General features: G+C 39.7%; 4 protein-coding genes across 5 annotated transcripts; 1 reads left to right on the top strand and 3 right to left on the bottom strand.

The window, feature by feature from the left end:
• Positions 1-1,702: 1,702 nt before the first annotated feature.
• MAT2B (methionine adenosyltransferase 2 non-catalytic beta subunit) lies at positions 1,703-12,930 on the bottom strand. Its single transcript, XM_065849447.2, has 7 exons — positions 12,794-12,930; positions 8,819-9,013; positions 7,826-7,940; positions 7,386-7,538; positions 5,433-5,626; positions 4,350-4,463; positions 1,703-3,296 (listed from the first exon to the last, which is right to left on the bottom strand). Exons 1-7 carry the CDS (start codon positions 12,854-12,856, stop codon positions 3,126-3,128), a joined length of 1,005 nt encoding a protein of 334 aa, XP_065705519.1. The 5' UTR covers positions 12,857-12,930; the 3' UTR covers positions 1,703-3,125.
• Positions 12,931-15,362: 2,432 nt separating this feature from the next.
• Positions 15,363-31,141, bottom strand: HMMR (hyaluronan mediated motility receptor). Its single transcript, XM_065849115.2, has 18 exons — positions 31,035-31,141; positions 29,838-29,918; positions 29,164-29,240; positions 28,258-28,338; positions 27,811-27,999; positions 27,395-27,481; positions 26,774-26,874; positions 25,492-25,566; positions 24,400-24,578; positions 23,636-23,784; positions 23,106-23,320; positions 22,387-22,503; positions 21,467-21,625; positions 19,698-19,850; positions 19,494-19,593; positions 19,086-19,262; positions 18,417-18,579; positions 15,363-17,842 (listed from the first exon to the last, which is right to left on the bottom strand). The coding sequence occupies exons 1-18, from the start codon at positions 31,105-31,107 to the stop codon at positions 17,823-17,825; spliced, it is 2,196 nt and encodes a 731-aa protein (XP_065705187.1). The 5' UTR covers positions 31,108-31,141; the 3' UTR covers positions 15,363-17,822.
• Positions 31,142-31,248: 107 nt separating this feature from the next.
• On the top strand, positions 31,249-35,064 carry NUDCD2 (NudC domain containing 2). Its single transcript, XM_065849079.2, has 4 exons — positions 31,249-31,489; positions 32,133-32,181; positions 33,428-33,579; positions 34,461-35,064. Exons 1-4 carry the CDS (start codon positions 31,301-31,303, stop codon positions 34,542-34,544), a joined length of 474 nt encoding a protein of 157 aa, XP_065705151.1. The 5' UTR covers positions 31,249-31,300; the 3' UTR covers positions 34,545-35,064.
• A 2,172-nt stretch (positions 35,065-37,236) lies between these two features.
• On the bottom strand, positions 37,237-43,054 carry CCNG1 (cyclin G1). Of its 2 annotated transcripts, none has more exons than XM_065849293.2 (7): positions 42,860-43,054; positions 41,894-42,157; positions 40,760-41,013; positions 40,096-40,174; positions 39,912-40,010; positions 39,460-39,654; positions 37,237-38,765 (listed from the first exon to the last, which is right to left on the bottom strand). In XM_065849293.2, the coding sequence occupies exons 2-6, from the start codon at positions 42,155-42,157 to the stop codon at positions 39,463-39,465; spliced, it is 888 nt and encodes a 295-aa protein (XP_065705365.1). In that variant the 5' UTR covers positions 42,860-43,054; the 3' UTR covers positions 37,237-38,765; positions 39,460-39,462. The 2 variants fall into 2 exon arrangements, with proteins under 2 accessions (XP_065705365.1, XP_071670901.1); XM_071814800.1 differs by lacking the exon at positions 37,237-38,765 and adding an exon at positions 38,773-39,378.
• Between the last annotated feature and the right edge of the window lie 27,899 nt (positions 43,055-70,953).

Below are 70,953 nucleotides of genomic sequence, written 5' to 3'. Positions count from 1 at the left end.
CTCTTGTCATCTTCGTATCTTCCAGTCATACTGTCATACTTTGAAACTTACTTCAGAGTTACAACACTTCATTCCAACTAGTTCCAGAACCTTCTTTTTCAAGTTAATATATTGTCCCTCTTTTTGAAGTGGAAAAATTAAGTATTGGGCTGAGTAACAACATATACAAGGTGCAATATGTACATAAATCATATTGCCAACACCATATAAAGAAACATCTGGAATGCTGCTTCGGAAGCAAGAGTTCTCCAAACACCCCTTCCTGTTTGAACTGTTTACAAAACACAAAAATGATTCAGCAAATGTATAATAACTTAGGGAAAAAATAAAGAATTGCCCATATATTTTTTTTTTAGCGTGTAAAGTTCTGTGTACCTAGGATGAAATGTAAAGGTTAATCCAATTTACAAGTGGGCAAGGTTGAAACACCCCATGTAAGAATCAAAAGCACTTAGAAACTTGGATAGTTCACTCCTATATTTCAGTGCTCAAAAAAACCCACAACTGATTAACTGCCATTTGTTTTCAGTTTCAAGAGTATCCATGAGCCCTGCAAGATAAGTGAAGCAGTAATTTGTCTGCTCGTGCTGCCTGCAGCAGTTGCAGTGGTCTTAAGAGACCACTGGCTGTGGTACAAACCAGGGCAGGTGGAAGGGTAAACGATACTTTCATTTGGCATTTCTGTATTAAAGCACTAAGACTGGGAGTCACTCACTTGCTCAGCATGAGAGAAATTCAAAATTGCAATTCTCTCCTCCTAGTAAAATGCCCAATTCATCCCTATTAGGTGCTTCACATTTGGGAAACAAGTCATCCTTCTTCCTTCTTGGTCAAACTGCTCCATTGACAATGAGGGATGCAGCGCCAATTAACTTATACCAGCTGAATGGAATGGATAGTTAGAGCACTCTCCTGTAGGAGGAAAAGCCAATTTTCCATCATCTTGGGGTAAAAAAAAAAAAAAAAAAAAAAAGGGCACTTTCATTAAAATAAAAAATAAAAAGAACTGGATAGTGCCCTAATTGGTATTGTAACATCCACATTTTTTTGTGGATCTAGCAGAACAATCAATATGAGAACAGTTTAACAAAAATCATCAGTAAGTCCAGAATTGCTTTCCAAATAGTAATGTATTTTGCCATGTTTTTAAAACGGAAACGAAATAAAGAGAACCACTTCAAGAATTACTTAGCTACTTGACTTTAATAAAATACTGTAACTTCTGATTATGTATGCCAAGGAAAACAAAACCAAACGAAACGCAATAGCAAGCCTACTCTCCACACCTCAGCGTTCCTCAGGTTTTTTTCTTCTTGCAGCTTTTAGCCCCATCTCAAATTTTTCATATGAGTTTTAAATTTACTGTGATTTTTGAAAAAACATGATGTCAAATTTAATAAAAACTTATCTCCCTGATCAAGCACTGAGGCTCAGGATGTTCCAGGCTCTACTTTCAAAACCTTCTGTATCTCTTTGTGTGTGTGTACATTTATCATATTCCCCAAGGCAGCAGCACAGTGGCAGCAAAACTCAAATCTAATCCAATCTAACCTAACTCTGGAAATAGTTCCTTGAGTTAAGGATGATAAAAGAAACAAAACCAAAACCCATCTCTGAAAGGGCACACAAATGTCAAGAAGAATTGCAAATATTTATGATTCAGATAAACAAACCCTGATGACAAAGAAAGAATCAACAACTGTTTCTCATGCTGGCAATAGATATTTATTGTCATTTTGGAGATAGGTTACCATGTGTATACCAGGACTTCAGACTAAAACCAAATTTGGATTATCAAGTCTTAGCATTTGCCAGTTGGAAATTAAAGAACTCAATGTAAAGCTGACCTTTAGAAGATCTTCAGTTGGTCTGTGTCCCAGCCCACTTTTTTTTTGTGAAAAGCTAAACATCTCTCTCCCACCCCCACCTTTATTTCAACCTCAGAAAAATAAATTATCATCCAAATGCATATTTTCCTAGTTTTACTAGTAATCTGCTGGCAATCTCAGAATATTCAACTCTACAACTTGAACAGGAAGCTAACCTGTACATCATCCACGTTACCAGGCTACTGAGTCCAACTTTAAGGACTAGAGCTAACCAGATTAAAGATTTGCTTATATTGGACTATTGTGCTTCCATTATTACGGTACAAACCTTCAACATGTGTGCTTTGCTGTTCAGGACAAGCTACATCAGTGCAAGATCTGACAGTCTGTGCAAAAGAAGCCGCAGTGCTACAAATTCTTAAAATACCTTTCCTCCCCACCTCACATGTATTGACTAACAAACGTCTCCCTTCCACTAACTTCAACAATTCCAAATACTGCCCAAAAAAAGAGACAGATGAAGACATTTCATGCTTTTATACAAAAAGCAAACAATCTTCAACTCCAGTCTCCCCACCCAAAAAAATAACTCAGGGCAAAATTATTTGTTCCCACCCTCCCAACCCCCTTCTAGCTTTTATATGTCACCAATAAAACAAATGAATACAACTTACTGTACAAATATGAAGCTGCAGGCATTCAAGTTACAGAACATTCTGAAGATATTTCAAGCATAAAAAGTACACTTGATAATTGCAAAAATAAAGTTTCACTTTTTTAAAAAACATTTTCATCAGAGCTCAAGCAAAACAAACATTTAGCAATACCTAATTCAGTTTAACTTCATAAGAACACCACCTTCAGAAGTCAAAAACAAAAAAACTCAGATTTTTGGTGATAAAGTAACTGAATATGTCTTTTAATGAAGAGAAATGGTATATACAACAATGGCACAGACCTTAAGCATCAGCAACAGAATTCAGCCAAGAGTAAGTCTACAAGTGAACGGAGTCATTCTTAGCATCAAATGGTACTGATTACTGAGAACCATCATCTGCTAGGAACAGATATTAAGTTAGATTGGTATGAATGGAAGGAAAGATCCATGACATCAAATAGGCTCAGTTTTTGACACTGAACTTTTTTTAGGCTAACAGTTTCACTAGTGCAAGACCATATGTTTACCTGATTAAATGAAAACTCATAAATGTCACAATTTAAGAACACTCATACAAAACTATTTTTTTTCTTTTAAAAAAGTGCCACATACCATACTTTTACTAAAAAAGTTACAAACTAATGGAAGACTGTCTGCCTCCATCTCTTGTCAACAAGGAAAGGCCAAAGCGATTCCTTGATCCCAGCTCGAAATGGTGTTCTCTGACCTATCCCCAGCATCTCCAACCTGGAGCAGTCTAGCTGAGCATTCCTCGGACGAAGAGCACCCACAACTGGACAATCGGTAATCTAGAAAATAAACAGAAAAAACCCAACACACCAACGAGTAATCAGAAATGACAGAAAAACATTTATTCTTATATATGCTCATTTAAAAGTTTCCCTTCATAGCTTTCTATACAGGTGCGTTCCTCACCTCCCCTCCAGTTATTTTGTGTGTTGCATATTTTTTGTGTGTGCTAGTTTTTGTTTGATTGGGGGGGGGGATTGCTTGCTTGCTTTACGGTTAACTTCATTTCAACATAAGAGATATCAGGTAGAGTGACATGACATCTAAATGGGAATTCTTCTCACTCAGTTACTGCTCACCATTTATGCTTTTCCATGTTTTATTCCTATTTTCACCGCGTGACTATAATCACAAGGCAAAAAATGCTCTAAAATGTTGACAGAACCATGTCCTGATCAATAGACTTGAAGAGAAGTACATTTGGGCAGAAAAAATTCAGACTAACTTATTGTTCTCCATTCTTTTTTTTTTCCTCCATCTTCCAAGCCACATTCCAGTTCCAGAATCCTTGGAATTTATTTTGGATATAAACAAAATTTTACATATGACAGTCTCACAACATTGCAAGTATGTCTTTTAAGAGCAGTCTTACTTTTAAGTGTCAATAAAACTGCAGGACAGGTGTTTTAAGCAAAGCAAAAATTATTTGAATTTAAGTGAATGTTTTCAGAAATAAATTTGGACATCAAGGAGTTCTTACAGATTCCTACCCTCAAGTTGATGTTTTGTCAATCCGTATGCTTTTTCAAGGACAAAAATAGAACAAAAAATATGGATTTACTCATGACTGAGGGTAATTGCTCTGCAGAAATACTGTTACACTACAGACCGCAAAACTGGTTGCTGACTGACCAGGGAATTTTCATCTTTCAACAGGTCAAAGCAGCTGTTGTTTTTCCCAGGTAGATACCAGACAGTGTCCTTGGCAATACATCTGCTGTGCCAGACAAACACATATCGTCCTGAAGAGGCAGCTTATTTCTATAGCTAGTGTGAGACCTACTACTTAAAGTACAACCATCTTTCTACGGGTCAAACAACACATCACTTACTGGTCTCAAGTGGCTGCTGGGGAGGTTGAAAGCATCAGCAATTGCACATGCCATTTCATACTTCGTCATCTGTTCATTGCCAGACCAGTGAAATGTTCCTTTTACTGATGGATCCTACAAAAGAAACAGAAAGCGCAGGTGAAAAAAAAGCAGCTAGCAAGCTGTCAGACTGATTCCCACACAAAAATTGTGCAGAATAACCTTGCAGCGAGATCCTATCCTGAAAGGAATGTTACAGCACCTCACTGATGTTCTAGGAATGTCTTGCACATTTTCAGAGAACCTGACTAGGGATTGAGACTGAAAACTGATGTTACATATATCTGACCTGACTTTTCACAAACAGCTTAGAGTCTGTAGAATTAACAAAAGGGAAAGGAGCAAGTCAACCAACCAAATACCCAACCAAGGCAAATAGCTGGGAAGGAGGAACTCAGCTCTTCCGTACAAATCACTCCAAAACAAACACAAAATTCACCACACACATTCTGAATGTCAAACTGCAGACCATGTGGAGGTCCTATCAAACAAACTGATTGTACCACTTTCATCGTATGTGCATGGTCCATATTTCCCAAGTTATATGTATGAAAAATAAAGGTGGTTGGTTGGGTTTGTTACCTTGCAAAGGTGCTAATCTGAAGATGCTGTTGAGAATAAACACACTCAAATCTCTAAATGGAGTGGCTTGTTTCCAAGTGTTCTTAATACAATATGCAACGGCATCTTTGAGAATTACATTCAACCAACATGTTTGTTTGGTTTTTTTAACCCCAAATGGCAATTTGTAAAAGGCATATTAGAATAAGTTAGCTGTTTGCACTTCTCTCCTGCACACTAGAAGACACACGACAATTTTCAGGTGATCTGTCCCATCAGTTCAATCACTTATGTTTCAAACATCACAATATCCACACACTCACGTAACGATACTGTAGTATTACATTAGTTCTTTCCTCTCTCCTAGTGTTCCAGAAATGCAAAGAATAATGCAGGTTATACGCAGTTCTCAGTCGTTCAGAAACGAAGCCAAGAACTCCAGCTGTTTGAAGTCTGAAAAGGCTCGATAGTTTAAATTCTTACCAGCATTCTCTTCTCCGCTAGTTGTCTGCAAACAGCTGCCACATCCTTCACGTTAGTAGGAAACCTTTGTTGCCAGTGGTCCATGTTGGCAGATTTATTACTGAACTGAACTTTGTCAAACATAACAGTCACAGCACTTTCCTCCAGTCTCTCTACCTCTCCATACAGGATGGGAATCCTAAGTACTGCAGCACCTGAAAGAAAGAGTATTTTTCAAGTACTAACATTGTTATGAATAGGTATGAATGCTGTAGCATAACTTGAAAAACGTTAAGAAACATGCCGGTGACATTAAGCATTAACAAAAACTTAAGAAAATACAATTAATGTGTTTGCTCTCTGAATATCATTTTAATTTATATCAACTAAAACCTTTTACAGACACTAAGCTTATATAAACTTATTGCCATTTATGCCACTGATTTCCAGAAAGTTAGCAAGCTTTCATGAACGCTGCGAGAGAAAAAAGAAGACCTGTTTCGGTTAGAACAAAAAATAAAAACATTTTCAAAACAACTGTAAGTATGCGGCTACTCCAGCACTCCACATATCCCCTGGGTAAGAGCACCAACAAAAACTCCCACCAATCACCATATTCAGGTGTCAATGACAGGAATTTTTTTCCCAGAATGTGGAAGCCTCCTGCATAATGGAGGACATTATTTACCAGAAAAACAGACATGAACCTTGGAATTAATAGAAAGCTTGACAAATAAGGAATAGCTTCACTGAATACAGTAGTGAAGAGTATCAGATTTCAAGATAGTGATACGAGAAATTAACAGTGAAGAAGTGCACATCACACTAGTCTGTCTCAGTCATGAAGACTCAAAAGGCCTTTTTCAGGGAAAATCAAAGGCTATGAAAATTAAAAGTAATACAGATATTTTTGCTTAAAGAAAAAAAAATAAATTCAGTCCTGAAATTACAAGCGTGTTACCAAATCATTGCAATTCTTCAAGATTTGTAGGAAAACGCTACAGCTATTAGAAAGACAAAAAGAAAAAGCTAATACACAAATTATTCTCACAGAAAAGTAAACTGAAGAAGTCCTTAACACAAGAAAAAAACAAATACAAAAAACCCTCCAATATGATGCTGATTTCCTGCTGTTCTAAAAACAGCTATTTTGTCACTCAGCAAATTTGTTCTTCCTCTCTTAAAATACAGGTTGACATGTCTCTCATTTACTATCTTCAGAAGTACTCAGCATTTGAGTAAAAGACTGCCCTCCTGGTGTTCTCAGGAGCTGAGCCCTGGAGAGCATTAGCTTCAGCCCAATGGTTCTGAGGACCTACTGAAACTTTGATTTCTATAAGCATGAGTAATAGATAGAACTTGTATCCCCTCCTAACCAAAAGTAAAATATATTCTTAAAAAATACACAGAAACCCCCAAATTATTAGTGGAGATTGTTGCATTATGCAACAGAAATGGATAGGGAAGTTCTTCACGCAACTACAGACATTTGATAGACTGAATTCTACCTATACAATATTAGCAAATTAGCAGTTGGAAGACTAATATGTGTAAAATATTGATATTCGTATGAAACAATAGAACTGACATTTTCAAGCATCTTACTCAGCACCATCTCCCAATTCGTTCTGCTAATAATGGTACTGCTGCAGCCCACGGCTGCCTGCAGATCACGCTCAAAAAGGTTATGAAACCCAAGTGAAGCGCTGAGCTGGGGGAAGGATCTAGCAAGATACCCACATGTACTTGAGTGTGCTGCAGTCCTATCTCCAGTAGCAATCTAGAGGAGGGAGCAAACAGCATCATTGTTTAAGAGCAAGGAGACTGACTCCTAATCACATTCTTTCACATTCTTTTCTAAATCTCATTTCCATGTTTTTGCAACTTTACCACTGACTTATGAGTCTATTAAGATAAAACACAACTAAGTAAAAATAGAAAGCCTCTATTCAAAATATGCAAGTGTATTCTTACCTTCATTATTTTCCAGGACTGCTTTTTCACCTTCCAGTTTGGTTTTACCATATAAATTCAGGGGATTTGGTATATCAGACTCTTTATAAGGAGGGCTTGTTCCATCAAATACATAGTCTGTACTAATGTAGATCAGAAATGCTCCAACTCCAGCTAGGAAGAAAATGTTTATACATAGTCTATTTTAATTCATGCCTTGTTTGAAATCCCAGTCAACTTTTAAAGGACCTCATCTTCTAGCCCCATTCCTTCCCGCTACTTGGTCTGTTCACTGAGCCTTCACGTAGACATGCACGCTACTCTTACAAAAAATGGAGCAACGGCCCACTGATGGCAGAAATTACATTCAGCACTTAGAGTAACTTAGTCGTATTTATGTCCCTGGATAAATAAATGCAATATTTTAACACGAAACCAAATCTGTGAGGTGGTCTCCTTACCTGCCTCTTTTGCCAAGTTCCCTGAAGCAGCCACATTGAGCTGAGAAGCAGCATCTGGTTGACTTTCTACAACATCTGGCCTTCTCTCAGCAGCACAATGCACTATAACATGAGGCTGGAAATTAAATACTAATTTTAAACAACAAACATTATCAAGAGATTGCAGTTGTACCCTAACTCGAGCAATTAACTCCCCCAGGCAAAAGGGCATTTCACTAAGTTGTGAGAAGCAATAGAAGTAGTAGCCATATTTTCAATCGTGACATTCTGAGGAGCATGTTTTCCTTAAGAAGTAGAATAGAACCATGTTGCTTCAAGATACAAAAAACCTGATGATTAATTTTGCAGTTACAATCTTCAGTAGCTTTGATTTTACAGCAAGATCTAAGTTTTTTTTCGTTTTTAATTCTGTGTAATACTATAAAATGCAATGATAATATTTATCTCACACACATAATGGCACTTAAAAAAACATTAGCCAAACTATTTTTAGATAAACCATTTACACATGGCTTATTTGACATATGCAGACTAATAAGATATTTAAAGTCATCTGATAGAATGGCATCCTGTATAATGTATTTCAGGTTTTATTTATTCCTTTTGCAAATTAGGTTGGAAAAAGAGTGAACTTCTTACTGCAGGCTAAACGTACAGTTACTGCTGTTGGATTCAAGTATTCCTCAACTTCAAAAGAACTGCCTCATACTACTATGTCAATAACTCACAGTTATTTTTTTCTTTCAACTATTTACGTGTACATCTGTTACTTGCAGTCTGTCTGTGGTGATGACGGCAAAGTTCACAACTATTGTATCTACAGAGCAAACCCACACTCCAGATGTGGCAGGGAAGGCAGCCATCCACTGTTCAGCTCTGCCAGAGCGTTAGCTTCTCCAAAGCCACATGAACTCCGTATCAGAATAGTACTACCAGCTGATTACCAGACATATAAAGTACCCATTCCATCTACTTCATACTCCAGAAACTTACCTGAAAATCATGGATAATGTCATGAACTGCGATAGAGTCCAGAAGATTAATCTGTTCAAATCTGGGCTGAGCTCTCCTGTATCCACAGCCAACTGCATTCCAATTATTTTCATTGAATTCTTTGAAAACAGCTCTGCCAAGAAGTCCCGTGGCACCAGTAACGAAAACCCGCCTACTGGGAATATCAACGTCTTCCTAGAGAAACAAGAACAGGAAAAGCTGTGTGTCTACTATTATTTATTGCTGGTTTTTTTCTTAAAAAGTACACAAGGCTGCAATCAGTGCTACTGTATTAAATAGCTTTCCTTGCCACTTGAGTGCTTTGGAACATCTCGTGGAACACAAACAACTGGGAGCACCAATACTGTACCTAGCCAAGCATTTAAACATATTTTGAGGATAAGGTAAACAAAACTTATATGGGAAAGTCAATTACTTCCACAACAAGAGGGGAAAATCAACCACTAACAAAGACAGAATTTTAAGTTCACTCAAAATCTGCTAACTTTGTGCAATTTGAAATGACAGAAATAACTTCTTTTGAAAATGGACCCCAACTATTTAATATCTAGGGTGCATCTCCTGCAACAAATAATTGTGCACAGACTGTGCCTGCTAGAGGCTGCAGCAACACAATACAGCTCACTATGGGCCTGCCCACAACGACTGTAAGAATTGAAGACTTGAATTTTATCAGTTAATAGACCAGTAATTCAGTAATTCATCATTACTCAATCGAAGTGTCAAATAATTAGTAAAACCCAGACACAGTTCTCTCTTCTCAGTTTTACAAAGTGCATCTGAAAGTGACCTGGTAACCTTAACTCTTAATCTATACAACACACTAAAGCTTTACTTCAGCTACCACACACCTCAGTACTGGAGACAGCTGTGTACATCAATGCACACAAAGTTTGTTCTTCTCCACCACTCACTAGATCATCAAATTTTCAAGACAACAAACCTAAGATTCACATCTGTCTATGCATTCTTTATTTTCCTTTCCTGCTTTCCTTCTGCACTTACCTTGGAACAAGACCCAACTAAAAAGAAAAATAAAAGCACATGCACACATGCCTGTACAGAGCTGCAGGTGTGCAGAATCCATCTTGGATTTCCTGACAGCTTCATCCACAAGGACACTTTGTGACAATTGATTATAATTTTGTAAATGCTCTCTACTGTGCAATTCAATGGGCCCGATCAGTTCGGAGTGTTCTTACGTTTTCAATATTGTGACAGACGGCTACTTTTTGATCTAGGCACAGGAAGCAATGGAAATCACTTTCAAATAACCACCTGTGTTTTACCCTGTAAATTAAAAAGCTTTTGTTCCATAAAGGTATACGCAGAGCTGCATTATGGAAACAGCCTATCCCAAAACAATTGCTTAAAGTTCCCAGTACACTGCATGTGTTTTCCTCAACTCCAAGTCTTAAGGCAAAGGATGACTTGTTCCCATCAGTACTGGATGAAAAATAACAACTTATGCCTAGACAGTTTCCTGAAAATGACAAACTACAGCAAGTCATGTTTTAAAAAAGTTACCTTTATCTTTGCACCCAATTTGACCTCATAACACAAGTTTATTTACAATTTTTTAAGCCTGCCCACGCTTGTCTGAAAAGCATAAGCGAGAACATACAAGTACTGTCTTCTCTGTTGGTTATACACTTCTTATCTTAGCAAAATGTGGATAGAGCATCATAGGAGAGATAATTGGCGCTTCTATAGCCAGAGGAGCTAATAAAGGTCAAAGACTTTTTGAATAAAAGAGAGTTGAAAACTTCTCTAAAAATGTCAGACTATCTTTAATAAGGAGAAAGTGCCTAACACAAAACCATGTCATTTGTAAAATCTGTCATTTTTAAGCATCATTCATCCAAGTTGGTTTATTTTACACATCATAAAGAGGACATTGTGTTAGCAGCACAGCTTTCACCCAGTTAAGTACAGCTTGTATCCTGTTGCTCTTGTCTGCAAGACAAACCACTTTCAGTAACTTGTCTCTGAGAAACGATAGATTTTTCCCATAAATTCAACACAAAGCAACTACCACTTTAAACATATGTCACCTTGCTTGAAGTTAAACATCCTCATAATACAAAACCTGCCCAGATTAACTCTTTTCTTACACGCCCCCTTGCTCCTGTGCCGAATGCAGCCAGCTGCAAGAGTATTTCTGTCTCAGACCTCGTAACTGCGGACAACAGAGCCTGGGAGGTTCTGTCAAGGACCTCAGGGGTTTCCTGTTCCCACCTCCGCTGGTTGCTGATGCTCTCCCAGGCTGCAGAAGCTGCTGCTGCTGCCTCTCAGCCGTCCACAGGCACACAAGTCACTCGGGATGAACAGCACCACTTACTTCAGAGCAGCAATCAGCTGTCCTTAACAGTGAGCAGAGCTAAAAACTTCAGTCCTGTTACTGACTTTGTCTAGCAAGGAATTAATCATGGTCCTCTAGAAGACAAGGAGACAAAAATCTATAACTACTATCTAGATGAATCAGTACTTAACTGAAGCCACATATGACAGAGCATCTCCGTTCTAACTTCTGTCAATATACATTTTTTTTTCTTAAATATGGCTGAAATATTAATAACATAATGCAAATAAAACACAAGACTATTCTTAACTTATCCTGATGAGCTAGAATCTGCAGTAATTTAGTAGGTACTCTATGTAAAGAATAAACAACATCGTACAATTAAAATATTATTCTTTTGCCTGCAAGTTTTATAGGCTTACACACACATTCTTGTTCAGGTTAGCTCATCTGCTAACAAATCTTCTACACATTTCTCAACTAAGAAGCAACCTTTTTCAGTCATCCATTATTCAAAAAGTTCTCCTAGCAACTCATTTTGAAGGCTACCTAAATGCACAATTTTGAGCTTTACTATAAAACATCCAATTTTTTTTTAATCTGATGTTCAATACTCACTAAAAATTTATGTTACAAAGAGCACTGTACTCAGCAGTCACATTCATATACAAATAACACTGTATGACTAAAAAATGGGATTTATGAGAAGATTACTTTGCAGACACTACCAAAACACAAAATAAGAGTATAATTTACAGAAATAGTAAAAGGTGAAGGTACAAGGGTTTTTAAGCTTTATAGAAACTGAGCTTGACAAAATCGTGATGAACTCAAAAATATGAATTTTAAGAAACACCCACTAAAACCAGAAGCTGCTGGAATAACACAGATTTGCGACATAAAACGACAAATAGGTCTGGACAAGGAAGTCACTCCAAAACCAGCCTTTATTCAGCTTTGACGTCACCTACAGAAACAAAAAGCAAAACTAAAAGCCACAGGCCCTCAAGTCCCGGCCCGGCGAGCGAACAGAAGTGAACGGTGGCACAAAGTCCTGCCGGGTGTAACTCGCTCCTCAAACTGCACCTGCTCGGCGGTACGAGAGCAGAACGCGACCGGAGAAAACAAGTCTATGCAGAATCACCGCACGGCGCTCCCCTTACAAATACATCTTTTCTACGCAATAAGGTCGCTAGAATTAAGCGGTTTAACAATTAAGCGAGCTTAACAAACCCAACTTCTCCTTACAAAATCAAAAACAACGATAACTAACATAAAGATAACGTAAGAAGATATAAAACTCCTCAGATTTCTCGAGCTCGCGAGTGACGCCCGTTCGGGCGCAGCGAGAACTGACACAGCGGGACCGCGCGGGGCCGAGGCCGCCACACTCCCGACCCCGCCACACTCCCGACCCCGCTCGCGGGTGTGGAACCGGGCCCGCCGCACTGCGCCTCCCGCGCCGCCCCAGCGCCCCCAGCCCGGCCCGGCCCGGCCCGGCCCGGCCCAGCCCAGCGCCCCGCCCGCAGCGGCGGTCCTGCCCGGGCTGTGCGAGGGCGGGGCGGCCAAGCCGCGGCGGAAAGCCCCCACCCGCCACCGTTGCGCACCGGGCGAAAACGGCCTTGCCGCGGGCTCCCAGCGGCGCCACCCACCTCCACCAGCTCGCAACGCCCCGGCACGAAGCGGATCTTGAGCTCCTTCTCCCGGCCCACCATGGCGGCCCTGTGCCTCCTAGCCGCAGGGCGCACCGGCTGCGGGAGGGCGGACCGACCACTCGCCGCGCACGCTCATTGGGCCGCGGGGACACAGCCGGCGCAGGCGCCTCCCGCCGCCGCGCGCCCATTGGCTGAGGAGCACTAAAGTGGGCGGGGCCCTAGCGGCACCTTAAAGTGGCGGTGGCGTCCGCAGCGCTCCTGGGCCTGCCTGGGCGGGGCAGCGCGGCCCCAGGGCGGCGGGGTCTGCGCGCCGGGCGGAAGGAGCGGGTCCATCCCGGGCCGGAGTCGCTGCCCTGCGGAGTTTGCGCCGCTGATGCCGAGGCCCAGGGCTGGGGGCGGTTGGAACGGACCGGCCTCGCCCCGGGGGAAGGCCAGGGCGGCTGTGGAAAGTTTGTCATCCTCCAGAGCAGGCTAGGGCCCCCGACCTGAAACCAACCCTCGGTACCACTGGACTTGTAAAAGCCTTTTGTATGAAACAGGTGACCTCTGTAACAGCAGTCCCAGCACCCCCATCCTCAAAAAAGAATTCGAAGTTACAGTTGCAACAGGGCTTCCTTTATAGAAAGACAGAACAGATACTTTTTAATGTTCTTTTTCTCAGGGGTGAGAGGGGAATGAGTCACCCTTAACCCAGATACTTAGGACATTTCAGGAGTGTTCAGGAGCTGGAGGGCCTGCATATTGGAACTGCGATCTTGCATTGGTATGAAATGAAGGCCCAGGTCCTGCCCTTTAAAGTGAAACTCCACACTTAACACGACTACGCTTTTGTTCTTAAGAGATATCATTAATACAGCTCCAGCACATCTTCTAGAGAAATTATTGAACTTATCTTCTAAAATGTAGGAAAATAATGCATATTTTTCTAATTCCCTTTATCTACACCTTTATATAAAAATCACCATTTTCTTAAATGCAAGTCCTTGAAGTAACATAAATCTGGATACAGAGCTATTTACTGTGACATTCCTGACCCCCACAAGGCAGAAGCTGTGTGCATAACATCATTTTAACAATAGGACTAAAGTTAAAGAGACACATAAGAATTAGTGGCCAAGACTCAGTTCAGCTATGTTCACACTTAGCTCTTCACCTGATGAATTTATGTCAGCTTCTTTAAAACAGTATGTAACTGGTAGTCAAGGGAGAAAACCAGCTGATACTGCATGAGTTAACACACAGTTAGAGAAATCAGAAAATCAACTAAGAATTGAATGGGATCATATTTTAAATGACCCTTAAGACAAACAACTGACATTTATAGGTCAGTGAAGTACACATAAACCACTTTAGCCAGTTTCTGCCTTCTTGGAGTGCAGACACCTTATTTTTCCTTTCAATAAGCTATGGACATTTAATTCCCTCTCATTAATCTTGGAATTCTATTAAAAAGATCAGTAATTCATAACTTGAAATTCAGAAGAAAAATCTACAACTACATATTGAACTGCTGAGCAGCACTGAGGTAACAACTGAACACAGCTCATGTCACACCTCTGCATCCCAACGCAAGCTGACAGAGCTCAGGATACACCTCAGCAGGAGCAATGAACTAGAAGTTTGCCTTGCAGGCTGACAGCAAGAGGCAAATCAGGAAAGCATTAGCACTGGAGTTGCAAGCAGGAACCATAAATTGCCCTGTGAAATATCTGCACACTTTTGTCACCAGTATTAGTTTCAAAAATTCTGTGTAACTCTTTTCATAATAGAATATAGTCTATTTATTCCCTTAAATATCTACATTAATTCAGTACCATTCTAGCTTATATTTTAAATCTATTATTATTATGTTCACTTTATGAAACACTATGATTTCATGGAATAAACAAAAATTTTATTGTAGTCCATATCACAGCCATTTAAGTATAATGCATCAGTGGGTGACTAAATGCAATGCTCATTAAATTAACACGACAGACTGCAATTCGCAGAGGCTAAAGTGTCTCTCTGCTCCTGTTTGCTTTTCCCCAGATTCTGTAATCAAAGTGCAGCAGTGATCCATTAATGCAAATATCCAGAGCCTTACCTGCTCCTTTGCCACCAGCACTTCAGGCATTGCCATAAACTGTGGAAGGAGTTATCAGCCTAGGAAGTTACTGCACTTCAGCTGCGCATTTGTCCTTTTGCCTGCAGAGAGCACATGGACTGGAAGCAGCGGCAGCTCGGTTGACCTTTCAAACCAAAATGCTAATCCAAGCCCTGTATCACATGTGGTTGTGAATCCTGTTAAATATTTGGTTTTTCACAGTGGTACCATGTAAGCAGCTCAGTATTAACTTAAATTTTAATTTCTTAACAGCTGGCATGAACAAGCACAGGCATTGTGTGTCTAAAACCTATCCAAAGCACTGGCACCGAATCTTCAGCAGCTTTCCTTCCATGGAAACAGGAGGAGGGCTCTAACTAGGTCAGCCAGCTTGAGGATTCCAGCAGCTCTGCCTTTCACATCTACATTAAGTACAACCCAGAACTTAAAATACAGCAAGGTGGATGATCAGAGAAATAATTTCTTGTTAAATTATTTCTTTTTATTGAAAAAGTATATGTTCCACAACACAGAAGTAATTCATTCCTGCAGTGAATACTCAAGTCCAGTGAGCTACCAGTGTCAATGCTCCAGTTTTTAATACCTGTTGCATAGAAGTTGACACAAAGCATTCAAAGTTTCCCCTTCCACTCTTCTCTCCTCAATCTGCTCTACATGTATTTTAAAGTTAAAACCAAAATCAACATTGTCATAAGGCTTGCATAGCTGTTTATGAGAGTTTCTCCATTCTTTTTATCAACATACTCTCCTGATACATCTCTAAAAGGATTTACAATGACACCTAGGCAAAACTGCCAATGAAGATAGCAAGTTTCAAGAATTAAGGCTATACAAAAAAAACCCCAAAGTATGTAGCCATCATAAAAGCACAGTCCTGTAATATCTGCACTATTTAGCTTCACTTGGTATACTTTAATCCTTTCACAAACTTGCTTATTTGATGTAGGACATGTAGAACACCAAAAGTGAAGTTCAGTTAAAAAACGTACCTTAACTCAGTGTCCCTGTTTCCATGTTTGAGTTTTAGGGAACTTTCTGTAACATTCACTTGCCTTAATCTCTTGAAATAAAGGGCTCATTTACTTTTTAAAAAACACATTAAACTTTCATTTTTTTCATGAAGGCTTCTCATCCAATGTTGACATTTTGACTTATGAAGTGATTTTGCCTTTAAAATCCCCCTAGGAGTAGAACGTCACAGCAAATGAGCTACTTTCAGCAATGCTGCATGAAAAAATAACCTCCAGTGTAATAGCTGTGGAGTGGTACTTGTTTTGTTGTTTTGGCCTGTGTGTATGTTTTCCCCCCACCAACCAGCCCATTGCTCTGTCCCTGCTGCTCACTAGATGAACTCTGGTTCAACCACCTGCTCACTTCACATCCACTGGCTAGTGGATATACAGGCTGGGGAACACCAGGATCAAACCCCTGTTCTTGTCAAATGAGGAGGATTAGGGGTTGGGGTTACCCCATTTAAATATTTTAAACAAAAGTTTGATCATTTTCTCTACAAGGAGAACTCCAGTGTGAAATTATTTCACAACTTCCTGATTAAAATATGCCTCTCAACACTCCAGGCCAACTGCTAAATGAACACTGAGCATTTCTCAGTTCAAATGTCTGAAGTTAATCCTCATTCTCCATCTTGACAAGTTCAAGTAACCCATCAAATACACAAAGATGGCATTAACAGACAAGACCTTGCAGTTTCTTTCCTTAGACTTAATGCTTAGGTAAGGAGATACCAAAAAAAGCATAGTAGCAGTTCTCTGTAAGCTTGTAATGTCAGTATAAATGGCAATATATCCAACATACTAATCTGTGTGTACTGTCTCTCTGCAGCACCCATACACAGGGTATTAGTGGACACAATAACAAGAACACAGTTCTTCCTTTCACTTAAATACCAGTATTTACTTTCATATTAAGATAATTTTACAGAAAATGATAGGATAAGGAAATTATAGGTTGTACATAATGTACAGTTCAGCTTAAAATTATTTCTTCTTGAAGACCAGAGATTACATAGGCTTAGAGGCAAGAATGACATTGGGCTTGGTTAGAAAGATTTACGACTAGAAAAAAGAACACTAGGTCAATTACAACCCTGAATCTAATGACATTGTGGATCTCTGGTTTGTGAAGGAAATAATTTATTTCATTTAAAACTTTATTGGGATTAAAAAAACCTCTTAATTTTAGATGCAGTTAAACAGGTTCTTTCCACCTTGCCAAAATTGAATTCTGTACAATTGGAGGCTGTACAGTAGATTCCTCCAATCCAGTTAAAACAAGTTCTGTTGTTATTCCCCCTCATATAGCATTGATCAAATACAACAGATTACAAAAACATTACAACAATTTAGGAGTCCGGTGAGCAAAGCATTCATAAAATAGATATTTCTGTTAAGACACTGATCTTAGCCACAGTATGCCAACCTGCAGGAAAATGCAGTCAATTTGAGTTTGACCTGAAAATCCTCTCCTGAAGATCAACAGCTGCAAAGATATCTAGCCCCTGGATTTAAATGAGCATGTCCTGGATACAGATGCTATTAATAATATCAAAACTAACTGTACAGTTCAATTTTCTACATTTCTTCTATATTTTGTAGACCTTTTCTGAACTGAAGCTGCTCTGTTGGGAACAAACTAAGAAGTTTCAGGATGCAAAAAAAGAGTGGGACACTGAACAGTTCAGGAGCGCAACAGGAGTCTGGAACAGTCACCTATGGCTTCTCAGTATCACTGCAACCATAGTTTTCTAACAACATATCATTTTACACCATTTCTCTAGTACTCCTACTAATTGGCAGTATATGCAGCATCCAAGTTCACCTTGAACAAGTAGTCTGTTGAAGTCTTCTGTAGTACATGGATTTATTAAGAAAAATAACACAAATTTCCAATAAGAAGAGATTAACTTCTGATTTTGTTACCTGAAATAGAAAAAAACTACTAAGTTTGGGTTTTTTCCCATTATTGCTCCCACCACATCAAATCATTGTTTGCTGAGGGGAAGAAAGCATCACATTTCACATAAACATGCAAGCCAGAATTTCAGACCCTGAAATATACTGTAAAATGAAGGTCTGGCTGAGATAGATACCTTTCCACACTCTGTGCTACACTGCTTCCCTTTGTGCACCCCTATGCTCTTGCCACCTTTCATTCCACATGCACCTGCAGGCCCTTTCCACCTTACTTTTCCACCTGTGGACTACAAGGTCCTGCCAGGCAGCAGCTCAAGAACCAGGGCTCAGACCTCTGGAGCCACTCCACCCCCACCAGCCACATAAGAGACCCTGCCCAGGGCAGGGGACAAGGACCTGTGCTGGGAAACACACCAGCACACTGGAAGCGCCCTATGGATGCAGCCTTCTCACATCTGCCAGGAAACACACATGAAATGGCACTCTCTTCCCGAAATGCAGCACTCTGCAAGTCTGCCATACAACCTTCCATTAGGTTTAAGAGGTACAAGAACATAGGCAGATGAATATCTAAGTTTACCTTCTTTAAAAGGAGTTTTTGGAGGAACGTTTTCCTTGCTTTCATGCTGGAAAGCTTTGGAAGGATCAAAACACTTAATACCCTGAATTGTACATAGTTGCTGCTGAAGATTCCTGTTGGTTTGCTTTTCTTTAGCTAGCAATGCACGCAGTTTTGAAACATCCTGAAGAAAACATAAGATTTGGAAGTAAATTTCACAACAGAAGAGGGGTTAGGGTTTCATCATTTACTGCAGTGGCCATTTTGACTAATGCTAAACACAAACATACCCAATTATTGGCAATGTACAATGGTGTAGAGAACCCAGCACCATTGTACAATTGCTGTGTAACACCACTAAGTAGTACGGCGGCCTGAAAGGTGCTGCTTTCAGTGTTCAGTTTACTACTCTAGAACATCCAGAAGAGACAAGAAAAAAACAAGCAAGCTAGGAGTAGGGGTAGTTATTTGCACTGGTGATCCCTCTGTATACAATACAGTCAGCTGTAACTAGAACAGATTCTCTTGCTGCTTCTGGAGGCAGTTGGTTTGTTCTAATCTAGCTTTTGCAGGGAATTTAAGAACCCTAGAAAGAAAGTAGTTTGCAGTCATATTAGTGTATAAATATTTAGCACAAATGAATCAGGCAAGTGAATAACTTATAAATGTTTCACTTTTCATTTCACAAACCTGCTTCAGGTGGGAATTCTCTTCCTTCAACTTCATTACATGCTTGATTTTTTGCTTCTGGTTCTGGTGGCCAAGTAGTTTAGCATATGCGTCACTTAGTTTACTCAGTTCTTCTTGGGCTGCACCATGCTCATTTAAGAGTGCATTCTTTTCTGCTTCAAATGCATCTAGTTGTTGCTGAAATATATATTGAATCCTTAATCTTCAAATTAAACAGTTACTTGACTGAAATCTACAAAAGATTGGTTTGGGAAGGGGAATAGCTGGCTTGAGGCATAGTAACTTAGGAAACCATTGCAAGATAAACACCTTAGAACAGGAAAAAGCACAATTACTTCAAGAGCAGAACTTGAGCCAGCTGCACAAGTCTAAAATCAGATATGCATAAACATCTACTCTATAACACACCTGAAAAGGTTTAGTTTTGTTATGCAAGTCTTCATAGAGATTACGCCAGGTCTTTATCTCTTCTTTTAAGCTAGAAGTTACATCTTCATTTATGGTTTTCCTAAAAAGAAAGTGGAGTTTCATTACGTAAATTGTTAGCCCTCAGCACTTCACACTAAAACTTTGATGTGCTATAATATGCAGGTTTAGCTTGATAAAAGTCACCTCGATCTTTCTGCTTCAAGTTTTCTTTTCAGATCTTCAGTTTGCTCTTCAAGCTTTTCCTGAAGTTCAGCCACTTGTGCAAGGCAAGACTCTTTTGTTCTCTCCATTTCTGCTTCTTTCAGTGCAAGCTTTGTCTGGACTTCTAAAAGCATCCTGAGGAAAATATAACCAATCCTTAACGAACCCTGATTTTTTTTTTTAAGCACTGCTCTAAATCTGAAAGCACAAGTAACTGTGATTGAAAACCTATTAATAAAAGTGAAATAAAGGGTTGCATAAACAGTGCTACACGAGAACAACAATACAAAAAGCAATCAAGTTCAAGACACAGTACTTTAAATTTCTCCTACAAGGAAGCAAGCACTGCTTTTGAAGAACACAAAGACATAGGGTTTTTCTATGACTGTTTAATGTAGCAACTTTCAGTGGAAGACACTTCAGTAATTAGACTTCACATGCAGAGGTTCGCTCAATCAGAAACCAGTCAAGATTGTTCAGTGTGGATGTACTCAAGGGTTCCAAAACTCTACACGTAAAGCATTGTCTCCCTTCTTTAACCTCAGTTGTTTGTTACATCATCTAGGTGGAGACCAAGAATCCCTTCCCTGCCACATTCAACCAGCAAATTGAACAGGAAAACACACACTCCAGCTGTTTTTCTTTTACCAGCTCTAATGGAAACTGGCAACATTAAGTAGGTGGGAAAGAAAGAATGGGCAAATTCTTAAGCAGCACAGGTGTCTTAAAATAAGCTGGAATACACTGTAATTGCCCTTCAGACCATCTTAATATACTGGCTATGGGTGAAGAAGACAGCACAAGCATTACAAAACTTTACAGATGCATTTTACACATCAGCAAAGAGAGAGTAGGGAAGATGATAAACGCCCAACTCAGTATGGCCAAAACAGCATTTTAGTGCAGTTGAGTCATTTATCCACACGCAAGAGCTAAAAGATTAGAGCACACTTGTTGACTTAAAGCCAGCTTCAACTTCAGAAGCCACCAGCTAGGAACCACATTGCAACAAGTGGTGAGGGAAATCCTCCAGCACATACACAGTGTTCCACAATGCAGCTCACACCCAGACAGTAACCACAGTTGCCTAGGACAGCTGATAACACACCAGGACCTCCCGCACCACCTCAAATAGTCATGACTTGCCCAGAGCAAGGAACTTGCTCATGCACTGCGCAGTGAACTAGGAGAACACAGACCACTAAATTGCTGCCAGACAGGCAAGGAAACACATCTTCAGCTGGCAGAATACAACAACTACTTGGCTGTCACTACTTTGCAGCTGCACTGCTCTGCTTTCTCTTAGGCAGAGAGAAGACCTTAGTTTACCCCCCTGCAGTGTGGTAATTCATGGGTAGTTAATTGGGACCTGCTTGTGAGCAGAATTCAGGTGACCTCTGCGTTAAGTGTTTGTTTTTCTGCCCCTGTGGATCTTATTTGTGAAACAGCAACTGTAACTTATATTTCTGATTAAGACAATAGCCCAACATATTTCAGTTAAATATTTTCCTTTTCCTGTATGTTGCACATAAGGGAAAAATTCAAAGCACCTGACCAGTTTTCTAGTGCATATAAAGGTAATGAATTTTACCAATCAATATTTTCAACCCTTACCACTAGGAAAAGGAAAAAACTTCAGCTTCAACCAAATATTGATTTCATTTGGTAGAGCACCATGTTAAGTTCTAGTTAAGAAGGCAAGCCTTAGTTTGCATTCTTTAGCTTAAGAAAAAGTTAGTCTTGTCTAGTACCTTGCACATTCTTCTTTTGCTTTGTTTTTAGTGTTCTCAGCTTCCTGAAGCAGCTGTAGATTATCTTGGCCTATTTTTTTTAGGTTGGTAACTTCTTCTTGCAGAGAGGTGTTCTCCAGTTTAAGACTGCATATTTCTTCAGCTATTGTCTTCTTGTAGCTGATATTCCAATGCAAATAAGAAAAATCTTGTTACTTTAGACAAAATACAGATTAACATGTTCAAGCCTTAAAAGACTAACTCAAGGTCATGCTAAAAAAAGATTTTATAATCTGGAGATATGGCAGTGTTCTGGCACTGATAAATCCAGAGTTAAAACAACCCACATTTCTAAGAAGCCATAAGCAGTAACACTCTGACAAATTCTGCAATACAGATATTTTCACATTTTGGTAGATATTTTAAGACACAAAACACCTATCTGCAGCTTACATTGGCAAATAACCCACTGGATCATTCCTGGATGCCTTGCATGCTTAGCAATAAAAGCATCACTTCTACAACTTGGATATTTTGGGAGGAAAGATCTGAAGAACTGTAGGAAAATCCTCTCAATCCAGTGCAAGTTTTGAGTCCACACAAGGTCTTCTTGCAAGAGATTATAGTGCAAAGAGAAAACCATTATAGTTGCAACTCTCACCAAGATTCAAGAGCACTCGAGTATTCTAATTGGTTATACTTCAGAAGAAGAAACATCCAGTTTCCTGAACTAGATCCCAAGCACGTCATTACACTTGACTAGTACTCAAAAGGAATGAGTGAAATTCTTCATGTCAAGTAGTCCATCACAAAATCCTCTGCTCTAGTGCTGTACCAAAACTCATACATGGTTTTAAGTACCAAGGCCCATAAACAAACAGCATATTCTATTGTAATCCTTGAGACAATCCCTATCTTAGGTCTTAATGAAACTTAAATACCTTTCAAACTCAGCAATGGTCTCTCCAAGTTTACGCAATGTATTGCTGTGCTCTTCCTGGACTTGCAAAACAGCATTGCTCTGCGTTTCTTTGATTTGCTCCAGCTCAGCGTTCTTCCTGAAATAAAAATGCAGCATTCCACTCTGGAGATAATTATGTCTGGACGCATTCCCAAATACTGTTATCCGTTACACAAGTCTTGCAGTGGCAGCAATAAGTTGTGACAAATCAGTTACTTCTCTGCCACAACTTGTCATGTATTAGAGCACAAGCATCACAGCAGATTTCACTAAGCATTTCCCCTTCCCTTATTCTCAAATTTAGCTATAGAACAGAGCAGACACCCAGCAGGAAACTTCCAATAAGTGACAGGAAGAAACAACTTGCTTGAAAGTCTTTCCTAGTCATTGACCTCTGCAGGGCAGTAACACCCAGTACAACACAGATAGGGTTTACCCTTCACAGTAATATCATACTACCACAGTCCTGGCACTTCAAGCAACTCTCAGCTCACTAATTAAACCGTTTTAAGACAATATTAAACTTATTTGAGTCAATCAGATGGATTAGGTCCTATCAACAATCAGTAACCAGCAAGAAATACATTTAGACCTGTTCAGGTCTCTAAAAACTTAATCAGGCTGAAAAGCCTTGTTGATGCTACTGGTGTAACATTTTGCCTTCGAAAGCTTTAGAATCACAAAGTTTATTTCACAAACCGTTTCAAGTTCACTTCCATCTGTGCAAGTTCAAGAGCTTGAGATTTGATTTCTTGTTCCAACTGCTTCACCAGCTTCTCAGCTTTCTTCTCCTTAGCATGTAATTTATTCAGCTCATTCATTGTATCATTCAGCTCTTCTTCCAGAAGATGTCTCTCATGCATTACCTCATCTTGAATCTCTTGTAACTTCTTGTGCAATGATGCAGATGACTCCTGCAAGTCAGAGTGTCAGATTTTAAAACTACCTGTACTTTCCTAGATATTTCAGACTCATTTGGAGTGTTTTAACTTCAAAGCAAAAGAATAAGGTCAAACCTACAGGAAAAAAATCAAAACACCTGTCCTACCAGTTACAATTCTTTGAGGTACTGGACCACACACAGTTTCTGCTGGCCAGCACCCACTTGTGCATTCCACAGGTAAGACCATTATTCATACGGCAATCTCATGCATACTGAAATCAGAGCCTTTAGTGCCAGTCAGTGGGGTCAGAGTCTATTTTTAGACTGATCTGTAGACTGCATTTACCTTCTCTTGCTGTAGCTGAGCGACCATGTCCTCATGTTTCTGAAGCAGTTTTTGGTGTTCTTGTTCTTCTAAGCCAATGGTTTTTTTGAGATCTTCTATTTCAGCATTCATACTCAGGAATTTTCCTCTGCTCTCAGACAGCTCTTTCTCTGCATGGAGGAATTGTTGGTATAATACAAATTCTCTTTATCTTCTAAGAACTATAACACCTATTCTTCATTGTACTTCCATCCTAGCCTTGAAGTTAGTTAGGCAAGGGGGAAACATCAACCAAACAAAAACCAACCAATAAAACGCCCAACCCAATCAACACAAACAAAAAACAAAACCACATCTTACACCCAACTGGAAGCTCTTCTTCGGATCAAGCAATTAACAGCAGTATGGCTGGGGAAAAACAACTAAATCATTTCCCCAAAGCTTCTTGCACATAATGCAAGAGCATACAAGCCAACTGGTAGAGAGTCATTTGTGTTCAGCTTTCAGATTAAAGGCTTGCCTACTATGTAAACTATTTTGATTCTGTATGATCTACCTCAGTAACCCCCTCCACAGGAAGAGAAAATCTAGACTTAACATGTCAGATTGAAGGTAATTTCCATAACAGCTAGAAGTACACCTAGCTCTTTTCAGCTGGAGCTCAGAGACATGACTTTTAACTTAGAACAAACCAGTCTAAATTGACATTTTAGAACAAACCTATTTGAGATGCTTTAAGACAGTGATCCCATATAAGTGAACAGCACACAAGCACTAGAAATTACCTTTTTCTTGTTCAAGCAATTTACACCTTTCATTAAGTTCATTTATCAGCTTCAATGATTCTTCCTCTCTTGTTTTGAGGGTATGCCTCAAAATCTCCATGTCTTGGTCTTTCTTTATCAGTGTCTCCTCCATCTGGACAACATCAAGTTTGTATTTCTCAACGGTTTCTGAAACAGTGCTATAGGAAAAAATTCAGGTACTTGTTATCACTGTATTTGATTTGTAAGCTTACACTTCAGTACAATGGAAAAAGACTTGGAACTACTGTTTTCCAATAGGAAAACTGCCTTCACCTGTTTTATCAGAAACACTTATTTTGCGCATTAAGACAGGTTAATTAAAAGTAATTTACTTCAACACTGATGTTTTGTTTTAAAATAAACTTATACAGTCACACAAATTATAAAGGTTTGATTAAAATATAATTAGTTACTATAATTGATATATAGATAACTGTTACATCCAGATTTTTTTACAAAGCTGAGTTTTGTCAGAAAAGCTTACACATTAATAAACCATATTCTACAAGAATAAGCAGAATCTGAATATATACAGCCAGTTAATGAGGAATCTCTTAATGAGTAAATTGACAGGGAGAAGGCAAAGAATGAACTACTTGTATTTAAATACTTTTGTATTTTCACCGTGTTCTAAACTAGGGACACATTACTGTGCTTTGATAGTAATCCAGTGCTTTGTAAGTGATCAAAACTAAGTTTTACAATCAGAATGATGCTCATACATATATAATTCACCACAACTCTTAGATGCCAACCTGAGTGGTGCAAAGTTCACTGGAAGAATAGACTGAGTGTGGGTTTTTTGCCCTACTGTATATTGTTTTACAAGCAATGACAAAAGACACTACTGCCAGTACCTTAGAGGAAAAGGTTCCCTTTATGTACAAATAACTCAGGCTAAAACCATGATTTCGGGACCCTGATACAAAACTCCCATATTCTTAGCCCAGAAAAACAAACATTTAGAAAAATAAAATACCTTACAACTCCTTTCCATTGTGTAGAGAAGGAAAACAAATCTGTTTTACTGCCTTTTAATTCGCACAGTCAAATTCAAGAACAATTCATTACCTGAGCTCTGTGATATATTCCAGGAGTTTTTCAGTGTCAGACTTTTTTTCAACTTTCTCTCTCTCAGTAGCAGACCTAAAACCAGGAAATTTTAATGAAGGATTGATCTAAACAAATTCAGATGTACTTGTAAGCTATTTGTTTACAGATAAGAAAATAGAAATAAAGCATTGATTCATGACATAGTAGAAATGCATCCTCTACATAATCAAGTTTGGCTGACAAACTGGTATTGGCTCTAAGAGGCTATTCTACCCTTTTTTGATAGTTGTTCCATACAGTCTTCTCATTTGTAGTAAAGATGCTGAGCCACATTCTGCTGCAAGCAGGTATGCTAGAACAGTTGCATCAGCTAAACAAATTATCATTGCTTCCCTTTGTGAATTGCACTACCTGCATTATTAACTTCACATGAGTTAAAATAGTAACGAAGTATAAAAATTCTGCTCATATTTTAGCACTCAGATGTTAGGTAAAAGAACAAAACATAAGGATGCTGCAGTGCTGATAAGGCAAAATTGAGATAAAACTGAGATAAAACCTTAGAAGTTCACCCTCCTAAGGTCATAATCCTCAGAAATAACCTATATATTAGCACAGTTTCTCTGCAGCAAATGACATTTGGGCAGAACAGCTGATTTGGAACTCTCCATTCCTACATGTAGCTGCTTCAGCCAAGACACTTGGCATTGGCCTTTCTTCAGAGAATGTGGCTACTAAGAAGCAAATTTGAAGGCGCCCCACCGCTCTTCACCACGCTTAGCTGAAGAACACACACATGTTCATCCAATCTGCATCAAATGCCTGGTGGCTGGTTTAAGATCTCAACTCCTGATCCAAAGCTTTTTCATTCTTGCTTATTCCTAACTTGCCAGTCTAAAGGGCCAGATACTGAAGTATCCAATCCACATGAATGTCTTGCTCCAAGATGAACAACAATTCTTTTCTCAAGATACATCTCTTCCCTCCCTATCCCTTGTCCAAGAAAACTCCACCCCTACCACAGTGAAAAACAAAGGGTTGAGATGATACGGTTTGTCTTTTAGAAAAAAATACAAAATGTTGTTCCTTTAATGTGCCTAATGTTTATTTTATAAGAATACAGCAGTTCCTAAAATCCATCAAATTTATTCCATGTCACAAATACTAATAACTTCTGTTCCTTCTCAGTAGCGAGACACCCTGTATTTTCCCTAAGCTATGTGCTCTCTATATAGTATGAGCATGTAAGCACAGCTAGATGACAACGGCATTTAAGTCAATTCCCTTTTCTACTACTTACAGTTTTTCTTCTAATTGTGCTACTTTTCCTCTTGAATGCTCTAGATTCCTTTGCACTTCCTGCAGCTTCATTTCCATGTTTTGCTGCTTTGCAAGTGCAGTCTTAAAAAAGAAAAAGACAAATATTACCACTAAAATAAGATTCAATTAAAAAAATCCATTGTCTAAGAGAAAGTGGTAAACTGAAATGAATTCACAACTACAGCTTAACGATAGCACTTGATACTATGCTAAATGTGATTCTAAGTATGCCTCTGTAGAGGTATTGGCCATTCGTTAAAACAGCCACCACCACCATCTGAAAAATGCAAAGATTGAGGAGAGCTTCAAACCATACTTGGGACCACTGGTTTTCAAAGACATTAATAGTATGACCAACACATTGATATTGCCATAGGGGTATTTCTAGGTTTTGTTTTTTGAACTCATATTTACTCTGCACATTAATACCAAAATCAAGAACATTGATTGTTTGATCTTTATTTTCACTCTACAGAAAGTACAGGAAACTACCACCTTGAGGACAGAAACAAAACATGATCTGCAGTTGTGTTGTAAGCCATTCATTGTCTGTTCCTCAACAGCTCATAATTACTATCCCATGCAGTGCAAATGGTCATACCTTCTCCTTAGCATCCCTCGTGTTTCTGAGCTTCATCAACTCCATGCATAGGCTGCTCATTTTCTTCTGCACATCATCTTCAGACATCTGATTAGAGATGAATATAAAACCATTGAGTGTAACTCCTTCATATAACTCTTCAAACAAGTTTTTAAAAGTGCTCCACTCCCACCCTCAACATTGATCTCTGCCCATCCTTGAGACAGATGTTTGCAGGTCTGGCTCTGTCTTTAGACAGAAGAACAAGACATCCCAAACCAATCACGCTCTGTTCCTGTGCCATCAAAGGGGCACGGGGAACATAAAAACAGATGCCGATCAGCAGCTAAAGTTACCCCTTGCTGAGTGAGCTTAATAACAGCAAAGGCAAAGCAAATACAAAGGCAAAGCAAATATGTGCTTATTTATCTGAATACCTTCGACTTCAGTAGTTCGTTGGCTCTCGTTAGCTCCAAAAGCTGTTTTTTTAGACATGCAACATTTGCCAAAAGAGAAGTTTTCTCCTGAACTGTGGCACTCAGCTTTGCTTCAGTCTTTACCAAATCCTCATCCAGAGCCTGAAGTTTTCTATCCTGCTCTCCACGCTCTCTCACTAATGCACGGATCTAAAACAAAAGAGATATTTTCTGTATTTCCTACTATTATGCTTCTTAAATAAGTTAATGTGTGTGGCTTTCTTGACTGTATTAACTCTCATTTCATTTTCTACATACCATAACATCTGATAAATCTCTGCTTTGCACAGAGTTGTTTGCAAACTACTTGTATGCTTTGGTATGCAAATGAGGCTAATTTTACTGATGTGTATTTCTTATGGTAACTGAGAAACACTACAGGATTGCACTCACACAATGTATACATACCTCCTTCTCCAGTGTCTTCTGCTTCTTTCTCTCTTTCATAAGGATAAGGTCTTTTTTAGGCTTCAGAGACACATGAGCTGGCTTTTGAAGAGATGTATAATAAACATTTAAGCTGATCTCTAGCTGCATACTAGTTTACCACCACAGTTAAATGTAACAGTCATTGCCTTCATACAGACAATATTACTAAAGATACACACAAACAAAATAACAAGCAAGCATCTCTCTCCATACACAAGGCAGACAAGTGTCAGGTTACGATGAGTTTTACCATTGTACTTTCTCATGAACATAAACTGAGTGGACAGCTCATAACATTGTGACAGGAAGAAGATTAATTAAGTTCAACATATTAACACCCACTGAACTCTATTAAAAAAAATAAAACCAGAACTTTAACTACAGGTTTGCCTGCAGAATTTTATCCTATATCATTAATACTAATGCACTACATTAGTAAGCCACAGTTAAATTTTTCCAACTTGTTAACCCGTGCATCCTGAAATCCATATCTTTACAGGCTGCACTGACAACCTGTATGCACAGTATCCTCCCCTCTTTGTTTCTTTTACCACTAGGTTTCTGCTCTGGCCACCATATGAAGGCAGAAACACTTTTTTTTTTTTTTTTTAAAATTACATGGTCAGCAAAAGGCAAAAAACCCCCAATATTATAACAACAAAGACCAGAAGCCACGCCATAGCCCAAATAATGATCACATGATTTCCTAAGACACTGCAATTTTATTTTTTCTTCTTAGTTCCTAAGGAAGAGAAGCACAATAGTGTGTTTCATAGTTTACTCAGGTAAGTTAACAGTAACTGTATAGAAGGGCTACATGATTTAACTAGTCACAGTGAGATTTAACTGAAATTTAGCAGTGCTACAACCACATAACAATCTTACTGTTGATCCAAGAGATGCAAATCTCCTTCCAGTTACAGGAGTAGGTGCACTGTTCTCGCTGTGCAGACTTGACTCACCTGCAAGAGGATGCAGAAAAGAATGGTGAAGGAAGAGGGTGTGGATGCACACAGTGAGGGAAATTTAACCAAACTAGGCAAGGTTAATTGACTTTGTATACAAAAGACAGAATGCCACCTGATTATTAAACCATCCACTTCACAACACAGTGCCAGCTGCTTTCTTAGTGCAATCAGGCAGATCAGTATTATTCATGTGGGCACTTGACAGACTTTTTGAGCCAGTTTTGAGAATTTTGCTTTTGCCAAGTTTCTCCCACCACCCCAGGTCCATGTAATCCTTTTTCAACTGAGGGATGCTTTATATCTGAAAAACCCATGACTAAAAACAAGGTTAACAAAGTAGTTAAGTAATTTATTTGGTCTCCATAGGTCTTCCTAATAAGCAGAGGTCACATACAGAGTAATCTTTGGAAGATTGAGTTAGACGTGTTTTTACAGCTGCTGTCCCCTAGAGCTAAAGGTGTGCAGTGAGCCTCCACAACTGAAAACAACTTCTAAACAAGAAGCAAGCAGTAACAGCATGTAAGCACTAACAACTGCAGCATTCAAAGATATTATAGCATTGTGTTCTGTGCAACTTTTAGGACTACTTACTCTTCTGTTTCCTAACCCGTTGAGATGCTTCAGAGGACGGCAAACTTTCCAGTGCATCTGAAGATCTAACATCTCTGGATCCTTGCAATGGGGTATATATTAGAAATGAGATTTTTCAGAACAGCAGAAAACTATTAATGTAAATGATAGAGTTTTCAACTTCAATGAGTTAATGCTAGTAAAACATCTAAGTTAAATCTGCTTAAAATAAGGAAAAATAAAAAACAACCAACAACTGTAGTCTCAGTTCTCATCATCCTCCCTATAAACACAAAGGAACTATACAGCAGACACATTTGGGAAAAAGGGCTCTTTCTTAGACCGCTAATAAAATTAGAAACTGTGATGTACATAAACAATATTACAATGCATCTTATTAGTGATAGCAGTGCATTAATCCCCATTATAAAAACCCAAATGATTAGAGGACTCTAATGCTAATTTATGAAAAAGCCAGTCTGAAGTGTTAAAGTATAAAATGCAAACTTAACCGTTTTTAAAATGCCTTCCAGTTTTGAAGTGACTACTTACATGCTTTTGAATCCCAAACTTTTCCTCCAAAAAGCTAAGTTACTTAAAACTCTTATAAAATAGTGTTTTGAAAAGGTAAACAGCTTGAAGGAAAAGAGCAGACAGGAAACAAGTGGCTACAAATTGTTATTACTATAGTCAGGTGGTCTTAAGACGAATAAACGCTTATCTACTTGCTTTAGCTCTCTGCAAATAAGAGCAACATCATTTAATATGAAAGAGGTTATAGCAGCAAAGAGGCATTTAGCTACAGCCAAAACCACACTGCAATACACTTTTACATTAGCAAATTCTCTGAGGGGCAGTACTGCACTGCGACTCGTTCTGTAGGTTTCTAAAGTAGTTTTGTAGCACGATATCAGAAAGTTAGTGAATCGGAGTTTGCCGCTGTTCTATTTAATACATACGTATATATATTCACACTTATATTTGGTAGCCGTTTACCTATGACCAAGATTCGACCTGAGGCAGCAATATTTTTCCTCAGGAGGAGCCTCCCTCCCGCGGTGATTCGGACAAGGTGCCTCACATGGGCCGTCACAAGCAGCTCCCTCACGGGGAGCGCAGGCCGGACCGGGACACAGTGGGATAACCGCCAGCCACGACCCCTGCACTCAGGCCCCCTCCCCGCCGCCCCCCACTCCCAGAGCACCGCCGCACACCCACCGGAGCTCTCGTTGAAGCGTCGGAGCGGAGCCCGGGCAAACGCCATGACGACAGAGTCCCCAGCCGTCCGCATTCAAAGGGACCAACGGCCCCACGCGCACTGGCCAGCCAATCACCTCCTCCCGCTCGGTGCTCGCTGAGCCAATCAGCGACCTGCGCACGGAGCACGCGTAGTGCCGTTCCACGGTGTGCCTGGGTGGGCGGGCCGTGCCGGGAGTCGTGCGCATGCGCAGAGCGGACCGCTACCTCCGGGGCCACCGTCGCTCATGTCGGCTCCGTTCGAGGAGCGCAGCGGGGTGGTGCCCTGCGGGACGCCCTGGGGCCGCTGGTACCAGACGTTGGAGGAGGTGTTCATCGAGGTGCAGGTGCCGCCGGGCACCCGGGCCAAGGACGTGCGCTGCAACCTGCAGAGCCGCCACATCGCGCTGTCCGTGCGGGGCCAGGAGCTGCTGCAGGTACGGGGAGGGCGGGGGGGGCGGCCCGGTGGCTGAGGTACCGTCTGCGGCCTTGAGCATACCCCCTTGTTTGGATGTCTAGATTTCCATAAAGTCACCGTGAATTTTATTAGAAACAATTCTGTCGAACTGCACGGTCTTTCAGCGACTCCAGGAAAAGTAAAGATGACAAATTCACGTGGCTTTTCATTCTTCTGTAGTGATTTGGTCCGTGTTGCAGTGCATGGCTTCACCCGCTGCTGAAACCCAAAAATCCCGGATCAAGAGTAGATTTGCCCTCACACAGGTGATCAGCAGCCGTTTGCACCATAGCTGGCTGTTCCCCTGGCGGAAACACTGATGTGTTCATGGCAAGTCTGTTAAAAATGGCATCGCCCCCAGAAACACAGCCCCTTCCAATGAACTGACATACTGGAACAGTGACGGGCATTTTTACTGTATTAAATGCTTCATTAAAAAAATGTGTAACAAAAGATAATTCTTTGATGATCTATGTGCAAGTCTGTACTTATAGGGCCAGATCATCCTATTCATTTTCAGTAAAAAACAAGAAAGTAAGTTCGGAGTAAAACTTCAGAATTCAACATGCACTGGATGCTGACCAGGTTTTCCTCTTTTGTAATATTGTACATGTCTTTTGCAGGGTAAACTTTTTGACTCTACAATAACTGATGAAGGAACGTGGACATTAGGTAATAACCTACACCTGAAATGACATCATGAGGGCAGCAGAACTTCTCAAAATATGCTGCAGAAGAGTTTACTCCATTTTTTAATGGGAAAAATTAGTTCCTTCCCTATTCATAGCTTTGTAAAAAAGACAGTCGTTATTGCCAGACTGAGGAACTGAGGTAGTACAAAAGCCCTAGAGAGTAAAGTTAATGGAAAAATGTGGTATTTGGAAGGCAGCAGTGAGTGGATTACAAACACTTCCATAGAGTGAGAAGTTTTTTGCAAACCCTTAATAAAGCTAGACAGTTGTGGTATAGTTATGTGGTCTGTGCCTCTCTATAATTGTTACTTTTTTTGTTTTTTCTCCTCTTATGCATTGTATTTTTGGGATGGGTGACAAAACCTACAGTCCAAGAGAATAAAAAAGGAATCTAAAAGTCACACTACCTACAGATAATGAACAAAAAAAGCTTCTCTGATCGTTACATCATAAATATTGTAAAGTGTTCAGAATAGTTTGGGTTTTGGCAATCATCGTAGTTATGGACTGTGCCTCTCACTTAATGTTTTCCTATAATGGATTTTGTTTTCCATTCAATATTTATTCTAAATATTGATTAATAATTTAGTAACTTTAGCATGAAAACCAGAAGTGTAAACAAACATTGTGAAGCCTACTCTTTTCCAGTATGCAAATAATCTTCAAAATACACTTAATAATGCTGTATTTATTCAATTAAGTAAAACTAAATATCCTACATGTAACTTCAAAATGTACTTCCAACATATTGTCTTTAGGAATACTTTCTGTGTTTAAATAAATTGACTATACCACCATATGTCACTAAAACTTAGTTCTGGCTTTATTGGTGATAACTCTCTGTAAAGCCTGACCTCCAGTCCTTCATTATTGCCTTAGTGGAGGTGTATCTATTAATAGATTAAATATTTTTTTATTGTGAACCTGTGTAAAAGGTTAGTTTATGTTTGCAGCAGAAGTACTTATGGCCTGTGTTTTAATCCCTTAAAACAGCTTCAGCATTTTACAGGCCAGAAAGGGAGAGATGGCTTTATGGGCTACCTTTGCTTCAGTGTTTTGGTTTATTTATTTATCAATAACCCTGTTGGCATTGACATTCAGAATTTAAGTTACATCGCTAAAAAAATCCTGTGTTTGTTAACGGTGAATTCACCAAAACACCAAAAAAAGCTTGCACATAGGGTTGAGTTGAACGGTGGTTTCATGTGTCTGTTATTATTCAACAGAAGACAGGAAGCTGATACGAATTGTTCTAATGAAGACAAATCGAGATGCTGGAAATTGTTGGACATCTCTGTTAGAAAATGAATATGCTGCTGACCCTTGGGTACAGGACCAGATGCAAAGGAAACTTACACTGGAGCGATTCCAAAGAGAGGCAAGTTAAAGGACCATCATTCTATTTGGTGTTTGCACACAGAGGTTATGGCCATGAATGCTGACCACAATTGTTCTGCTGTCCAGTGCCATGGAAACATATAGTGTAGCTCAGCATATATGGAATGCTCATGAGAGTTCAATTATTCTGTCTGTAGTTTGTCTGAAGGTTTTATGAAAAGTTGAGTTTGAGGTGGATATTGCTGTTTTAGGGTTTGTTACATAATACTAACAACTTGTAGGTTAGGCTACACACAATTTCTATCATTATCTAGAATTATGACATGGCCATGTTTACAACAAACTTCTAACACCAAGTGCTATTGAATACGTTTGTTAGGAACATCAGGTGATGTAGAATAGTTAGCTGGAAAATATTTTCCTTGCCCTTTTGCATAAATTGCTTTGGTAGACCTTTAGTGTGTAACTATTCCAATGCAAGTCTGCAGAGTTGTAGAATTACAACTTCTTATCAGCTTAATCAGCACCCTGCATACTGCAACAGAGAACATCATTCCTATGGAACCTGTTATCCAGCATGGCAGGGACTTAAACTAGCAACTTCAGAGGACACCAGAAGCCAGAATTTGTTCTTGAGGCTTTTCTTAGTAGTTCTTTACTGGGAGATCTGACTGCTAGCTAAATTGAGAACAGCATCACTTCAAGTAGTAGGCAGCCAAACTATGACAATTCCAGGTTTATTGTTGATGCGTTTTTCAAGAATTTCAGTGCCATCACAAATGGATGACAAGTTGATCATTATATGTCCTTGTTAGAATGGCAGAATATTAACAGAAAGAGTTTTGTGCTTGTTGGTTGTGGTGTTTTTAACATTTTTATTAGAATAATCTATCTATTAAACTTTTTTCTTATTTCCATCAGAATCCTGGATTTGACTTCAGTGGGGCAGAAATTTCTGGAAATTACAGCAAAGGAGGACCAGACTTTTCTAGTCTTGAAAAGTAAACTGTTTTTATCTGCGTTTCTTGAGAGGAATTACACATTACACTTAAAAATTGACATCACGTAACTGGTGAGAACTACAGCGATCTCTTCAGTGGATTGTTGTCAAGTAATTACTTCAGTGAAGAGAAAGGAGGTCTCTTCCAGTAGAATGAAGACAAAGTGTTACCAGCTGATTTATAAGCTGAAATAACTTTCCAATACTAACGGGCAAACTGTAGAGAACAGTCTACATCAAGAAGTAAAATCTCTAAGCAGAATGTTGGTTTGGTTGTGTTTGTTTGTTTTTAGAAACACCATAGTAAACTAGTCAGTTATAAACACATCACTTGTCTTTATGCAAGACTGTCTTATTCACTGTTGAAAAATAGATCTTATAAGCAAGATATTTTCTCTTAAATTGCAACAGGAAGGCTACTAGGATGGCTAGTTACACTTTCCCTCTGTAGCAGCCCTCTGAGAATTCATAAATGTCATTCTGGAACAGTGGTTTAAATAAATAAACTACTGCATCTTGCTGCAATTAAGGTTTTGCAATCCACTGTGCTGTCAAATATTGCACTAATGATTAATACTTGCTACCAGGTAAGTGATACTAGAAAACTGAAAGGTCAGGTGAAAGTCTGGATATAAATAATTTGATGTGTTAATGCAATACCTTTCAGTATAAATATTTAAGATTTTTCACAGAAAGAAAATATAATTGACTTTTGAAAGTAATATGAAGCACCTAAGTAGGAAACAGTATCTTGCCTCTATTCATTACCAACATACAGCACAAGTTGTTCATAGTGTAGCCAAGAAGCTCTAGGTTTTTGTAGATAGTTTTAAATTTAATAGCCACATTATAAACTCGGCTATTGTGTGATCTATTTTGCATGAGCCAATTATAGATCAGGAATTTCCTACTCATTGTTAAAGATGCAGCTGAGCAGCACTCCAACCACAGCATCATGCAGAATGAATGCTGTGTCAAACAGACTAATGGAGGAGGAAAATGTGATTGCCAAATCCTATTGTATTCTGAGCTCTGAAACGACTGCCTATACTTCAGTCCTAAGCAGAGGTTTCACTGGAGATAAATTGCCAGCAGCTGTCTGTCATACTGCTTATTTCTAAAACCGTATCATTATTCCAGTTGGCATATGGGAAAAATAAAGCAATAGTTGAGGAAGAATGCTCTTATTGTAATTATAGCAAATGCTTGCTTGTTGTAGGAGCAAGCAAGCCTTAGTACCTCTGAAATAATCAAATGTGCTTCTCCTACCCATGTCATCTTTACAGAATGTTAATTAAGTCCAGACGCTATACTTGGATTGCAGAGAACTTGCCTTACTATACAAAGGAAAATAGCGTGGTATCAACTGCTGACTTATGGCTATGAAGTTTTGTATCTTTACTGTGATCCTAGTAAAGAAGGGGGATGGTATAGTTAAGAAATGAACGAGATTGCTGCAAAAGTAATTGCATCAAAATGCTTAGGTACTATCCAGCCAAATAGTATTTTTTGTTACAGCAGTTGGATTGCACATGACACTTTTGTACATCTTTTGCTTATTGCAGAAGTTTAGAATGGCATGACTATCCGGTGCATGAACTTGCATGTACTATATGCACTTTCAAAGCTAAACTTTATTCCCATGTTTTCTGATTTATGACATAGCATGGGAGTCATCCTACAGTTAAGTCCAAGGCTGATGTCAAGGGAAGAGGATGACAGTGAAATATGTATTCAGGCATCACGGCTCAGAAATGTTTTAAGAGGAAATGTTTTTACTACTTGGTTAGCTACTTAATAATGTCTACTGTAAGTTACAGACCTCCAATTTTGGAAGAACCTAGATCAAAATAAAAAGATACTGATGCTATGATTTTCCTTAATCAGTATCTACTCAGTTCTCGGTCTAACAAATGTTGATTTGTGTTCCAGCTCACAGCAGTCTCACTGGGAATTGATCCCTTGCTTCTTAGAAAAAGTGATAGGTATTTGACAGATGCATAAATTTAGGTATGTAATACAGTATCCAGAGCAACCCACTCTATAGGAAATAATCCTGTGCATTTATTCAGAGTGCAACTCTGCTCTGTGAATGGGTGGAGGACAGCCTACTAGCATTTTTTCAAGCATCTGGTTCAAGATCTGTGCAGAGTAATGCCACAGCATTGGTCTCTTTATTAAAAGGACCACAGCTGTTCACAGTCATTGTTGGGCACAGAAATGTAAGGGTAAATTCATACCTGGCCAAACTGGGATTCTCAAATCTGTGCAAAAGCTCAAATTTTGGCATTAGATAGAAAGGAGTGACAGGTTCCGTTAAGCAAGCACCACCCATGTATTTACTTGCAGTGTATAGAAACAGTGATATGTACTATTAGATAAATGATGGAAGAGGGTTGAAGTCAACTGAAGAGTCTAAGCTACTTAAGTCAGTATTTTGAGTCTTGACACTTCTACATCTTAAAGGATGCAGAGTAATCATGGGCCAAGTTAAAATAATGGTAAACAAGAACCTTGAGTTTTTCTTGTTGCTTCTCTAGCCTTTCCCATGCAGCCTCAACCTCTCTAAAAAACCCCAAACACCTCCATAACCTCTTTCCTTCTGCATGGAAGTTTTCCAGGTAGTATTCAGAAATGAGTCACTTTATAGGCTTCCTACTAACATGTTTTATAACAAACAGGACAAAAGTTACTCAGTTAAGCACATTTCAATGTTTAATTGAAAGGTACATATCTTGAGACATGACAATTGCACATTGCATCTTCTCCATCTCTCCCAGCAGGCTGACCACACCTTGGTCTGAATTACTTGTATGCTTTTCAGAGGCCAGCAGAATGCACAGCTAACACTGGCCGATTATGTCATGAGGTGCAATCACACCCATGAGTTCATGAGAAGGCTTGATTTGTCCAGTATAGAGCTTTGGTATGAAGTCTTCTGTGAAAGATTTATCTAGTTTGAGAGATGCAAAGAGCGGTTTCCCCCTCAGCTATGACCATAAAGGAGGAAGGGTTGGCTCACTAACATCTAAGCCCACACTGTATTCAGAACATTCTGATCTCTCCTCCTCCACCAGGTCAGTTCATATGGCCATCAGTTACGAACATCCTATCGCTAACAGCCTCTGCTCCACAGTGATGCAGGACTCAAGAGGTCATTAGCAACATTCCCCAACACCTCTGTTCATCTTACATACAACAATACATTCTTCTTATTCACTTCCTTGTTAGCACCAGAAGCCTGATATGCCTCAAGTACTGATCTGGTCTTCAGAAAGAACAGTTGTATTTTGTGAATCTTACCCTGAAAGAGGTCAGAGTTGAAGCAATCTTCAATGTTTCTCAAACAGATTGCTCCCACATACAGGCCATGATGTGCCTTCAGCCCTGCTCCTACTGTGCCTGTAAAAATGCACCTGTTCAGCAGCAGCATTTACGTCTTGTACAGTGACACTTTGGAAAACTGACATCAGATTTGGGGCAGGTGACCCAGTACTTTCCCACAACCTTCATTAGATATCATAAAGTTTTTACACTCTATTAAATAATTTGCAATGTCACTGAACTACACCACTCACAAAATACTGGAGTTACTGATGCTGTGTTAGTGACTACCTTTTACAGGGCAATGAAATAAGGTTTGTCTTTTCTCCTGCTCTAGCTACTTGACATGTTCAGTGACTATCACAGAGCCTGGTTTGTAACGTGTGTCCGCCCTGCCCAAGAGGAACATGCAGATGCATGACGCTGCCCAAACAGCGTGTCAGGTGGACTGACAGGCATTTGCTATTGTCACCAATGTCTTTAGCCTGATTGAGCCACTGCAGCATTGTGCTACTGCACATGATGTTATCCTTGTGTCAGATAATCTTTGGAATGCAAACCAGATTTTAAAAATTACATAACTCAGCATCTGAAGTTATATTAAGCCAAACTTAGACTACACAGGCTGGTCTACAAAGTGTTTAAATTCCTTACATTGGCATTGTGGTATTTCACTGAACAGTAACCAGTCTAATAAGACTGAAAACTGACACTAAGTATTGTTGTGGTCATCATGAAAATAACTTATTTGCTGGAAGGATATTTAGTCTGAAATGTTACATATTTTTTTCCATGAGTTGAGTTCTTCACTATTAAGACCATGTTTCAGACTTTGTTTCTCAAATATTCATGTGTCTGTTGACAAGGTCACGGAATGGTTCTCTCCTTATTTTATAGTAGCACTGCAAAAAAAAAAACAACACACAACAAACCACCAGTCAACTGAAGGGCTTTCTACAAGAGTCAAACAAAGCATCAGTTTTTAACATAGCAAGACAGTTGCTATAAACAATAAGCAGCCTTTGGAACTAAAGTCTAGATGAGGAAGTAGTTCAAAACTTCTACACAGTAAAAAAATAGTAATATGAATTAGGTACTATCCAGTGAAATAGTATTTTGATCATAGTGTTTAGACTTCACTAAACGGACAGTTATACAAGTAAAACTGTATAAAACTGGCTTCCTTTTAAGAAGTTTAAGTGAATAATTACAAGAAAGTCATTCTAGTAGGCAACTGTTTCTTCCTCTTAGCCAATTCTTTTTAGGATAGGAGCAAGCCAAGTTTTTTCTCTGCCTTTTTACCAGTTTTACTCCACATTATAGTCTGAATGAGGTCCCAATGTCTGTAGAAGACATTTCTGCTCTCACAGGACACCAGAGGATCAGTTCTTTCTCCAATGTTTATATATGTTGCCACTCCTTTAGGTACGGCACTGGCTCAGGTATGAACACAAGAATACACCAGCCTCTATGACAGGCCCACTGTGTTTATGTAACAGATCTTGAAGAGGTTACCTATACAGAATAAGAAACTCTGAGACAGTTAACAGCTAATTACTTCTACCTTATCAGAAGTTGTTTTTTACTAGGAGTTACCTATTATGAGCTGGTCTCTGGAATTGTAGGGAGATGTGTTATTCTGTAGTAGCTATGTTTAAGTTGCCGTGCTGTACGTCCAGACACAATCCATTTTAGTTTCTGGACATTTGGTTTGGAACACTTGCTTGAGGAATATTCTGTAAGGCACTTTAACACCAGTTCCTTCCAGAAGGTCAAATCTCTGTTAGTTATCTAAATAGCAAGACAGAAACTCATATGTTAGTAATCCATTAAATCCTTACTTCTTACATGTTCTTTCAGCTTCTTCACAAATGATAGAAAGCCAAAGCTCCCAAGCCAAATGGAAAACAAAAAACACCCAAACAACAAACCGCAAACCAAAAAAACCCAATAAAACCAGTATGCCAATGGACCTCCCCGTTTCTCACTGTGTAGGCTCTTGCATAGATTTTTCTTTCTTATTCCCCTGAAACTTTATCTGCACATACCTTGGAATGCAACTGCAGAAATTCCAATGCCTCAGCCAACTCCAGTAGTTTTTGTTCTTCTATTTCTAGTGCCACAATAGACAGTGCCAAGACAGAAGGCTGGAGAGAGGAAAAACAGTATTTTTCAACACTGCTTTGTCAAGTTTCAGTAGTCTTATTGTCTTTGAGATTTCAAGACGCTTACCTTGGCTTTAGAAAACATGATTCTGCAGTGACATGCCTTAAGCTGCGTCTCCAGTCTCTCAAAATTAAGGTGTTTTCTCCTATTAAAAGAAACAGATGAGTGAATGTAGAAAAATAAAACCTTGAGCAAGGCAGCACCACCCTGGGAACTCAAAGCAGAGAGAATGTTCGTTATCTAAACAAAGGCCTCATTTATTCCACAAGTGCTGTGGTTACAGTCAAACATGTGTTCAGTTCTGTCAGTCCTAATGCCAAAAGTATATCTTGTGTTACATTGGGGAGAGATGCATTATCAATATAGGCTTACCAACAAGAAATTGTAATGCTTACTATCAAAAGGATTATCTTGTTGAGCCAGATTTTGAAATCTTTGCAATGAGGCAATACTTACTGCAGCATAAGCAAAGATTTATTGTACCATCATTATTGAGCAAGTTTAGTTTTTGGCTCAGAGACCAATACTCATTAGATCACTTTATGCAAATAACATTTAAAAATTAAAATAATAATAAAACAGAGATATTCACATTTATGATATTTACCAATAAAGACGAAAGTCTGTTGGGCTTTCAAGTATAGAAAGGACAATTACTTGAGTAATTTCCCTGCTTACTTTTCTACATAGGCTTCCTGATCATAAGCAAAATACGTATTAGGTATTTTACCTTTCACTGCTTAAATTTTCATGAATGAGTGAATGATACAGTTGTAGAAACTGGAAGGCTGTTGTAGCTTTGACTTTCCAACACAGCTTCTCCAACACTATTTTCTCCATTCTCATCATATCAGAAACAGTGAACCTATACTGGCTTATTCGAATTAAGTCAGTGGCTAAGGGAACATTTCTCTCTTCTTCTGATGCCTTCACAGCCAAGTAGAAGCAGCTGAGTCCAACACAGCCCAAGTGTTTAGGCTGTACCTAAAGAAAAGTAAATTATTGTTATTTTCAAAGAGTAAGGCCTTTGATCAGTCATTTCTATGTCTAAGTAACAAACTCTGAAGGCAGCAGTGTATTTTAGGAAAAAAATTATGGAGGAAGTGGGTGGGAGGGTATGTGTTCTCTTTTATGAAGATCAAGAAATGTCTTTTATGTGCTTATATTTGTATCTTTCGTTAACTCAATGAAGAGACTGTTGCACACTACAAGTTCTGCCTCATTCTTCTAAAAAGCGAGACTGCAGAACAATATATTTTGATTGATGTAGAACTGGTTTCTTAGTGAGGTTCTATAATGGCCTAACTGGAAGCTTTTAGAACTTAAAATGTTGTACATATTGGCTTTATGCAAAAAATGGGTTTTTACTCTTTTTTAATAGATATACACATATATATATGTACATACATATAAACTGACTTATTTTGTTCCATAGGCATTACAGTCCCCATTTTTACTACTTATTTTGAATTCATAAGTCCTTCAAATCATCATTTTCCTGTCTAGTCCATCTAGCTTTCTCATTTTTGTTCTAACACACAAAGAAAACAAGCTTTTGGTGTTGACCAAATAGTATAGTGGTAATCCCACCTTTTTAGACACTTAAAAACAACCCAGAGCAGCATGGTAGATATGTACAGTAGAACAGAGTGCTCACTAAATATTTCACTAGATTCTGAGTGCTGAACAGCATTAAGCCTCTTGATATACATTATATACAGGGAGAGCCATTTTTTAGCTCTTATGCAATCAGAATCTCTGCAAGGAGTTTAACCTTTTGCCATCTAAACCCAAGATATAATAGGAACAAGGCTGCAATGAGCAGAGGCTAATGACTAAGAGCTTATACTTTAAAAAGCCTTACCTTCATTTTTGACAAGAACCTATCTAAGAAATTCACAGCTAGTGAAAACGTCTCTGTATGGAAGCCAAAGAACTGAGTTAAGCTGAGGAGATCTTTCACTTCAAAGTCTCGCAGCCTTGCAGTCATTCGGAGGCCATTATCATGAGCAGATTCAATGAGTCTCAGGCCAGAGGCCTTTGGCTGACATCTTAACTCCTGTTCCAACAGGGCTGTAAGCTGGTACAGCAGCTCCTGGGCCTCAGTAGTTACAAGTGTTTCAATCATCTGTAATAAGAAACAAATGTAACCATCTCAAACAGCTAAAACGGGAAAAACTTAGGGTTGTCTCTAAAGTAAAGCGAGAAACTTCTCTTTCTCTGTAGGTATGTGAACTACTCATTTGTAAGTCAAAGTACTTTTGCCAGTTAGCAACACGCGTGGAACACTCGGGATTCGCTGGGGCACATCGCGGTGGCACCGGGCAGTGACGAGCAGGTCACAGGCAGCAAAGTCCCGCACAGCGGTGTGGGCCCGAGCAGGCCTGTGACCCGGCACCGTGCGGCTGTGCCGGGTACATCCCCCTTCTGTTCGCACTTAGAGCTGCACCGCCCCCGCCACGATCAGCTGGCGCCACAAGCCCCATAACCGAGGCTCACCGGACCCCAAGCAATTCCCCCAGAGTTACCCGCAGCCGTGCCCGGCACCTCCACAAACCCCGGCAGCCCGCAAACCCCAGTGAGCTCCCGCCGTCCCCCAGCCCGGCGGGCCCGCGCAGGCGCTGCCTCCCCGGGACATGCCCAGGCCTGCCCTTCATCGCCGCGGGGGCTCCGCCGGCGGACAAACGACCTGTCAGCCCCGTCAGCAGGGCGCAGGAGCCGCGCCGGCCCCGGGACAGCCCGGGCACGGCACACAAGAGCCCAGGTCCGCCGCCGGGGGGGCCCGACCCCGGCCTCGGCCCCAGCCCCAGCCCCAGCCCCGCACCCTTACCTTGTTGCTGTTGCCTCGCTCCCTTCTTTCGTGAGAAGAGCCCCAGCCGATGTACCCCACAGCGACAGCCACAGCACCGCCGAGGGCTCACATCGAAGCGCTGCCCCGCTCCCCGGGCACCAGCGACCACCGCGGTAGAGCCATCCAGAAACCACCGCCCGACGTGCGCCGTCCCCGCGCTCCGCTGCGCCTGCCCGGGGAGGGGGGGGAGCTGATGGGATGATAGACTTCCAGACAGACCAATCACGGGCCGCAGCTGCAGGAAGGGGCGGGGCGCTGTCGCTATCAGGCAGGCGGGACGCGCGCGTAGCGGCGTCCTCTGGCGGTGCTAGGGCTGCGTGCACGCCTCACTTCGCTCAAGCGCGAGGGCGTCGCTCCTCTCTGCTCGCGCTGCCACGCGGGCGGCGGGCACGAGGGTCGGGGGCTCGCGCGGTTTCCGCGCTGCTGGCGCGTGTCCCCCGCGGTAACGGTTCCACGGTGAGAGCCCAACCGTGCCTGAGGGACTCGGGGACACCGGAGCTCGGGCCCCACACCAGGTGTGTTTCTGAGCCACCTTCAGCGCGTGTTGCAGGCTCTTGCCGGGCTTTCCGCTGAGAGCAGCTGGAACCATTTTCCCGTTGGAACTGAGTTAGATGTGTGACTACACCTGTCTCCTACAGGGCTGGAATCCTTAAGGTGTAAATCACTAAGAGTTATCTTTTTTTGTTATTTTTAACACTTTCCAGTTGCTCAAAAATATTTTTGTATATTTATGAAAGGTCCAGACTGACAGAAAGGTTTGATCGACCTCTTTATTAAAACAGCCTGAGCTGGCAGCTTTGTTTAGGATTCAGGCGTCTGTTTACAAAACATAGACCTTGGTCTTCCTTGTTTGGGTGTGTTTGGCCGAGTGAAATAACAAATATTCTTTCTGCCCAGAAAACTGATTGGAGTTACTCAAAGTTATGTTAAGGTGAATGTGTTACTGGTGAAACTTAATTCTAGTTTGTTGTAGATATCAGGTCAAGTTGTGTATAAGCTTTTTTTTGTTTGTTTGAGATAAGCAGTTATGTTACAAGATCTGGAGAAGATACAATATTATTGAAAAATACTTAAACCAGCATTTAAAACCATTACAGGAGCAGGGAATATTCTACTTCTGAACTGACTTTAAGCAAGGGAGCTTGTTCAAGGCCCACAACTTATTTATTTACTCAATATTCTGTTATCTGTTTTTTTATCAAAGGTCTCTTATAAAGGCTGGAAATGGCTGCAAGGGGTCCTTTGCAGACCTGAAATGGGTTCCATGTCTTTCAAATGGATCAATGGTGTTGAAGTACTTGCTGTCCTGAAACTGTTGGGGTGTTATTTCTTCTTAAGTCTAAAATGTTCAAGGTGTTTTGTGATGATTACTATGAATTGGTTGAAAGGCTTAAAATTATCTTATGGAGTGAGCCAACATGTTCTGTAACACCGGATTTTCGGGAAGGCAAACCTCTTAGCTATATTTGATATTCTGATTCTTCAAGGTTTCCTTCATTTGAAAGATTGTGAGTTTAAAACAGAGGGACTGTTTCACGCATCAATGAGCTTTATCATCTTATTTACTCAGTATGTTCATCAAAAGCTGTATTCATCCTACTTTATCCCATTGTACTTCTCACTGGTTTATTATGGATTTGTTTCGTTCTCCCTATGTTTTACCATTGGAAATTAAAGTTTATTACAAGATTCTTTGTACTTCAGAAGGCTGGAACGAATGACCAGAAAGGTAAGAACAGAAAGAAGTGTGGTTAGAGATGTAGAGATTTTTAAGGAAAATGTATTATGTGTGTAAAATACTTGGTTTTCTAGAAGGCTCAGTGGAAGTCAGCATGAGGGAACTTGAGGGAGCTTGTGGGTGTGAAGGTGGAATGACCAAATACTGTGTCTGTCATTCCGTTTTAAAGCACCATTCACTTCCATAGAATCTAACTTGATATTTGTTTCCACTTGATATCTGTTTAACTTTCTTCCTCAGAACTTTGCTAACTATTGGTAGACTGAATACATCTAAAGATCACTGTTTTGACCCTCATTATAATGACCTTGAATTGTTTGTTTATCGGACAAGCCAAAAGTAATTTGTTCAAATGTAAGAAATGAAAACAAGGGTGGAAGCATCAATCCCAAAACTCATGCCACAGCCCTTCTAGAAGAAAATGAATTGGCTTTCTGTGCCACAAACTCCTAACTATGAATCAATCTGTTGCCACTCTGTGAGATTCATGTATAATTACCCATGAATGCAAACTCAAGTACTTCCACAGATGTAGAACATCAGAAATAAAGATTATAGTAAATCAGATCTCATGAATATGCATATTTTTGTTGCCAGTAAATAATCTGAGTTATCTAAATTAAAATTCCAAATTATACATTGCAAAGGAAGTGGTGTTTTTTCTTTTTTTTTTTTAAGATTTAGAAAACATTTGCAGGAGTCTTCCTGTCATTACTATGCACATAATAATAATGTGAAGCAAATGATACTTCTTTTTATGCTGCTTATTTTAAATGGCTTTTATTTCTTAAATTGCTGTTAAAAATAGACTGAGAACTCTAAAATTCAGCGGGCTGTGTAGCTGGTTGGAAACCACTGACACCAGCTGAAGCCACTGACCTAGTTTGTGTTCTTGCAGTAAGGTTTCTAGATGGAAGCGACACTAAGGAGAACCAGTTTGTGTCGATTAAATGTAATGTACAGGTTTAAGCTTAAAACCATGCATAGGGCTTAGACACTTGGCACATGGAAGCTCCAGACGCTTTCATCAGTGTATGTAGTTCCCATCCCTGGCACAGCGTCTGGGCTGCTGTGAGCTGCTCGGGCAGCGGCTGTGGGAGGTGTCTTGCTCGAAGGTGCCAGACTTTGTGCTGCAGTGGCTGAAATGAGTGCACACACTCCATCTGCTCCACAGTCTGCTGCGTGTGAGCGAAGGCTCTTCAAAAGGGTGGCATCAAACATGAGGCCACCAGTAACTTCTTACATGTGTTGCAGCAGTTTCCTAGTAATTCTGGCAGATACGAGACAGAGGATTAAGACTGTATAGCTAAAGATGTTACATCTTCTCTGCTAAATGTCTATTCTACCTCTTTGGTGGTTCTCGTCCTGAGGCAAGAACATGCAGCTTTCTCATGGGTGGGCCTGGTGGCTGAAGGCACGTTGATCCAGTGCACATGGCTGTGTGAGGCCAAAGAGTATGCTAGTCCTGGGACTGCTGCAGGGACAGGTGGTGACCATGCCTAGAAGCACAGTGGATAGTTGCAGGAGTGACATCTTCACCTCTCTTTTATTTAATCTATGTCTGTGTGTCTTTCAGAAGTCTCTGTAAATGTCTGTTTAATCCCTACTGCCAGAGCCAGACAGTGCCAGTAGGTCATAATTACCTGAACTAGCCTCACTTGGGACTTCACCTGTGGGACAGGATTTGGCAGGCCTCAGCAAAACTCCCAGCACTTATCAATTGGTAAAAGGAGATGTGCTGGAACTTGTTGGTCACAGGCCATGGGAAGGATAGAGGAGAGAATCTTAATTAGAAGGAATGGAGAGTGTTGATTCTATGTTTAGACAAGGTTCACAAGTTAATAAGATTGTCCTGTAAAAAGGAGACTCTTGTTTTTGCATAGGGAAGAGTGCTTGGGTTGAGGTAGTAACTGTTTAAGAAAATGTCTTAGCACCAGCCTGTCTGTGAATGTCTAGTGTACAGTGTGGACCAATCAGTCTGTAGTAGAAACACCAATCAGCTCAAAGCACGTTGCTGAGGAAAAGTATAAATGTATGTGAAGTACACTAATAAAGTGGACATTTTGTTTGCATCAAACTGCGTCCCGTCTCTCAATCGCGGCATTTACCCACACTCCCTGCCCAAGGTCCAGGAGCCTCACTTAAGCTCAGAGCTGTGGTCTAGGAAGGACTGTACTCAGCCCTCTCCTTTGCTTCTCCAGACTTGTTGACTGGACTTCCCAGTCTGACCTCGTACTTGCCTTGTTGCCTCATGCAATCTCAGGACTGTCAGCACAGCTCGTGGCTGTCACCAGGCTGGCTTTGCTGTGGGGTGGTGTGTCTATTGGTGAGATCCAATCCTGGCAAAGGGGTCCTTCGCTTTTGGTTAGTCTCCGTGGTGGAGTGATGCTTCTCCCTGGCTCTTTCATCTTTAGGAATGGGTTCTCCAAACTTTTGTCAGATTCTATAGGAAATCCTGTGTCGTTTTCACTTGGTCTAGAAATGCTTTGTATTAAAGGGGAAAATCCTGTATGTGTCTTGCTGTACATAGTACCATTGCAAACAAAAGAGCTTTAATCTAAATCAGGTTTTCATGGGGAAGTCTTAGTACTTTTTAGTATATAGCGTTCTTGTTATCCTTCTGCTGTATTTATGGTAAGTAACATTCATGACTCTTCCTACATGTTTATATAAGAATTTTGGAAATGCTTCTGTAAGGATACTTGCCAAAGTGAATGGGCTTTCCTTTTCTGTGAGCTGTTCTGAGTTTATGGTTAATAGGCAGAGGACATATCCTGCAGGTAAGTCCTTTGGAGGCTATAAACCTGTTATCTTCTAGAGGAATTTATGCTGTTGCAGAAATATGATTGTTTTGCAGTGGGTTGCAAACAGATACCTACTTGCCTGAACAACATCACAAGCAGTGCACCATGGTTGTGTTAACTGGAGAAATGTCTTTGCAGTCTGAGTCTTTGAGAGTGGGAAATACTATTTTTTTTTTCCCTTCTGTGGAAAGAGACCTGTGTTTCTAATATCACCCTGTTCTCAAGACAACTGTGTTAACTGGTGTTAAACTGTGTTAAATGCTGTTAATGCTCACCTTTCACACTTGACCATACAATGTTTTATGACTACAGCATCAGAATTAAGGTTATGCTTCCCAAAACTATTTTTGCTGGGATTTAATCGAGAAAAAAAAAAAAAAAAAAAAAAAAAAAAACTGTAGGAGCTGGAGGGGTTTCTTCCGTGCACATTCTCTTGGGTTTCATACATGATTCAGGTAGACGTACACACAGAAGGAGAATCAAGGGTTTGATTGCAGTTGTCAGTAGTTATGTCATGCTTGTTCCTTTATAGTAATAATTGTCTTGAGTTATTTCATTAACATAATTGTAAAGAAGTTCACATGAGAAAGAAAGGGAAATAAAAGGAAAAAGGTAAAGCTTCCTAAGTAAATCTGAGGCCCTGTAGGAGATTTGCTTTGTCTGGTGTTACTCCTTTACTCAAGTTCATTATATCAAATATGCCAGAGGAGAGAGTGAAGTCCTCTTGGATGGATTTAAATACAAGTGCTTGTGAATACAGCCTGGGAGTCTATGGAGACAAGTCTCTAAGCAATTTGGACCTGCTTCTGGGAAAGTCTGTTCAAAAGTTAAAGTCCAACATAAGCGTAGAACTGTGGGGTTCTAATTTCAAAGGCCTCATTTAAGCTTACAGAGATCCAGGTTCTCAAAGGTGTTTATGCATTTAAGTCCCATTGTCTTTAATGTAAAGAATTTAGATGTCTGAACTTCACTGGAGAGGTAAGGTCATGAAGATCAGAGGAGCCATCAGTTAGCCCTGACATTGATACATTGAGTGATTTGACTGAAACGTAGATTAAGTGATTTCAGAAGTTTCTTGTGGCATATGTTTTCCATTGTGTTCTTCAGCTTTTAAACAGAAAGAAATTTACATGCCAAAAAGAAAGCCAATGAGCTCTGCCTTTCCTTGTTATAAATCAGTTGGGGGAAGGACACTATATGAGACTGAATGTGGAGACTGTAGCACTTTCCGTAATACCAAAACCTGGAGTGGATCTGGAAGTTGTAACAAACTGTTGCTGTTCTTATACTGGTCTTAGTCGAACATGTGCTCTGTGTTTTATTCTCCCATGTTTTCTTAATAAAGAAAAACTAAAAGGTAATAGCAGGTTATTATTTCAAACTGGAAAACTTGTTACTGCTTACTTATGTGAAATTGCCGAGCTAAGAAGACTATCGCATGTTTCTCCACCTTGAGTGAAATGATAATGCGCAAACCCTGATTTGGATAGGGATAGTAGCAAGCCATTAGCTCTTTTATTCATGTATTTGAATAATGTGATCTAAATGCCTCAGCCTCCTCTGTGTCTGAGCTGTATGCTTGCTTAAGTTTATAGTTATCTCTGAGGTTTTTTTCGTGATCCATTTATTTTAAAAATAAACTCCTTTTACCCCAAAGGTATTTAAATGGAAAGTAATTCAGGAAAAGTCTTTGTTTCTCACCCTTTTCCCCCAACCTTTGTTAAAACAGTCAGCAAGCCTCATGAAGTGTGTAGTTAGCTGCCCTAGAAGAGAAGGATGCGGGGTATGGAATCTTAGGTGCTGTGGTTCAAACTTAAAAAATACAATAGCAGCTGTTCAGAGCTCTTCTCTGCCCCTCATTTTCGGTTAGATATTTCCTGCCACTTTCAGAAGATTGAAACTGCTTTTCTGGGAATAGTAGTGTCAGCCAGATTCAGAACACAGAGTAAATTCCTGAACAGGAAAAACTGAGACCCGGGGCTTCTGATTAGTAATAAGCCTGTGAAGAAGGGGCGTGGGGGGTGGGGGTGTATGTGTTTTGTTAATCACCCTGTGAGGAGCAGTCTGGGGACAGTGTCTGTTTTCTTCAGAGAGAACTGTTTGAAATACTTCAGTCATTATAGGGCTGCACAAAGTAATCTTTGAATATTTTTTTTTTCTTGCACACTAAATGTTTCCAATGCTTGTGTGGGTGCTGCACAGTTGCTGTAAGCTCACTGATAATGAGCTATTGTGGGAACTGGGTGGTTAGTACACAACCCAGAACATGAAGCATTAGGATATTTCAGTCCATGTGCAGAGCTACATCCTTCTTTTCAAAATCTGTTTTAAGAGAAAAACGGTTTTCACAAAGGCAGAGCTGTGATAGCTGTGATTAAAGGACATTCTGCTTCCCTGATGGACCCTGTTGGTTTAGTAGAGGAGATAGTCAGATAACCTAATGAAGCAAATTTTGTTCTTGCAGTGGGAAACCATAGCAACCTGCCACTTTGGAATGCATGGTATATAATCTGTCTGTCCTTCAGATAATATTTTGCAGTCCGGAAATAGTCATAGCTTCCTAATGTGTCAATGTAAAATGTTAGACAAATGTAGCTGGAGTGACATTGTTGTCTCTGAGGTAAACATGAGCCCTGTTGTGCTGCTGGTCTGGTGCTGCACATTTGGAAAGCAGGTTCCAGAGGAGGGCAAAGGTAGTCTGTATGTGTGTGTGTGTGTTTGTTTTAATCAATAGGTTACAGATATGCTGTGAAAATTGGTAATCAAAAGGGCTTACTGCAGTACCCTCAGTGCCACCTTTATCGTATCCTCTAACCTACATGTCCCTGCTTACTTTTGGCACAGTTTTCTTAAATTACAGTATTTGGAGTTTGAAATGTTTTGATCACTGTTCTCTGATGTCACTTTGTTCAGGCTCAAATAACCACAGAAGTGATGATGATGATGTAGTGGAGTAAGTGCCCTGCAACTTGAGTGCAGCTGGCCAAAGCTACTGGCTGTGCTTGATGAAAACTCAGAAAGTGTTCTTCCTTGAGTTAAATAAACAAAATGTGCGTGAGCAATCTCACTGACTTCTCTCTGTGTCTCCTTTCCCCTAACAAGTTCGGAAACAAAGCTGACAAAAGCGTGTTCTGTAGAAACCAGCACTGATTATTAAACAGATAAAATTTAGCTTGCCGGTCTTAGGATCTGCTGCCAGTTTTAGAGACTGGGCTACCAGTCTGGAAAGGAATGTTTTAGTTGGCTTTTGTGTGAAGAGGACTGAATGAGTAGTGGATTGAAGGAGTAAATGGCAAATATTTAATGATATTTCTGGGGACTGATTTAGACTCAACATACTGTATTTACTTTAAAATATTAGAATGATTCTGGCTTGTTTAGGAGTGTTTAGAAGTCAACTTTAATAGCACAGAATACGCTTTATGAATATACATTTTGTGGAATAGAACCATTTTAAGTGTTCTTTCTACATGTTAGTAGCAGAAATGTATTGTTTAAAATGCAAAATTGTTTTGATAGAGCTGTGATTTATTTTTGCTGAAGAGGAGACCAGAACAATATTTGATGAGGAGAGCAGAACAATATTTCCTAAGTGTCGCCTCTGATAATTTTACTGTTTCTGTGTCATAGTGGGTCAAGGCTATTAGATTCCTTCTGCTTCTTTAAACTGATCTGGCTCCTTATCGTTTGACACCTCAATTTCTTTAAAATCACAGTTAACAAATTTTTCTTGTCACTTCTGCCACCTTTTCTGACACATTTTATAAAAATGTCTGTTCACTAGCAGCTTTTATTGCTCTACCTGCTTTAGGTTTTTCTGTTTTCATCCACCCTTGAATAATTACATCCTTATGAACAGTGATGGAACATAAACTACTCCCATCATCATACATTTTTAGTTTAATATCTCATTTGATGTGTTCCTAGTCCAGGTTGTTTTCAGCTTTTGAAATTTTGTAGTTGTATATTTGTTACTTGCATTTTTATGTAAATGGATTCTGCACTGAAGTCACTTGTGATCCCTTATGCCTAAGCAAATGCTCTGGATTTTTTGTTTTGTTATTGGTTTGATGCACTGGCAGGTGTTTATCTCTGTCTTGTTTGGGGATCTAATAGAAATGTCTCTTGTTGGGAGAGGACACTTCGAGTTGAAAGGAAATGTGAATGACAGTACATATGCTCAGATCTATAATATCAAAACTAATAATAATAATAAATGTGTGGAAAACGATAGTCTTTTTAAGGAAGAGGAATGTCAGATTCTGAGTTCTACCGGATGAGGGCAGTAGTGGCACATGATTTGTATAGTCTTGTTCCTGTTTAATGGAACACTCATTAAAGACTGTGAGCTTTGGTATATTTATATTAGGTGTTTCAGTGAATGTGTTGTGGAATTACTTTTATAAATTCAGAGCTGAGAAATACGAGAAAAGACTGTGAAGGGAGATATTTTTATGAAGAGGACTTTCAACTTAACCTCCCACTGGAATGATTTTTAGAGTTCTGAAGAAAAGCAAGACAGCTTGCTGAAGGGAAGAAAATGCTATCACTTGACAAGCAGAGTTGGCAAACCTGCATTTAAAGTTTTCTAGGTTTTCAGGAGGTGGTCAAGTTTTACAGGAATGAAACTTAATTTTTGCTGAAGGATTCTTTTCTATATGCAATGTTTAATCTTACTGTTTCATTCAATGCCCACCAAGTCTATTTATATGTACTTAAGTCGTGTACTTCTAATTGTTCTGTCCTCATGTGGCTGCTTCACAGCAACAGTTATGGAAATATTGGATGAATTACCTCTCCCTCTGCCTTAACATGAGATCTGTCATGTTTTCTTAATTGGCTTTCAGTGTTGAGTAGCACTAGAAGATTTGTAAGAGAACAGTATGTGTCATTGTGGGTATCTTAATGAGTGTCCTCTTCTGAAGTATTACTTCTCTACCAATTTAGGACTTCTTGATATGTCATGTAGTGACATGATTTTGGGGGTAGCTAATGTAACTTTGAAGATTATACCCAGACAGATATATTGTTAAGGTGGCACAAGGACTGGCTAGTGGATTGAATAATAAGATTCATCATGTAATTGGTATTGTAGTTTTAAGAAACAGTTGAGATGGTGTCCAGTGTGCTTTTACTTGTTTTCTGTGTCTGCTCAGCTCTACATAAGCTTGTTGTGCTTGTGCTTCACTGAATCTGGAAACTCTGTGATTGCAAGGCAATAATCGTGCCGAACAGTGAATTGAGGTCTCTCTGCAGAAGACTCTGTAGACCTATTAAATGAAGTGAAAAAACTAACTCCACACAAGCACAACTGCTATGGGTTTGTCAATGGTGCTTGTATTTACATGCCTGCTAACACCACTGCAGATTATGAGTTGTTCCTGAAGGCGACATGGAAGATATATGTCTAATCCTTGAATGATGATAAGTGGTCAAGGGGAGTTACTGGCTTTGGCACGCCAGGGAGCACAAACCATAGCTCTGTATGGTTTACACAGTGTTAACTGATATGCAGAGCTTTTATTTTAGGCTGAAGAAAATTAAAAGTGCAAGCTTTACTTGCACATAATTTTAACTATAATTTTAGAAGTTTGTGTAGCTAAATTTTCTTTTGTTGGATTCATCTGTCAGTATGCCAATGGAGTCTTAAAATACCATAGAATAATGCTTCCTGTGCATGGTAAGCAATGGAATGGATGGAACTTAGAGTTGAGAATCTAAACTAAATGTGCATGAGAATGAACTATCAAATATAACATCATGTTTACAGAGGTAGGTAGACAGCAAACTTCTGATGGGATGAGGAAAATGTCGGGGGTGCCTGTGGGCTGCTGAGGTGGGAACTACAGGCTGTGTGTTGTGCTCAGTGTGTGGCTGCTGCCTTCACAATGTGTACAAGAACAAGTGACTCTTTTTAATTGAACTTTGCACTCTGTGTGAGGATTTATTCCTAGTGCAGATACACCTTGTGTTCCAAAGCTGCCATTTTGGCACCTGTATGTCTTCAGACAGTCTGTAGACCTCCTTTTTATAAGGAATGTGATGTTTATAGCATCCTTGCTGGTCACTTCTTGTACCTGCAGTGGAATGCAAAGCACCATCTGTCACACGTGTGGGGGGGGCCAGGAAGGACTGGCTCGTTCTTTGAGGCCATGTACCAGTGCATGGGGAGGACAGGGTGGTCACTTACAGGAGTATGGGCATCTTTTCTTAGAAAGCAGACAGAGAAAACACCCCTCTCCTGTTTTACTGAGCTTTGTGGCTGCCTGGAGAACCTGTGCTTCATTAAGCATACCAGCTGAAAATTATCAAGCCAGCTGAAACAGAACTGGAATTGATTAAATATTTGCAGACTCCTGACTGGATGTTTGTTACATTGTAACATTATGTGGTTTTCTGCTTAAAACAGTGAAATAGAATTTAACTTTCTCTTTCCTTGGAAAACTCTTCCAAGTAGGCATTTACACGCACCTAGTGGCTGATTGGAGTTTTGTGCAAGTGTAGATCCAAGGCATGGCCACAAACATGGAGAAACTAGGAAAGCTGCACTCCTGTGTGTGCCTGAGTTGCTTTTCTTTGAATTGAGGTGAGGAGGAGCGGTTGGTTGGTTTACTGGAGGTTTGGCTAGATCTTGCTTTGTATGACCACAACTAAAGCTGTATTTTGCTTGCAGACCTTTGGTTTAACATTTATCATGAGGTCTGTGAATATGTCTAGTGACCACTAAGCCTTGTACCGTGTTCCATGTGCAGTGGGGTTTTGTGAGAGGGGAGCCTGCATTTTGGAGCTGGACAGGTTATCTATTGCTGTGTACTCGGAACCAAGGGGTAATACTCTTTTGTGTCATCATGGTTCCTCTTTGTTATCTCTGGGAAGCACAATTTGCAAATTAAAAGGCTGTTTGTCAAATGCCTGCTTTAAATGGAGTTTTCCATAAGGTTAAATTTCCATGATGCTATCTATTTCAACAAAATTACTGTTGCTTCTATCAGTTTTTTGTGTCACTTCTCCCTTTTTGATTTGTTCCTTGCTTCCTGTAAATGAGCTTATACATTATGCATGTAAAAGCTATTTTCCTAGTGTTCCCATTCAGAATAACTTAAAATACATGGCAATCAATGCTGCTCAGGAAAACCATCATATTTGTGTTCCTAGACATCTTGTGAGGTTAAAACCCTGAATCTAGCTCAAAGGTGATAGCATTCACTGTAATGGCTTGCACAGAAAATCAATAGCAAAGAACTATCGTTTGAAAATGTTATTTCAAGCTAATATCAGATTAAAAAAATGTATATCAATAAAGCCTCTTGTATTGGCTGGTGATATGAGAATGTTTGGTTTATTCAGTTAGTCTGTATGCAGTTTCCTTTTTCTTTAAGAGTAATGAGCATCTTTAAGTTTCTGTGTCTCTAGCCACTGCTCTTCTTCTATCTGATTTAATTTAATTGCTTACATGGAACTTTTTTCAGGTTGACAGAAGGGGACCTGTAGAGGTTCTCTTCATAACGATTGCCATAAGATAAAGGCCTGCAGCATGTTGGAAGAGTTTTCGCTTTGCTTCCCTTCTGTGCTCACTCATTGAGTGTTCAGATTCCTATTGAAGAAAAAGAGCACGTTAGGAAGAGATGAATTAGCAATAACTGTTTTCTTTTTCCCAGTAGATAAACAGATAAAATGTATTTCCAGCTTGTCTTGTAGAAGAAAGAATTAACTTTGGAAAGTATGAACAGTAAGACAAGATCAACAGCTACTTCCATAAACTTGGTAGCAACTAGTGTTTCAAAATTAATCTAAGAAAGGAATAAGGTGGAAAAACAGGCTGATAGAAATAATCTAAAGGATTTTAATGAATGTGATCCACAGACAACATAACCTCTAATTTCTTGGGTCTTATGATGCTGAGTGTTTGCCTGTTTCTGGCAGGACCAAGTAGCTGAGGTGCTGTACTATCAGTCTTTGCCTCTCCTGGTCAAACACTTCTTGTCAACCTCTTGCCTATACTTGTGATTTCCGGTGCTTCTTTTGCTGATAAATCTGCATGGACCCATATGCCTCAATCAAGAACCATTTTGCATGGTAGTGCAGACCCACCCTGCTACTGGGAGTGTGACAAGGATTTCTGCTTTGACAGAGATTTTCAGCTCTCCCTTTTTATTTCCTTTCACCCAGAGCTTTACTCAAAATCAGTATTTCTGCTTGTCTGCTAAGCAGAAGCAGCACGTCATTGTGCTGATGGCACACAGTTTGTGACAGGTAAATTAACCATAGGTAATGGAGCCTTTACTGAAGTGAAACCATTTTGGACATATGTATCCAATTCTTCCTTGGGTATGGAAAGTTCTGAACATTGCAGGATCCAGGTGGGAACTAAGATACTTAGTTTGCATTCCCATCCTTCTAATAGTACCCATAGTCACTGCACCTGCATTGACTAGACATAATGCAAGAATTCCCATCTTTAAGAGCTGGTAACTAGCCAAAACTTAACTATGGAACTATGGGTGGAGTAAAACGAGTCCTAATAGGTCCAGAAAACTGATTTCCCTGTTTATCCACTTGCCCCTTAAAAATTGTGCTTTGAGGTGTTGGGGTACTGTAACAATTAAACAAAACAAACACACACAAAACAAATGCAACCCCCCAAAAAAACCCAAAACCCCAACAACGGATCTCAACAAAAAGCCCTGCTTTCTACGGTGCCTCTCATTTTCTAGATGGTCTTCTACATGTTTTCATGTAAATTCTCATGTAATAAAGATAATATTTTAAGGGAAAAAATTGAAATGGTGGTCACTGTGTTGTGGATATATGCAAACCAAATGCTGTAAAAGTACCTTTCAAGTACCTAAGTGCCTTTTGTGTGTTTTAATGGAACAACAATTCCAACAGAAGTCAGCCATCTTTGAATGGAGAAGAAACTGTAAGTCATGAGTTACTTTACCCATGAGCCAGAAAAACAAAAAGAATATTTTGCCGCAAGACGTTCAGAACTACATTGGCTTTTTAAGGTTGGCATGTTGAATTTCCCATCTCCCCATTCATAATGTACTTCAGTTTATAGAGAAGAACTTTGTTGGGTATGTAATTATTTTTTGAAACCTCTGACAGAAACCAATAAATGTGAGCTGCCCTCCTGCAACCCTACAGTCTGCACTTAGTTTTCTTGAGTGTTTTGTTAAAATGCTCTTGGGCACCATGCTTTTCTGGCCTATACTCCATGTTAAAATAGTTTTGTGCTTCTGTGAGGTGGGAATGTGACCAGTGCAGAACTGTTTCACTTGTGAAGGGCTTGCTCTTCCAGATGTGTGTTACTGGGCAGTCACGAGGACAGCTGAAGTCAACACACATCCAACATGTCTCAGACTTAAGCCCTGAGGCCCAGTCAGCCTTTTGCTGAATTTGGTGAAAAGGCTGGCACACTGGGAGCTGGACTGAGGACAAAAACTCTTTTGAGGCAGAAGTCAGAGTAGGAATGTTATGAAATACTGGGTTCCTGCCCAGCTCCAGTGCTGGCTGTCATCCAGAGTTAGTGTGCACTTGCTTGCCTGCCCTCTGTCCCTCTGTTTCTTTGAACAATCCTCTTAGCACTTTCAAATGTAACATTTGAGAGCTCCCTCTGGCACAAGCTCTGTAAAGTGCAAGTGAGACTATGTTTTGTTTGTGTCTTTTTGATGTTCTTCTGCGAAAAATGATAAAACTTAAATGTGCTCTTTACTGGTTTAAGAACTATGGACTTCATAGGTTTTTTTCCCTGAGAGACAGAAGCAGACAGGCCCTTGCTATAAAGTGGGTGAATATATAATCACATGGAGACTGTTCTGTATTTGTGCCCCTCTGCAGTTATTCCAGGTCTCTCTTTGTCCTGCTCAATTCACTGCGTCTGAGCCAGGCTTGCTGGTTAGTGTTCAAAACAAGTAATTACAGGAGGAGAACCTGAGGGACTTCTCCTCAGCACTCTTGGACAGACTTTTGAGTTGATGAGTACTGTAATGCCTCGTCTGAATGCAAAGCAGCAGGGAAGGTGCAGGCAGTAAATATTCCACTGGAAGTCTGGGGCTCTTTTCAAAAGAAAACAGCTCCTGTTTCATATGCCAGGGAGCTGAGTTGAGTCACTTGTAGGCACAATGTGTTGTGTGTCTTGTGTTTTGGTTTTGGTCTGTGTTTTACTACAATATCTGATCTGGATACTTCCAGAGCCCCAAACCATAACAGCTGTTGAAATTTGCACCACAAATGAAGGGATATTTGGCTAGTATGATCCAATTGTCAGTATTGGTTCCTTCTGCTTATTTAGTGATGTTTAAACTTTAAAATCTATGCTTCTTTACATTTTTGTCAGCAATCAAGATGAAATTTTGTGTTTTGTATATGTGAACAGCAACTATCAGGTTCTTATTTCACTTTCTTTGGTGTGAAAATACATTGTGCTCAAATGTGTGTGCTGAATTACTAGCTATTTGTGCAAAAGCATGCTACTAGTAAGTGAATCTTGAGCTACTTGAATGAAAAAGGGGAATTCTTACTGAAGCTGTATGGAGTAGCAACACCATCAACAAACAAGTCTGCCTTTATGAAACTAAGCACATGATTTGTGGGAACTGGTTAAGAAAATTTTAGCAAAATAACCGGTCATAGGATAGGCTAATCAAGCTCTTTAAAAGCTAGATTTTAAGAGGTCAGGATGTTTCTTCTGGTCAGAACTGAGAGACCCCTACCATTAGCAGCTCATATGCTCTACTTCTGTACTTACGGGGAACTTGGGATGAACCCTATGCTATTTGGAGATTTCTAAAGTAGGGGCTTGAATTTATCTTTTCTCCATCCCTGGTGATAAACCAGAACAACGTACTAATACTTGGTCCTTCTGGACCTTCAGAGTCAAATTTCGTCACTGTTTTTTTAAATGCCTCAATTTTAATGATATGAAGTCTATGTTGGCCAATTATAGATGTGAAAAATTCTCCCCCTTGGCTGCTGTACAATGTGTGAATATCAAGAGCTATGAAGCAGTACTGCCTCCCGGCATTTCAGTGCTGGATCCTTCCCTGGAGCACTGGAGGAAACTGGGTGGTGTGTTGGCAGTGTGCTGTTCTTTTGTTTTTTCTTCCTCATAAGCTTTTTGAGTACTAGAAGCAAACATAAGTAACAACTAGTGCTGCTTTAAAGCACCAAGGCCTGTTAATTTTCTTCTGAAGTCTGGTTGTGTGCTCTCCAACTAGATGAGGGATCCTTCAATAGAAAAGGTGTCCCTTGTTAGGTCATTATCAGTTTTACTTCTGGATCTTGTGGAATTCAGTGACCATAGAGATAATGTGTCTGTGTTAGGGAACAGCTTATTGAATTATTTGGCATACTGCTTCTTATAGAACTTGTTTTAGAAATTGTTTATATGGAACTTGGTTAGCATAAGTAACTTAGGCCACAAGCTGTGAAGTTTTGAACTTTCTTCCTCGTTAAGCCAAAAAGGGTACTAGAATTTGTTCAAGCAAGGAGATAAATGAGCTGTTGATCCCCAGCAGGAACTACGTCCCTAGAGATAAGTAAAGGAATGGGAAGGCATGATGAGAAACAGAAGAATGTTTTGATTATTGCCAAGGACTTATTTTCTCCCCAGCTGCAAGTGCAAAATAGCAACTGAAGGACAGGACTTTGATGTCTGGTCTAGTTGGTAACAGACAAACTACCACCTGCAGAGCTAAAAAATGGGCTCTCTGAAAATGAAGGAATCCAATGAAGAATGGGGAGAACCCAGATGGTAATTTTACAGTTGGCCTCAACCGATGTGTGAGGGATGGGAAGCTAAGGTAGTAAGGCTGCAATTGCCCAAAGTTATCTTGATTTCAGGTCCCTCTTCAGGAGGCACCCAGCTTGAGCTGCTCCATCCTGTACCTTAGAAATAAATCATGTAAGGAGAATTTTTGGAATCCATGTCTCTATTTCAGGAACCCAGGATAGAGAAACTTTCATAACAATCTGCAAGATAAATACTATTCAGAAGCATAGCTTATGCTTGTTAAGGGGGAATGTAGTCCTCCTAAAGATATTCGAAGTGCCTGAGTTACTTGTTCTGCTTTTTTGAGTATTTTACACAATCTGGGAGCATGAGTAAAGCTATTAGAAGAAACTGCCGTACAAATGACAAAGTCACTGAGATGAAAGTGAAGATAAACAAAGAATAGCAGAAGGTAGAGGCATGTGAATAATATTCACAGTACTCTGTGGACTGCAGCTCAGCTGAGGTAGGATATGTGTTTATGCAAGCTAGGCAAAACAAAGTGATAAATACTGATTTAAAGGCTGTTCGTGATATAACCATAACTTGACCAAAATCTGCTTAGAGTTTGCAATGGACTATAAATAGGCATGTAACTACTAAACTGACCAAAATTAAGTCACTGAACTGTAGAAATGCTACTTGTCTGTAGCTTTTCTTGACCATGCAGTAGATCTTAATGTTCCTGGATGTTACCCTGCAGTATTTTGAACTTCCTCAAATTGAAGTAATCAATGTCCTTCTAATCTACAGAAAAATAAGGTTTCAATGTGCAGGCTTCCTCTGTCTAGTATTGGAGTTGTTAACAAATTAGACCTGTATTTCAAATACCATAGAGTAAAACAAATATATTATTTTAAGCCTTCAGCAGGCTTCTGCTTAAAAAATCAGAATATGATGCTAAGTGGCATCTTGTGTAATTTGCTGCCAAATATCAATTTGCCTCATAGAATTTGAATCCACTCAAGTGGTGTGAAAGCAAAATTAAAAATCAGCCTACTGCTGTTACTTGGAAGCTTTCAAGTGTACTTGGAAAACTGAGATCAATGGAAATCTGTACTGAAATATCAAATTAAAAACAGGGATTATACCACTCACGTAAAAGCTAATTTAAAATAAACTATCTGCAGTAGGGATTCCTGTTCTATAGTGGACTTGAAAAGTTCAGTTCATGTGATTTCTGGTGAAGTTTTTGTGCTTTCATTTTTGAAAAATGGCTATGATTGTGGAATTAAGTCTTCCATGTTGATAAATAAAGTAATACAGACTGAAGAACTGGGTACAACTGCAACCTGTGTTATTTCTTTACTGCTAAATTCAGTTGAAGAGATTTAAATTCATATAGAAATACAGTGTAGGAACTCTAAAAACTCCTCAAATTAACTTGCATATGGTAACAACAAATATTCTGTTGTTATATATACATAAAAGTGATTCTACAATGAATAGTGTCATTGTCTGATAAAATTCTTTGTGTGGGAAGAAAAATATTTCTCTAAGGTATAGAAATCTCTAAACCAGTGAATGGAATTGCAGGGAAGGGATCTGTGTGCTCAGTGTTGCCACAGAGCGCTCCGGAAGGTGTGAGAGCTTTCAGCAAGGAAAAATGATGGATGCTGCCACGTATCTGACAGCAGCTTTTGTTTAATGTGTGTGAATGGGCATGGGGATCGGTACTCCATGAGTGTCCAGCTGAGGCCACTCTGTGTCTCTCCAAATGAGCATCAAAGTGTAAATTGGGAGGTATGTAACACTACCAGCAAGAACCATTGCTGCCATGCTGTACATAAGACCAATGTCTTATTTTCATATATACATGGGTCAGATAAGGGGTTGGAAAGCTTACCTTTGGGGAGGGAGGACGGGACGGGTAGAATGCCTTGCTAACTTCGTGTTCGTTCAAAGTTTTCTTCTGTTGTGTGGCAAGTACAGCACTTGATGCTTGTGATGACTGATCAGCTGAGTGTCCCTGTTACTGACACAGGGAGTCATCAGACTTCAACATTAAAAAAGAGGAGCTCTTACCAAAGCCACAAATGGTGTTCACTTCACGTTGAGAGAATGCAGTATTTTCCAGAAGGACAGAATTTCCTGCAGGAGGAGACTGTGTATTTTTCAAAGGTACGAAACTAGTGCAGAACTATTGACTTCTTAAAAGGCATGACAATTTAAAAAATAATCTGCTTCACTGTCTAGCTCTGCTTGCTGGAAAAAAAAGCTTACCATTTGTTGCCATAAAGTTATATAAACTTATGCTTACAGTTGTGTTAAGTGGAGAAAGAGCACATTAGCATCTCTTTCTGTATTGTGGAAGGGTGTGTGTGGGGAAATGTATTCAGAAGAGCTTGCACAAGGGATGACTTTCTGGAAGGTTAAACCTCTTCTGGGAAAATCACCTTCCTGTGCTGTCTTCTATTTTTATTGAACTTCAGTGTTACCATGAAGGTTTTACAGTCCTTGAAACAGAACTTGTTTCTTAATCGTTTTCACAATTAAGATAGTCCCAAGTGAGATGTGGGCACTGAGGGAACGTCATGCCCCATCTTGAATGTGATACTCGTTCAATGAGTATGTTTGGATTTCAGTTCTTACCTTTTTTTTCTCTCCCTCTTCCCCCACTGCTGCCTTCTACCCTAGACTGACTACAGATACCCCAAAGCATGGCTGACAGTCAGATCAAAAGGAAGTAGCCATTTAATGTTAGAATCAGATATTGGGTTTCTCTGAACACCTCCTACCACTGCACAGTTCAGAAGCCTCTCTTTGCTTTTCTTAAAACTGAAAGTTGAAATGCTTATTCCACCAGTGTCCGTAATGTCTTCTTTCAATATTTCTATTTTTGCTCTTGCTTCTCTTGTGCAGATCCGTACTGTCTACCAAATGACTTCACCTTTGTCCGTCTGTGAACCAGTATTAGAAACAACCTTTAGGGAAAAAAATATTTTAGGTATTCTGTGCGAGTAATTTAGAAAATAACTTGTAATACTGGTTAGCTGAACTAAATTATTTAAAAATTGTATGAGTTTGCCAGTCAGTACAAAATTTTGAAGGCAAAAGGAATTGCTTTAACATTTTCAGTAGACATCATAATTTATCAGCGTTTATAATAATAAGTAACTTAGAATTTCTTTGGCTTTCCTCAATACCTAAACGTGAAGTGGATATTCATATCGCATATATGAATGTTTTTGCAGTGGGATAGCTTGCTGGGTTCTCATTTGTTTTCCAATTGATATGCCAGTTGCTTCTGTAATACTGCATTTCCCTTTTGATTTGTATGGCTACTTTATTTATTCTTTGTGCTTATACTCCCAAAAGAGCCCTATTATATGATGAGTGGAGCATCAGGAGTATATAGATTAAATGCCACTGGAAAATGAGCCTATGGGATTTTTTTTTTTTCTTGAAGCATAGTGATAATTAAATTTCAGCCAAAGTTTCATTTCCTGCTCATGCCACAAAGCAGTATTAAGTGTTTTCATGCTTCGTCACTCCTTTTTTTTTTAACTTTCTATTTAGAGTAGTTTTTCTGGAAAACATTTTATCTTAATAAGAATAACCTATCAAGCAAGAAAGCCAGCAGACTTCACATTATCACGCTCTCTATACAGGAGTTTATCTCTTTGCTCCCACTACTGCATTCCACACTGCTCTGATGTTGGAAAATGCATTGGTTTTAATGGCTGATTTTTTGACTGACAAAGGCAGAGGGGGCACCAGTGGCCTGTCACCAAAGTGGTAGGATTAGAACCAACTGAATAGACACACACAGGTTATGGAGCCTTTGGGAGAAATGTGATGTACACTGGCACCTCTGATCAGCATTAGCATTCTCTGCCTGTTGCAGAGACTCTTTAAAATGCCATTTGCATTGATGATGGTATAATTGACATGGCTCCCCAAGGAGCTGTAGGGATTGTAGGAAGCTCAAATCTCAGGAAAAGTCATCTATTCTTGGGACTTCCATATAGTCTGAGGTCTTGTTGGTAGCAAGACTTGCATTGTTGGATGCTATTATTCTAGTAATAAAGGGCCATCAGTATTATGGCTCTTCTCAAGTTCCCAGCAGTATTTTTGTTAAATCTAATTGAACATTAACTTGCTAATTAGCATTAATGCTTCATTCAATTGGGTAATTGACTGCATAGTTTTGTTTTGAATGACATTTCTGGAGGATGTGGTGTAATAAACTTTTACAATCAAATTATTAACTTACAGAAGGTTTCATTATTTCAGCAGTAGGAGTAGTAGCATGTGCAATAAAACTTCATATATTTGCTTTCTAGAGCTCTGAAGGCTAGGTGGTAAGGCAAGTGTACAAATCAGTGCCTAAAAACTACAGAAGTAAAAAGTTTAAATATTTTAAAAGACTTGGGAAGGATTTTATAGAAATAAGGAGACTCTTGGGACTTAAGCATACTTGGAAGCTGTGAGAAGGTTCTGCATATTAGAGTGTGATTAGAAAGTACACTATTGAAACTTGGCTGATTAGTACAGTAGGAGGTAAAACTGATTTGTCAGTACAAGTTAATAATTGACACTGTATCAGTAAGCACTTTTTTGGGGGGCTTGCATATATCATATGCAGAAGATAACTGAGGGAGCGTGTACGGGGATATAGCGGAAGATTTGGCGAGGAGGTTAGTTAAATGTGAATACACTCAAGTGACTTGCACCTGTCTGTAGGAAAAGCACACACATCACACTAATTGTCTTACTGACCTTGTGTGCTTGATGAGTAGAACCTCTGTGTTAGGTAACACAGGCCTGGGAGAAACTCTGGGCTCCTTATCACTATGTCTGAGATTCCTGCTTTGTTGTGAGAAAGAGCAGGAGGCTGCACCTGCCTGGAGCCTTGAAATACAGGGGAGCCCAGCAGGCCCAGGGATCTTCCAGCAGGGCTGAACTGACCAGCGCCTGCGTCCGCGCTGCTGTCACCTCTGCTGGGAGCTCAGGTGTGGCTTTGGAGATCCCCCAGTAGAGAGGTAACTAAAATAACACTTGCTCTTTGCAAATGCATCCGTGGCCTCTGGTTCTTCTTGTGATGTGCCTGCGTATGTGCACAGAGAGCGGAAGTTGGTTTCTTGCTTAGGAACTGAATATAAGATTTGTATGTCTATATATGTATTTATTGGAAAGATAATTGTAATGAAGACATCATCAGAAAGAGAAGAAGTGCTGACCTAATGAGTCCATAGAGTGTGTGGTTACTTGTCTTTGGAAACAAAAGCTATGTTTGGGTTCAGTAAAAGATGTTGAATAAAAATGTAATCTTATCTGATAGTGTGAATTTGCAGTAATTTCACTGAAGAATCCTACAATTTCACCTTAATCCTACACTGAATCAGCACTAAAAATTAAATTAGTTTTTTTCAGTCCAGACTGATTCTTTTAACCTAAAATTTTGGTGGACTCCATTGCTCTGAAAGGAGGTATCTTGTTAGGGTAAGATTTTTGAGATCATTATTGGGCATATTGGTAATCTTAAACACTGAAAAGAGCAGTTGCAACAGTGAATGATTTTGTATGCTTATTTTATGCAAAGGTTGAAATGCAATTCCTGAGCAGTGAAGTATTACTGCTAAAATTTTCAGCTCTTCTTATCAGTAAAAAAAGTTTTGAAAAGGAGTTACTAATTATGTTAAGAAGGCGTTTGTCTTAAGTATGCTGACGATACAAGTCAACCACATTACACATCAAATTTTGCAAGGGAGAGGGGAAAAAAAAAAGATGAAGTTAACTTTATTGATGCAATGATTTTTCTCATGATTTTGCCTTGAAGTCCAAGTATTTTATGATAATACTATCAGGTAATGAATTACTGAAGGCTTAGAAGTGGCTGTAGGGGGTAGACAGTACAAATTAACAGAGGATTTTTTTCCTGAAAGCGTGAACATGTGAGGAGGCATGAAGACAACATTAGAGGAACGTGGAGAGAAGTGGCTGAATTTGGACTAAATTGTATTAAGGTGGATGCAGGTTAGGACACCAAGGCCATGACAAAGTTGCTGTCATGGGCTTCTTTTCTAACTATCAAAGACATTAGTGCCTTTTATAATTCTAATAGTGACTGATGCACCATTAGAAAATCGAAAAGAGAGACAAAACATTCAAGCACTACACAACAATCGCATCATCACATTTGACACAAGGCCAAGGGGGCCACAAAGTTAAGCCACCTCACTGGTAATTCTTTTGTTCTCTTTCACATGTGTTTGCATGTGCCATTATTTGTCTTTAATTTTAGGTGTCATTTCCCATCAAGTGGAAGACATCTAGAAACACCATTGTGGTGTATAAAATTTAATGTTGGTGCTTCTGATCGAAACAGGTTTTTCTCATTTAAACACTTTTGACCTGGTTTATATGCTAGCATAGGTTAAAGGCAATACTTGAGATTGGAAAGTTTGATTCTCCTCGTTTGTACTTAAAAATATACAGACAGTAAAAGAAGTATCTGCCTATAACCAGTAATCTTTGAACTTCCGAATTATACAAAACTGCAGTTGGTCACAATAACCCAATGCAATGTGCTCCCTTCCTGGTTTTGTTCAAGTAACTGGTGGCATTTGCAATTGTAATTCTCTTCTCTCATCTTGCACTTTCAGGTTGCTAGTGCTGAGAAGAATGACCCTCAGGCCATTATTAATCACAAAATATTTACCAATAGTAGCATCTTTGTACCTTGATCAAATGCTGGCTCTGGTAATTTTGTTCTCCTTGCCTCAGGTATCCATATATTTTCCTGGCTTGATATTTGCTGTGTCTCTTCTTGTTGCTCGTTGAACAGTTGCTGTATTCCACCCTGGCTGAACTGAAAAATGTGTTTCAGTGGGGGATATGCTGTTCCTGACACTTCTCACAGCAATCTGAAAGGTTATAAGTACCTTTAGGTACTTTTTAAAATTGATGTTCTGTAAATGCCTAAAATGTATTATTCAAAGCTTAGTCTTCTTCCAAAGCGGGGGGGGGGAAATTCAGTCAGAGAACTGGTACATCTTAAGCATAGAAATTGCTTACCAATTCACATTGTACAAAACATTCCCATGTTATTGAAGTTATGTCTTCAGTATTTCTGCATACTGGTATAAAAGAAAAAATAAAGTGCTTTTCCTATCTATATGCCACATGGGAGACAAATTCTCTGTTCTTTTTTCTTTATATGGACAAGAGTTTTAAATTATACCTGGTCTTCAGTAGCCATCATAGAACTGTGAATTTGTTTTTATCAAATTATGAAATGGATCTCAGTTAAAAAAAAAAAACAAAACCCAAAGCAAACCAAAACCAAACAAAACCCCCAACCAACCAAAAAACCTAACAAAAAAAAAACAACCAACCAACCAGAAAAAACCCCAAACCAAAACCCTGAAAAAACAAAACCATACAACACAAAAACCAGACAACACACACAAGCTCCAAAACCCTCAAAAAACAAAACCACACAACACAACAACCAGACAACATACACAAGCCTCAGAACCCTCACCCAAAGGACCCAACCAACAAAATGCTTTCACTGCCTTCCCTCTCTGGCTGTGTGACTAGAGCCTGCATGTTATTGAGATCAAGGAATAACCTCTTGTGTTTACACAATGCTGGTTTTCTATTTGCTTTTTCCAGGGAATAGGAAATTCTGAAACTATTAAACTCAGTATATTCAGGATTGCCCTTTCTAACAGTCTGATGACAAAACTGATGCTTTGCAAGCCAAGGGTATGTTCTCCAGGATGGAATGTATCTTCAAAGCAGGAATTTTGGATTTCTCAAGGAATACTGTGACAAAATGTTTTCAAGATGTGAGAGGTGCTAGATTCAAAACTGACTGGAGAACCTTCAGAGACTTCACTTGACCTTTATGAGTCCGTGTTTCCACAAGTACTTGGGAGAAGCTTGGATTAATTTTTTACCCTAACCACATGAATCTTGTGTGTTTAATATGTGTTTTAGCTGATAACAGTGTTTAATGCAATTTTCTCAGACAAAACTAGAGGATATAGCTTATTGTTGCAACAGGAGGAGAAATGAAATCTCATTACTTTAAAAGAGGGCATAAGCATCCACATCAAGATTCCTGGTTTTCTTGTTCAGTCCCACCTCTATGCTCCCTGCTCAGAGCAACAAACATGAACTCTCAAATTCCAGCCTCTTTATTATTCATTATGATAGGAAGTTGTCGTGTACGCGAGAGTGCGAGGCAATCTGCTCAGTAAATGAGACCAGGGCTCCTTGCTGAAGAGCTTACAGAGTCGCTTCAGCTGAAGTAATTTAATGTTACAGATAAAGGTGAGAAAATGTTTGTTGTTCCTTTATTGCAGTTACTGTGCCACATCTTATTAGAGAATGGTTCTTTATTCTTTCCTACTAGGGTCTAATTTCCTTTTCAGTCTTCCTCCTGTCAAAGGCAAGCCTATGCAAGTCTCAACTGATTTGCAAAGTCCAACAGAGGAAAGATTAAGTCTTTTAGTGTGGTGTGTTTGGTGGTGGTTTTTTTGACCTTTTGTGTGTGTGGTCCTCCACCCTGGCCCCATTTAGATTGCCGTGTGTCAACCCTGATCTGGAAATGTCAGGTTAGTCTGCCTCTGTTGTTATTGCAAAATTGAAAGTAATGTTTCCTTGGCCTTGATAGTCACCATTTTGATCATTCAAGGCCGATTACTGTTTTGTCCAGATTCACACTAGCTCCCCTGGACTGTTACTGTTTAGTGTGGAAGAACTTCTCTGTTTCACTTGGTGAGTGAGCTGAAAAAAAGTTTAAATTACTAGTTTTGAGTAGTCTTTTTTCCTTGAATTTTCCCAATCTGTTGATTTGATTGAATTAAATAGTGCCTTGAACAAACAGTAATATTTATTTTGTTACGCTGCACTGGTACATCTTGTGTACAGAGGAGATGGAGGGACATATGGGATCAAGTTTTGCCAGACAGTAGCTTCGATATAAAGTATTTCCCTCAATTTAAAAGGAAATAAGAATGTTAGGGCTGTTCATGAGGTGCAAATGAGTTTTGAGTTCAACACGTTGGGTGTTTTGAGTTCCAGATGTACAGGTAGGGACACTTAAGGAACTGAATGTAAAACCAGGAGCTTGTGTTTTTCAGCTTGGACGCTGACTCAAGGAAGCCATATGGCTTTATTTAACTTACATTTCTTGCTTGACCCTTCTTCCCTTCTGCTCCACCTAACCTCTGTTATCCTCAGTGACAATTCTAGGCTTATCAAAATCTCAAATTCACCCTGTAACGGTGGAGGTGTCACAACTGGCTTATGTCCAAAGGTCACTTGTAAACAACTTACTCAAAAGAAGGCAGGCAGGCTGTGCATGTGGAGTGGTGATTCTTTGTTGCATCCCCTAACAGGTGGTTGTGTCCCAGCAATAAACCGGTGCTATTTCTGATATCTATGATGGAGCATATGGATGTCAAATACTATGCTTCTGAATGGCCGTGCAGTTTGTGTAGTGCGATTCAAAGTTCGTGTCATGCACTGAAAGCTGTATCAAGCTGTGGTTTTGTGATATCTGAGCAGTTGCTTTTCAGAGAACTGCAGTTACCTGTGTGCTGACCTAAAACCAACAGCAGTTTTCTGAATGCTCTATATAAACTTTCACACCTGGTGGCTCTTTCTGTCTCTGTCAGGATTATCGTTACAGCTGGACAGCAGGAATGTTACTTCTCAGGAAGACAAACATCTGCCCTACTACACTGGTGAATGAGCACAGTTAACACTGGGCATGGGTTCTTCCTTGAAACTTCACTTTACCTTTTAGCTGGCAAAACCAGAAATGTGGTGAACAGAGTATTACTAAGACTCTTGGTGGAAATGCAGATGTATTGACGCTGGGATACATGTCGATCCAGGGAGACTGAGTGTCCTTTCTTGCTTAAGTGCTAAATATTCACAGAAAAGATCAAAGCTGAGCATGGCTTTCCCAAATAATTTTGTACTATACTCTGAGTTTAAAATACATCAAATAGAAAAGCTGATGTTTTAGAAAGGATCTTTGTTAGCACAAGGCTACAAAATTATCATGGTAATTAGATTAATAGAATCTGGGAGAATGGGTGGCATGGTTGCAACAAAATATACTGCAGTAAAGCAAATGTTCTTATGATGTCAGTCATATGTGCTCTGTTGTAGAATGAATGGCTTATTGCTGGCCAGCTCCCCATTCCTGAAAGGTATAGTAGACTTTTATCTCTGATACCTGGCAGTAATTTGTACATGTAGCCAGAGTTACTCTGCAGTTCTAGCTACACAGCTGAGGTCAGTTTGACTCAGAACTGGTTAATGTTATCTGGATTTCTCAGCCTGCAGTGCCAGAAAGCGTTCATGATGAGCAAAAGTTGTGGCTGAGTATCATGTTAGGAAGGCATCTGTGCCTTTTGGGCCTTGATACAAATTATGCAGGTTGTCTAGAAGATGTTGCTGTAAGTGTCCTAGTACTTTTTTGCCAAATTTTACCTTTTACAATTTTTGTCTTTTAAATAGTGAAGCTGATTTATCTTGAATACAGTATGGTTTGGGGTGAGAAGGCAGAAAGAAGTAGTGTTATAACATAATATAGTATTATTATCATCTGCTCTGGTGAACTTGCTTTAGCAGGTAGGTTGGACTAGCTGATCCCCGAAGGTCCCTTCCAACCCCAACCATTATATCATATAGATTGTCCTACTCTACAGTGCTGTGGTGCAGCCCCACCTCGCGTACTGTGTGCAGCTTTGGGCACCTCAGTATATGGACATCAAGCTGTTAGTGTGTCTAGAGGAGTGTGACTAAGATGGTGAACGGTCTTGAGAACAGCTGAGGTCACTTGGCTTGTTCAGCTTGCAGAAGAGAAGGCTGAGGGCTGGCTCATCACAGTCTGCTGCTACCTCAAGGGGGCAATGGAGGGAAGGTCCTGATCTCCTGTTTCTGATGACCGGTGATAGGACATGTGGAAATGGAATGAAGCTGTGTCAGGGAGGCAGAGGTTCTCATTCCATAACTACCTTATTTTTCTGGATCTTCTGGCAGCCTCTCAAAGATAAGACTGAAGAGTGTACGTTTTTAAGCGGATTTCCCATTCATCTGCATGTTAGCAATCTGCATTCGTGTGCTCTTGATATGTGCATTCCATAGAAATTTTGGGCTGCTTATTGTTCATTCTGCTGTGACATCACTATTATATAACCACACTTTGAAAACATGCATAGTGTTCTGTGTGTCTCTAAGATTTAGCACCTTTTACTGTTTTCACCTGTTAGTTCAGATTTCTCTGTTTAGACACACACAGTTCTGTGAAGGATAGAGCTGTTATCAGCTGGTGTTAATCCCTTCCCTTTGCCTTGTGTTGAGGCTTACTAGTGATTCTTATCTAGCACATCTTTTTCCCAATTAGAAGGCCAGGATGGCATGCTTACTTGTCTCCTTTCGCTAACTATGGAAATTGATTGCTGTGTGAAGGGAGCACATGATACCATCTGATATCTTCTGTACTGACTTTAGTGTCAGTCCCTGTGGGCCTGCAGCTCATCTCACTGTGCCTCAGGAATGAGAAAACCCTACCAGCTTAGCCTGCTTTTCCAAAACAGCCATGTTATGATTGTTTTTGTGAAGGGTGTAAAAAAACTACGATCCATCAATGTAACTTCTTATAATCTTAGTAAGCAAATTCTTGCTGTACTTCCATATTGTAGGGCCAAAACTTGTCCTTATCTCTTCATATTTTGATCCTGATATTCAGTATCAAGATGATCAGCTGGATACCATGTTACAAATC

The sequence above is a fragment of the Patagioenas fasciata genome, chromosome 14, assembly GCF_037038585.1.
Source record: "Patagioenas fasciata isolate bPatFas1 chromosome 14, bPatFas1.hap1, whole genome shotgun sequence".
Taxonomy (NCBI): Eukaryota; Metazoa; Chordata; class Aves; order Columbiformes; family Columbidae; genus Patagioenas; species Patagioenas fasciata.
Note: the sequence above shows the minus strand (reverse complement) of the source record. Positions and strands in the feature narration are given on the sequence as shown.

Coding starts and splice junctions, on each gene's coding strand:
- MAT2B (XM_065849447.2), bottom strand. CDS start 12,856: ATGGTGGGCCGGGAGAAGGAGCTCAAGATCCGCTTCGTGCCGGGGCGT. Junction 7,941..8,818: donor ACATTATCCATGATTTTCAG/GTAAGTTTCTGG, acceptor TTTAATTTCCAG/CCTCATGTTATAGTGCATTG. Junction 4,464..5,432: donor TAGCGGAGAAGAGAATGCTG/GTAAGAATTTAA, acceptor TTTCTTTTGTAG/GATCCATCAGTAAAAGGAAC.
- HMMR (XM_065849115.2), bottom strand. CDS start 31,107: ATGCGGACGGCTGGGGACTCTGTCGTCATGGCGTTTGCCCGGGCTCCG. Junction 29,241..29,837: donor ACGGGTTAGGAAACAGAAGA/GTAAGTAGTCCT, acceptor ATCCTCTTGCAG/GTGAGTCAAGTCTGCACAGC. Junction 28,339..29,163: donor TTGCATCTCTTGGATCAACA/GTAAGATTGTTA, acceptor TCTCTTCAAAAG/CCAGCTCATGTGTCTCTGAA.
- NUDCD2 (XM_065849079.2), top strand. CDS start 31,301: ATGTCGGCTCCGTTCGAGGAGCGCAGCGGGGTGGTGCCCTGCGGGACG. Junction 31,490..32,132: donor GGGGCCAGGAGCTGCTGCAG/GTACGGGGAGGG, acceptor TGTCTTTTGCAG/GGTAAACTTTTTGACTCTAC. Junction 32,182..33,427: donor TGAAGGAACGTGGACATTAG/GTAATAACCTAC, acceptor ATTATTCAACAG/AAGACAGGAAGCTGATACGA.
- CCNG1 (XM_065849293.2), bottom strand. CDS start 42,157: ATGATTGAAACACTTGTAACTACTGAGGCCCAGGAGCTGCTGTACCAG. Junction 41,014..41,893: donor GGTTCTTGTCAAAAATGAAG/GTAAGGCTTTTT, acceptor ACTTTTCTTTAG/GTACAGCCTAAACACTTGGG. Junction 39,655..39,911: donor TTCTGCAGTTGCATTCCAAG/GTATGTGCAGAT, acceptor CTTGCTATTTAG/ATAACTAACAGAGATTTGAC.